The following is a 72089-nucleotide window of genomic DNA, read 5'->3' on the forward strand; positions in this document are numbered from 1 at the left end:
GGAATTGAACATCAATATTCTGCTCCCTATACGCCTCAACAGAATGGAGTTGCTGAGAGGAAAAACAGGACGTTGATTGAAGCCGCTAGGACAATGCTTTCAGATTCTAAGCTACCAGTTCTTTTCTGGGGAGAAGCTGTGAATACAGCTTGCTATGTCCTAAACAAAGTTTTGACTGTTAAACGTTTTAACAAAACTTGTCATGAGTTAATGTTTAACAAGAAACCAAACTTACAAGGCTTTGAACCATTTGGATTACCCTGCACCATTGTGCGTAATAAAGATAAACAAAAATTCGGTGAGGTGGCTGACGATGGCTACTTTCTCGGTTACGTGCCTGGCACACCAAATAAAAGGTTTTTTAATCTAAAAACTGGTAAAATTGAGGTTGTGTTTAATGTGGAAATTACTTCTTACAAACCTCAACAATCAACGAGTGGACCTGCTATATTATATGATTATGAAAGTGTTTTTAAATCATTTAATATTCCTGAGTTTTCCAATGCAGATGAGTCTCAGCTGATTCAAACAGTGATAAATGGAGATGATGAAGGCGAGTTCATGCCTAGATCAAATGTTGATATGAAAGATGCTCCGGAAACTTCCCAAGATGCTGCTGATACGGATTCAAGCGATAGTGAACCTGAACCCAATCAGGGGGAGGACTTCATTAATCCGTTTGCTAATCAGAACATTCAGGGGGAGGTTGGATCAAACCTGGGTGACAATTTAGAAGTCGATGTTGTTGCTACTACACGATCAAATAGAGATCATCCAGTTGACATGATACTTGGAGATCCTACTGCAGGTGTTCAGACGAGAAGAAGCATAGCAGCGAATACTGGTTTATTTGTGTCGATTGAGAAGACTGGGATTGTGAACGAGTGCTTGTATAGTTGCTTTATTTCCCAAGAGGAGCCGAAGAACATTCATATGGCTCTTAAAGACAATTCATGGGTTGAAGCTATGCAAGAGGAATTGGCCCAGTTTGCGAAGTTGAAGGTTTGGGAGTTGGTTGATCTTCCTAAAGGTGAAAGAGAGATTGGCACTAAATGGGTGTTTAGGTGCAAGAAGGATGAAAGAGGTATAGTCACGCGAAACAAGGCTCGATTGGTGATCAAAGGTTTCAATCAGCAAGAAGGGATAGATTACAATGAGGTGTTTGCACCAGTGGCAAGGTTGGAGGCAATTCGTTTGTTTCTAGCTTTCGCAACTTTCAAAGGCTTCAAAGTTTACCAACTAGACGTGAAGAGTGCGTTTCTTTACGGGAAAGTCCAAGAAGTGGTGTATGTCTCACAACCAGATGGGTTCGTTGATCCAGATTATCCAGGTACAAACTTGATAAGGCTTTATATGGATTACATCAAGCTCCCAGGGCGTGGTACGAGACACTGTCTACACATCTGATCAAGAATGGTTTTGAAAGAGGTCAGATTGACAGTATACTATTCATCAAGAGGAAGAAGGAAGATTTTCTGCTGGTACAGGAGTACGTGGATGACATCATCTTTGGGTCATCTGATGAAAGCATGTGTAAAGAGTTCGAGCGGGTGATGAAGAGCAAGTTCGAAATGAGTGCTATGGGTGAGCTATCTTACTTTCTGGGATTACAAGTTGAACAGAAGGCGGATGGGATGTTTATTCATCAAACAAAGTATGTGTATGACATTTTGAGTCGGCAAAATGAATGATTGCTCTACTTCCAACACACCCATATGTGAAAATCACAATCTTGGCCCAGATCATGAAAGTACTGAAGACGTTGATCCTACTCAATACAGGGCAATGATTGGTTCTCTAATGTACTTGACTGCTTCAAGACCCGACATTATGTTTGCCGTATGCTTGTGTGCCAGATATCAGGCAAATCCAAAAGAGTCACACATGAAAGCAGTGAAGCGGATTCTTTGTTACTTGAAGGGAAACCTAAACTTGGGTTGTGGTATCCAGCTGATAGTGATTTGACGTTTGTTGCTTACACCGACTCAGACTTTGGAAGATGCAAGTCGAACAGAAAGTCTACAACAGGTGGTTGTCAGTTCTTAGGAGGCAGGATTGTGTCTTGGCAATGCAAGAAGCAATCTTGTGTGTCTACCTCTACGTGTGAAGCTGAATATATTGCTGCTGGAAGCTGCTGCTCTCAGGTTCTCTGGATTCAACAGCAGATGCGCGATTACGATTTGGATTTCACTCGTACTCCTATTATGATAGACAATAATGCCACAATTTCTATAACTAATAATCCTGTGAATCACAGTCGCACAAAACATATTGACATACGTCATCATTTTATACGGGATAGTGCTGAAAAGAGATTAATTGAACTTCATCAAGTCGACACAGAAGATAACCTGGCAGATCTTTATACTAAAGCATTTGACAGGGCTCGCTTTGAACACTTAGTCGAACTCAACGGGATGAGGAATCCTGAATAACTGGTTTTTCATAAGAATTTTTGTAAATAGTTTACTACTTTTCTTAAAAATAAAAAACATAAAAAAAATTGAAAAATCAAAAACAAAAAAAAAATAGAAAATCAAAAATGAGATTTCACTGTGTGAAAAAAAGAAGAAATGATAGTACATCAGCAAGTTAGACTGTCACACTGAAATTGAACCAAAATTACTTAAGTGTGATAGGAGCTTCATCATACGATGTACCAGTAGGCAAAAAGCATGAAATAATCGACTTACCAATGTGCTATAAACTTAAATGAACTGAATATGCGTGGGGAACACATCAGTGGTGTATGGTTTAATGACCTTAATTCTTGCGTGGATAGATTGCAAAAATCTGAAGTTTTGGGTCTTTATACTGTTATTTCATCTGGGGATATCTTGGCTGTCTTTCTGTTCAGAACTAAAATTGTACATGACCCCAGGAAAGAGAGTCACTTGGATTTAACTCATTTCTATTTGAATGTCTGTATGTTGTCCCGATACACACAATTTTGATCTGATTCTGAAATCTTCTCTGAAAAAAGTCGTGTACCTCCTCTGCTGCATCCAGATATATGCTGACCTGGAGGTGCTAGGCAACGACAGCTTCTGGTGCATCCAGATACATGCTGACCTAGCTGTACGTTGTCGCGCTATAGATCTAATAAACCCGAAAGAGGCCCTCAAGTGCCCAAAAGAAACCCAAGAAACCTATATCAAACTGAGAAAATCTCATTTGATCTGTATATTATACCATCTCTTCTAAAGATCTATTCTGTTCTCTTCTCAACCTATTCCCAGTTAAGATTTCAGAACTCTAGATTGGACTTATGAAATATGTGGTAGGGAAGATACTTGCATGATAGAGTGTGTTGTTTATATTTCTAGGATTTGATGAGTATTTATTTGGGTGTTCATTGTTAAGCAATCAAAACATGATAACACAGATTATATGCAGACCTAGACACCGTTCAGGATATCTTAAAGGATGACATCAGTATACTCACCTACTACGATGAATCTTTGTGCATACCTTGATCGCGGGGGTATATCCTGAAGTGGGACACACTAGTATATCAGTAAATAAAATTACCTTAACGTATCATATGGTAATGGTACTTGAAATGTTCATGCATTTTGTTTAAGTGGACAAACATACTGGTAATCGTCTTGAACTGCTTTTCACTAAAATTTCAATAAAGCATTAACTAATTGTGTGAAACAGTTTGATTGTGCTAATATGATCTTCTTACCGGTGATTCTCACAAAAATAGAGTTTTTATTGCCTTTGTATTTACTTGCTTTCAAAAAAATATAAAAATCCAAAAATAGTGTCATTTTCTGTTTAAAGTTCTTAACGTATGGAAAACTGTTATTCTTGGAGGAATTGTTACTGGTAGGGGGAGACGGTGTTAGAAAGTGAGTTCAAAACTTTAAATCAGACAGGTTCTTGTGTGTTGCACAAAAAGTTTTGCGTGTTGGGGATGAATTTGAAAATGCTTAATCTGTAATACAGTTTAACTATCTCTTGAAAAATAATAATTTATTTAACTTTGTTGAAAAATTCTTATGGTTTCTCGAGATGTTTGTTTTATAGTATACAGATTGAAGCGGTTTGTTGCTGAGAAGTTGCTGTGAAGTGTGAAGATGAGAGTTTGATTGGATGCATGGTAGAACCTCCTTTCTATATTGCAGAAAAGAGTTGAAGAGTTTGAAGATTGCTGTGCAAATGCTGAACTGGAGTTTACTCGAACGCTAACGTTTTGAAGATTTGGTGATTGGATGCATCAGCTTAGGGGGAGTCTGTTGCTGACAGTTTCTTGCTGACAGAAGCTGTTGAAGCTGAAGCTATCCAAAGACCAAAGACAGTGCAATATTACTTGAAGATTGCAAGAAGACTGAAGACAAAAGACTGAAGACAAAGTTTTTATGAAGCTATTGTCAAGGGGGAGTTTGTTGGTGCATATTTGTGACAACAGCTTAGATTTGGTCTTTGGATATCTTGTAATTAGTTTAACGATAAACGGTTAGTGGGTTTAGCGTTGTATTAGTGAGATAATTGAGTTTGGGCTAAACTAAACCCACATTGGGTGATGGGGGGCGAATTGGGCCTGTCTAATTTGCAGCCCAAGAGTGTTTAACCTAGCCCAGTTGTAAACCTTGTGTTATATAAACAAGGTTAGACATTAGGGTTTAGGTTAGTCAGCCAGAACAGAATTTTGAGAGATAGAATTTCGTGAGAGTGAGTGCTTGGACGAAATTGAGTGATTGGTTAGGGTTTTGATTGATTGTAATCAGTATTGATAGATAATCAATAAAAACCTGGTTTGAAAGTGATTGCTGATTTCTGTTCCTACACGTTTTTCTGCTTATTCTGATCAAGAGGATTCCGCACTCTTGATCGGATTGACAATTCTGTGAAGATCCACACACATCAAGGGGACCTACATGAGGCAAAAAGGATTGAAAGAATTAAAAATGATCCAAGAAAGAAGAAGACAGCTCCATATTGGAACAAATACAAAAAGCTCATTGCTGACCTCACATCTGAATATATAAAAGAAAGAAGCAAGAACTGGTGGATGCAAAAGTGGACTCTGCCACTGCCATAGCAAAATGGACAAAGCAGTACACTGATGAGGCTTATGAAAGGTTTAAGAAAAGGAGGATAACAGTCTCAGGCACTCCAATCAAGCCCGACTACAAAAAGCTGGAACAACAGATAAATGCTCTTCAATCACTGGTCACATCAGTAGATAATCCTATCCTTGTGACAAACCAAGAAAAAAGGGAAATTGTTGACCAGTGAAGAAGTGAAAGAAAAGGAAGCTGAGTACTTCACAGAAGCCATCAAGAAAATGGATCTAAAAGAAGACAGATTAGCAAAGCTTCAAGACCTTGCCAAAAAGGTATTAACCAAACCTGCGTCACCAAATAACTTAGCAGAAATATCAGACATTGAGCCAGATCAACAAAAGAGACAAGAGCAGATTGAAAAAGAGACTGCAGAAGACATAGCTGCAGCAAATGATGTCATTGAAATGGCCTTCAAACAAATGTCTGATAGCTTACAACTTTTCACAAGACCAATATCACCAAACTCATCAGGAAATAAATCTCTCCCAAGAAACCCATTAGGATAAAAAATACTAAAGTGGATGTCTGATCAAAAGACCCATGTATTGACCCTAGTCAGATCTAATGGTGAAGTGAAGTACGTATCAAGGAAAGAAGCACTAGGTCTTTGTGTTGAAGATTTGTAGGATCTCCTTGAACTTCCACTGTGCAGGGATGAGGATGACTCAAGTTCCAAAGACTTTGAAGAAGAATTTAAAAGACAAGCTAGGGAACTTCTGATGAGAAGTAAATATCCAGAATAATGAAGGGTTTTGGCATTATCTGTTCCAGGGGGAGATTGTTGGGATTGAACCCTAATAGAGGAACAGATAATGAAAGCCAAAACCGGATCACTACAGTGGATTAATCATAAGCAGCTGTTTACATTAAGCTTTCCCCTTGACAGTGAATCCAACATCTGATATGCTCCAAGTACTGCCCTTATCAACAACTGCTGATCCTGTAAACTGCTGTTAAGCCAAAGCACTGATGAAGTTTAAAGGCTAAAGCTCAATCTAATGACGGAATCCAAGTACTGCTGAAGAGTTAAAGCATTTCCCATTCAAGGCCTGATCACCCTTTGAAGAAAGCACTGTTGCTCAAACAACAGTGGTTGACTACATCAGTGGAATGAAGAGTCAGTGTTCATACATCTGTGTTTAGAATGTAATCAGTGTCTGTATGGTCAGTAGTTGTAGAGCAGTAGATAGAGTTTGTTAGTCTGTTAGATGTCACTTTCATGGTGACGTCAGCTGAGATGCCTCAGTGGTTTGGTTTGCCTATAAATGGAGCAGTACTCTGTATTGTTACATTTGATCGTTTTGGGTGAGTCCTTCTCCTCAATTCAATCTTTTCATCTTGTGCAACCAACCCTGGAGAATCAGGCTGAGGGGGAGCTTAGTTTTGTAAGCATGCTTTGTAATCTTTTGACTTAATTGTAATCATTCAGCTTGAAGTAAAGCAAGTGTTTATCAAAACTATTTTCTCTTTTGATTGTGTTTACAAAGTTTGTTATTCATTTCCGTTGCACTTAAACTATGTTCATTTCTGTTGATTTGTTCAAATTATACAAACAAACACAATCATGACAGCCTCCGATCCTAACAGGGTCAGCCAAGCTAGGGGCGTCACGGGCCGCGAAGCCTTCCCTGGTTTCCGTCGTGGGGTGCGACGAGGTCGACGAACAACCCTATAAATAGGGGCCATCAGGTTTCATTTCCGATCGTTCATAACTTTCTCTCAAATTTCTATAGTGTAGGCACTATACCCAGGCATTATACCCCCTAATTAGCGAAGCCCTTCCTCATTGTAAGTATCATAACCCCCGGTTACATATTAGATACGCTGCCCGATTGATTTAGGATTCCGTAACGGCTGTCGAGGTTCTGCCCGACGTAGTCATTGGAGTTCTGTCTCGGGGAGGGTATTACTAATATAAATATTGGGTTATTATACCAATGCGTGTGCATTGTGTAATTAATAGATAATCACCAGGAATTCACAAAGGAAACCCCTAAGATAGTAGTGTGAGTCACCCACCTTTTTACAAATTGTTTTTACAAAACCTCAAATGTTTTACATGATATTAAACAATGATTGAATATTTGTATTCTACAATTCTCGTCGGTATGTTGGAGTTTTGTATACAAAATTTGTTACTACACTGTGAGTATTAACATGACCACAAGTCAGGTTGACAGTACCGTGGGTGGTAATTAAAGTAGATGGAAATAAATGTAATTGCACGACCGCCCTCAATACTGTAAAATGGTTTTACTTATCTTGATTAAACTGAGATTCACTCACCAGTATTTCCCACTGACAAAATGTTTTTAAATGCGTTTCAGGTAACAAAATGTGAAAGCCAAATAGAAGCTAGCTGGACAGCACTGAAGGCTTGGAAAAGTGGCTATAAAGTTACCTAAAATAAAGAGATGTTTTTTTATTTAAATAAAATAGGGTTTATCCCTATGAAAATGTGTGTACTGAAAACTTGGGATTTTCCCACGTGTTTAATATTATAAAAGTGTGGTATTTTATTCTGATAAAATATTTCCTAACTACGGTCCTGATGTAATTTCCGCTGCCAAAACTGATAAACATCGATACCACAAAAACTGGCCGCGGCCGCCCGTTCCCGGGTAGTTAAGGGACAGGGGTTGCGATAGAAGGTGGTATCAGAGCTAAGCCATTGATTCAGCCACAGAAGTGTTCCGCTGACACCAAGATATTATTAAAAATGTTAGGCAAATTATATACGGAACTACGTGCATATTTTATTGTTGTGTGTTATTTGACTATTTGTTAGTTTACAGTATGAGCGACCAAGGACCTTCAGACGCTTACCGTCAGTTGTCCAGCTCACCTAGGCATGAAGGCACCTCTTCACAGCCTACCCTCTCAGGGTATTCAGCTGACAATGAAGATGGGATATTCGTGTTTAAGGCCCAATCTGAAGAGCCATTCTCTCCTACGAAGAGAGGATGTTTCAACAGAGGAGCGTATGAACGTAGGAAAAGGATGAGAAAACTTCCGCAACAGCGTGCTTTAGCAGCCGTTAAGAGAGAAACAGATGCTCACACTCAGGATATGCTCAATAGGAGTCTAGCAAATTTTCATATCTTAGCAACAACAACTGCAGACCCTAACCTAGAGCAACTCATAGCACCCCAACCATTACCCTTGTTTCCCACACAACCCATGGAAATTGAAGCCAACCCTAAAAATCAAATTCCAGCACCTGCCTTTGATCCGGCTGAGATCCCTAGAGTACCAACACCCAATTCCTTAGACTCAGACAACGACCCGTGGTTTGACAACCATAGGGATTACCAGTAACACTACCCAATACCAGACGAACCCATGCCGAACCTAGCAGCTTACCCAGACCTGGACCCTCTAGACCCCTATTATGATAATGACCAATTCATCAGGGAAATTGTGACAACTGTGTTCTGTAATCAATGTATAATGTAAAACAATGTTATTAATCAATAAAACAATGTGTTTTGGTGTTATTATATGTGCTTTGGTGTTATTATGTGTGTATTTGTGTTTGATGATTTTACGATTTGTTTCGAGTTCGATTTCAAGCTTTAAATCGCTTTCTAGAAGGTTATACGCAAACTGGTGCGTAAACGTAATCAATTTAATGCGACAAACACTCCGGAATAGTGACATAAGCCTAACATATCTTAAATAACCTCCACATAACTTAGAAATAAGTTTTGGATGGTTTGGTGTGTTGAAATCAAGTTTGTTCGATCGCAGGGACTATTTGTGTCAAACTACGAAACTATACTGATTTGTATGGTAACGAACATTCCGAAACTTGATCATAAGTTAAACATACCCTAAATATCCTTTATGTAGCTCAGAAATAGGCTTTGAGGGGTTCGGTGTGCTAAAATAAACTTTATTGATCAATAGGGACTAAAAGCGTCAAAAAGTGCATAAGTTTGCATTTTCGCGCATATCTTACGTTCTGAATATATCCGGACATCCAAAAATTTATGTAATCATTAAAATATTTTATTTTAGTGATTGGCATGATAGAATTCCATTTGTCGCTTAATTTGGATCGTTTTTGCGTTCGTTACGACTTCCGTCGTAATTAACCGAATAACGCAACCGTACGACCAAATGAACCGACATCCGAGACGTTTTTGAGCATATTTCAAGTTCTCTCTACTTTAACTTCATTTTATAGCTTTGAAATGGGGTTAACGGGGCTTAAACGTGTCAAAAATGCATTGAAAATCAAGTTTGGGGCTTCAGGGACTAAATATGCCAATTTGTGAAAGTACCTGACCTGCAGGTCCTATACGGACCGTATGGGGACTTACTTACGGTCTGTAAGCTTTACCAGAGACATCAGATTTGCAGAAACATTGTATCTGGTCAATACCACCTATTCTAATGGTTTTAATCCCAGGTTTGCACTCTATGGACTTGTATTTGAGTACCCCTTGTATTGTAAAACCATGTCCCCAAGTGTAAGGCCTAAATTGAAGCTCAAACTTCGAGAAATGATCCTAACGGTTTACCGAATCCTATATAAACCCATGTTCTCATTTCATTTCTGCACACTTTGGTCTGATTTTACTCTAAGTTGAAGTGTATACTTCATACCTGAGTAATCTTTAGATTAAAACTTCCTAGCTTGGACCCTTTGTAAGTTTCTTTCGTTCTTTTATGCGTTTTCAAGCACGAAATTCAAACAGTGTTTGACTTTCTGCTTTGACCAGGTTATGGTCAACATGAAGTTCGTTGAACTTCGCAACGTGAGCGTAATCACGATGGTTATAGTCCCTAGTGACTATACCTACTGATTACCACGTTGACTAGGCATAGTGACGAGTCATAGTTTCGGCCAAAATGCGTATTCATGCGTATTTTGTAACCAAACTACTCTTGAGTATCAAAACACTTTGTTTTGATATCAAAACCTGTTTTCTAACTTAACTAAACATGTTTTAACATGTTTAGCTCGTCACTTTTAGTTTGGTGCTTGTGTAGAGTCGTAAGTCAAGCGGTATAAACAACCGCTTAGACTTTCGAACTAGACCCGTTTGGTCGATCATTAGGATCCGACCAAGCATGTTTAGTGACCATAGTTGCATAGGGAATAACCTTCCGAGGTTATACCTTATGGTCACTTAGGTTTAAATAGTTGTATGATAGATAGTTTATATGCCTTAGGTAAATGACCAAAATGCCCTTTTCATGCATAATTGGATTTTAAGCATATGTAACATAAACTTTTGTCACTTAACTGATTATGCAACATGTTTAGGCATATAATACTTGTCATAGGACTAGTTAGACGTCTCAAACGCGCGTGTGCGCGAACGACGCGTTAAAATAGCGTAAGCTACCTTAATGGGTCATAACGGGTCGAAAGCACTTAGGTTAGGTTCCGATTTAAGATGTAGGCTTTGTTAAACCATATCACATGAGTTCCAACACTCATTTGGTTTACAAGACCTCATTCTATCAGATCTTCCCATTTAGGTGTCGATTATTTAACTAGTGATTCGATTACCAGGTGCTGCTTGATTTCTCTGATTTACTTAAGTTTGTTGAAGTTTTTTTTATTGAGGATACTTTGCACTTCATGTGAGTATATAGTTCCCCTATTTTACTATTTTCGATTGTTTTGGGGTGATTCATATGTGTTAAATGATTTCGATGTTTTAACGATGGTTTTCGAAAACGATTAAAATGGTTTATATTAATTAATAACGATTTCAATAAAGTGAACAAACTTGTTGGTTGTAGTTACATAACGAATGACATTCATTAGCATTGATCAAGCCAACCAGTATTAGGTTATGGTACCATAGGATCTGACGAATCCCGTTATCAGACTACACCCATGGTTATGTGTTGGGGTTATGTAGGTAACGACTGAATCTGTGATAGTTAACTTACCCTTTGGTGGTTTGTTAATGTGAGAAGCGAGATAGTCGAGTTGCGAAGGTTTGAATGTTATTAGCGAGATGACGAAAAGTAGTTTTCACAATTAAAACGAGTTAAACGATTTTGGGGGCGAGTTAAACGATGTGAAACAACTTAATCGAGATAAACGATTTGATTAAATGATTGGTTTTGGGTTGTGATTAGATAATGGGACGGGTGTAGCATGATAAAAGCATGGTAGATACGCCGCTGGTACATCTTATATATAAGTGCTCTTATCATATTACATTTTGTGTCATTATTTAGTTCACTGGGGAAACGATTTTAAAACGATGTCACACAACAAGGTTTTCAAATTAATGTAAACCATACGAGTTTTATTAACGAATTTTTTTTACGAGATGTTTACAATTTGATTTAATTAAATAAATGTTTTGGGGTTAAGAATCATGGCTACGAGATTTTACAAATTATAACCAACTTGATTTGAGTTGGTTAATTATGTCGCAATACTATACACTTTTTCAAAACAAGGTTTTTAATAAAGTATTGCAACATGTAAACAAGCCATGAATCCGATACTCTCATAAAACCTATGTGCTCGCCAGCATTTCTTTGCTGACTTTGTTTTTACATATGTTTCAGGTGATGTTGCTTGATGTTGATTGCTAGGATGCATGTTTCACATAGGATCTGGACGAGGCCTTAATGATATAATAACCATGATAGTCCATGTGTAACATGTTTGTCTTGTTTTAAAATAATGTAAATTACTTAATGAATCAATAAAACGAAACTTTTTGTATCCATGGTTGTTGAAACAATAATTCTGTTAGAACACTCCCCGACGTTTCCGCCACGATTTGTTGTTTTACGTGGTCGGGGTGTGACAGAAGAGTTGGTATTAGAGCCAATGGTTATAGGGAATTAGGTTATTACTAATGCTTTGACCTAGACAATAACTTTCTAGGACCCTAACGCAAGGAGATTTACGTTTAGATTTTAAAACAAAACCGTCACCTATCCTTGGGTGATAACCACAATGAGAACACAAATTTCGAATCCACTTTGAAAACTAATCATTTCTTCGTAAATGATTTGTTATAAGGTTTTGAACCCTTTAAGTTTTCAAAATCTCGTCAGAGTTTGGGTCAAAATAGTGTAAACACGTGCAAACTAGAAGGGTGAATGCCTGTACTCTGAGTTTTCTGTCTAAGGCTAGAGTGTTCGTACAAATCCACATAATCGGACCAGTCACTCTTACCTGGGAACTCTTGGGGTGAGTGTTCACTTATAGGCGAGCATGTCTTCGCGTTACATTATTTTGACCCGTTTACTTTGATTAGTCACTGCGTGTCGTTTGTTTGTTAAAGGTAACGAACAAATGATCACCTTCCTTATGTTTTGTCGATGTTTTCAATACCTCTTGTGTTTTCCCAATTGTCAACCTCACTCGTTTCTCATGTTTCATTGTTCTTTTTAGACGATGCCTCCTCGACGTGATGCACAACCTGTAACCAATGAAGTAGTCGCAGCCCTTGTCGCTCAACAAATGGCTGCAGTGCTTCCAGGCGTAGTAATCCAGATCCATCAGCTATACAACGACAATAATAACAATAATGCTCAGTGTAGTTTCAAGAATTTCAATTTTGCTAAGCCGTTGAAGTTTTCTGGGTCGCAAGGAGCAACTGCGCTCCTGCAGTGGTTCAAGAGTATCGAGAGCACATTCAGACATGTGCAATGTCCAAATAAGCGTAAGGTTGAATTTGCATCAAGTGTGTTCGAGAAGCGCGCTCTTACATGGTGGAACGGTGTGATGCGTGATAGGGGTGCCGATATGGCGATGGCACAAACTTGGGAAGAGCTTCGAGCTCTCATGATGAAAGAATTCTGTCCCCGTCATGAGATTCGAGCTTTGGAACGAGAATTTGATGATCTGAAACAAGATGGGGGAGAACACCGTGCATATACGGACCGTTATGGGGAGCTCAGTTTGTTGTGTCCCACTATGGTTACCCCGTTGGAGAAGACGATAGAGAGGTATATCGATGGTTTGCCCGATTCTGTGCAAGACATTGTGACTGGCAGTAATCCTACTACTGTTCGTCAAGCGATTGAATTGGCTGCTACTTTGACCGAGTCTCAGGTCAGAAAAGGTAAATTGACCCGCAAGGGTGATAAGAAGAAGTCAGCCGATTCTGCTCAAGAAAAAAGGTAAGGGTAAGGGTAAGAAGAAGGGTGGGTCTTTGAAGAAGTCGAGGAAGCGCAAGGCTTGCCAGAACTTTGCAGTTACTGCGCAGAACCCTCAGAACCCACCAGCACTACCTCCTGTGAAGAAACAGTATGCTGGTACCGCACCTCACTTCACTCGGTGCAATTGTCATCATGCTACCCAACAGGCGTGTAAGCAGTGTACTACGTGTGGTAAACTTGGGCATCTGGCCAACATCTGTCATTTGGGTCAGAATCAAGCTGCTCAGGTTCAAGCTCCAGTTCAAGGGAATGTTGTTAGATTCCCACCTGGTTCATGTTTCAATTGTGGAGGGTTTGGTCACTTTCGCAACAATTGTCCGAGGCTTGCTAATCCGAATGTTAATGCAAACGCGAATGTGAATCCCGCTCGTGGACGAGCATACAACTTGAATGCTAACGAGGCGAGGGCTGACAATGAGGTTGTCAATGGTACATTTCTTGTTAACAATCAAATTGCTTCTGTTCTTTTCGATTCTGGTGCCGATAGAAGTTTTGTTTCATTATCTTTTGAGCCTTTACTTGCGATACCTAGAACTAAACTGAGGAAACCCTTATCTGTCGAAGTTGCTACTGGTAAACCTCTTGTACTCGATTCTGTTATTCGTGATTGTCAGTTGAACCTTGATAACCATCTTTTTCCTATTGACCTCACACCGATGCAACTTAGGAGTTTCGATATTATCGTGGGGATGGATTGGTTAACCAAACACCATGCTGAGGTGGTTTGTTTCGACAAGATTGTTCGTATTCCTCTTTCGTCTGGCAATGTTCTAGAAGTTCGTGGCGAGAAACCATCTGTTGGTTTGAAACTCATGTCGTGTACGAAAGCCCAAAGTTATTTGCGAAAAGGATATGTTGCCATTCTGGCACATGTCACCGAGGAGAAAGGCAAGAGCAAGAGTATTCAGGATATTCCGATTGTCCGGGATTATCCAGAGGTGTTTCCTGATGAACTGCCTGGTTTGCCTCCAGTTCGTCAAGTCGAGTTCCATATTGACCTTGTACCTAATGCCAACCCGATTGCGAAAGCGCCTTATCGTCTTGCACCGTCGGAGATGCAGGAGTTATCGAAACAGCTTCAAGAGTTATCTGATAAAGGATTCATCCGTCCGAGCTTTTCACCCTGGGGAGCTCCTGTCCTCTTTGTGAAAAAGAAAGATGGATCTTTTCGAATGTGTATCGATTATCGTGAACTTAATAAGCTTACCATCGAGAATCGATATCCCCTACCTCGAATCGATGATCTCTTTGATCAGCTGCAAGGTGCTACCTATTTTTCTAAGATTGATTTGCGTTCTGGGTATTATCACCTTCGTGTTCTCGAAGAAGATATTCCCAAAACTGCTTTCCGCACAAGATATGGGCAATACGAGTTCACTGTCATGCCTTTTGGTTTGACTAATGCTCCAGCTATCTTCATGGACTTAATGAATAGGGTCTGTAAACCTTATTTAGACAAGTTCATCATTGTCTTTATCGACGATATTCTCATTTATTTGAAGTCTCGAGCCGATCACGAGCAACACCTTCATTTGACACTGGATCTCCTGTAGAAGGAACAACTTTTTGTTAAATTCTCCAAATGTGAATTTTGGCTTAAAGAAGTTCAGTTTTTGGGACATATAGTCAACGAGTAGGGTATTCATGTGGATCCATCCAAAATTGCAGCAATTAAGGATTGGAATACACCAACGACACCTACATAAATTCGTTCTTTTCTTGGTCTTGCTGGATATTATCGAAGGTTTATTTCGAACTTCTCGAAGATCGCGGTTCCACTCACTGCTTTGACTCAAAAGAATAAGCCTTTTCAGTGGGGACCCAAGCAAGAAGAAGCGTTCCAAACACTGAAACAGAAGCTATGTGATGCTCCTGTTTTATCTTTGCCCGAGGGAAACGATGATTTTGTTGTCTTTTATGATGCGTCGAATCTTGGCCTTGGTTGTGTCCTTATGCAACGAGGTAAAGTTATAGCATATGCGTCTAGACAACTGAAAGTTCACGAGAAGAACTACACAACTCATGATCTTGAGTTGGGTGCTGTGGTTTTCGCACTCAAAATCTGGAGACACTATCTTTATGGCACGAAGTGTGTGGTTTTCACAGACCACAAAAGTGTCCAGCATATTCTCAATCAGAAGGAGCTAAACATGAGGCAACGATGTTGGGTTGAGCTCTTAAGTGATTACGATTGCGAGATTCGCTACCATCCTGGTAAGGCGAATGTCGTAGCTGATGCGCTTAGTCGAAAAGAGCAAGTCAAGCTTCATTCTGTTCGAACTCTATCTGATCTTCAAACTCGTGTTCTACAAGCTCAACAATTTTGTGTTTCACAAAATTGGATAGGTAAGGAATTACCACTTCAACTTGAGCTTAAACTCGAAGCAAAGAACGATGGTTTACTCTATTTCAAGGATCGCTTGTGGATTCCGAAACAAGACGATCTTCGCACATTAGTGATGGACGAATCTCACAAGTCTCGATATTCTATCCATCCTGGTGCTGATAAAATGTACAAGGATTTTGGTACTCAGTACTGGTGGCCTGGTATGAAGAAGGTTATTGCCTTGTATGTGTCGAAATGCCTAACTTATCTCAAAGTCAAGGCTGAACATCAACGACCTTCTGGATTTCTTGTACAACCAGAGATACCGGTTTGGAAGTGGGAGAACATTGCTATGGATCTCATCACTAAATTACCGCGTACATCTAAAGGTCACGATGCTATTTGGGTTGTTATCGATCGATTAACGAAGTCAGCTCATTTTATTCCGATTCGCGAGGATCTATCTGCTGATAAACTTGCAAAGATTTATGTTGATGAGATTGTATCTCGACATGGTGTTCCTTTGGATATCATATCTGATCGTGATGCTCGATTTTCATCTCATTTTTGGAAGACCATGCAATCTGCTATGGGAACCCAACTAAATCTAAGCACTGCTTATCATCCCCAAACAGATGGACAATCTGAGAGAACGATTCAAACTTTGGAGGATATGCTTAGAGCATGCGTGATAGACTTTGGTGGTAATTGGGATTCTCATCTTCCATTGATCGAGTTCTCTTACAACAATAGTTATCATGCTAGCATCAATATGGCACCATTCGAAGCTCTCTACGGTCGAAAATGTCGTTCACCTGTCTGTTGGAATGAGATCGGTGAAGCTCAGCTTACTGGACCTGAGCTCATTCTGGAAACAACAGACAAAATCAAGAAAATTCACGATAATCTTGTGACAGCTAGAAGCCGTCAAAAGAGTTATGCGAATATGCGACGCAAGCCCTTAGAATTTCAAATCAGAGACCATGTCCTACTCAAGGTGTCACCTTGGAAGGGAGTGGCGAGATTTGGAAAGAAAGGAAAACTTGTACCTCGATATTATTTAAGATTGTTGAAAGAATTGGAAAGGTTACCTATCGACTAGAGCTACCTCTAGAGCTTGGAAATATTCATCCGACTTTTCACGTGTCCAATTTGCGAAAGTGTTTAGCTGATGCTGATCTTCACATTCCACTCGACGAAATTCAAGTTGATGAAACGATGCACTTTGTCGAGAAACCAGTGGAGATAATGGACCGTGCAGTCAAACAGTTGAAGAACAAATGGATTCGATTGGTCAAAGTTTGTTGGGAGTCCAAACGTGGCCCAGAGTTTACTTGGGAACATGAGGACCAAATGAAGGCGAAATATCCGCATTTGTTTTCACAAGTTTCCTCTAGTTAAAATTTCAGGACGAAATTTCCTAAAGTAGGGGAGACTGTGACAACTGTGTTCTGTAATCGATGTATAATGTAAAACAATGTTATTTATCAATAAAACAATGTGTTTTGGTGTTATTATATGTGCTTTGGTGTTATTATGTGTGTATTTGTGTTTGATGATTTTACGATTTGTTTCAAGTTCGATTTCAAGCTTTAAATCGCTTTCTGGAAGGTTATACGCAAACCGGTGCATAAACGTAATCAGTTTAATGCGACAAACACTCCGGAATAGTGACATAAGCTTAACATACCTTAAATAACCTCCACATAACTTAGAAATAAGTTTTGGATGGTTTGGTGTGCTGAAATCAAGTTTGTTCGATCGCAGGGACTTTTTGCGTCAAACTGCGAAACTATACCGATTTGTATGGTAACGAACATTCCGGAACTTGATCATAAGTTAAACATACCCTAAATATCCTTTACATAGCCTAGAAATAGGCTTTGAGGGGTTTGGTGTAACATCCCAAAACCCGAATGTTTATAATTGCCATGTGTTCTTATATGACTTAGCATGAAATAAACGACTAGGTTATTTAACCTAGTTAAGTAACGCTCCAAAAACTCGAATTACTAAATTTGCTAATGAGACCCCATGTTTAATAATATAGAATGTAGTAACTAGGTTATTATACCTAGTCAAAAGTTTAGCAAAGCAAACAAGGGACCAAACTTGAGGGACCATATATGAACAAGGGGGAAAGTTATGTTTTATTAAATAAAATCACAACACACAACACACATACATCATGTGTGTGTGCGTGGAATGCTCTGGAGAAGAACAAAGGGGTGCAAACCCTAGTTCTTAAAGAAGTCCAAATTGAAGGTTGAATCCAAGCTCAAAATCATGAATAAACACGAATTAATGCTCACCATCACAAGAGGATCAAAAGGTATGTCTCAAAAACTAAGATTGGTGATCTTGTATGAAATGGGTTAGGTCTTAATCCATGAATTGGGATGAAATTAAGCATGAACATATGTTAGAATTATCATTGGAATGTGAATTATGCAAGATTTGATGTTAATTGAGATTTGGAGATGAAACCCACTTGGGTTAGTAGAAATGGCGACATGGGTATGTCACCCATGTCCAATCTTTGTTTAATTCTTGATATGATATGTTGCATGTGACCAAATTGTTAGTTATATTGAATATGGTATGAGATTGAATTGTTATTAGTAGTTTGGATGATTGAAAACAAGAATTAGGAAGAAAAGAATGAAGGTTACTTGTACATCATGTTTAGAAACTTGTACGCATGCCAAGTGTTCGATGAAATGACTAAGTGAGAGTAGAAGGTGAAATAATATGCAAGAAAGTGGTAATTAGTTATGGAATGTGATAAAAGGGTGTTTGATAGTAAAATAACATGAGAATTGAGTTTAGATATAGTTCATTGTTAAGTATGAATTATGGTGCAATTGTAGAACTAATGAGGTTCCTGGTATGGTGCGTACATGTAAACAAGTGATCATGCGATTAAATGAGTATTTCACCATGAGTGTACCACGTGTTATTGATATGATTAATGGAAGTCGAATGTCAATTGTGAATTAATATGGTTGTTCTCTTATATAATTTCATATGTTAACAAGAACGTGTGTGTAATGAAACGAATGTATGTGTGAGTAAATATGTATGCGTGTATGATTATGTGATTATGTGGTTGTAAGTACATTTGCATCATAAGTAGGAAATGTATATAGTGTCATATGTATAGCCTAATATGATGTAGTGAATATATGAAGTTAAGTCGGAAGTTTATACATTAAACCGTTGACTTTTGGAAGTCAACTGGACATAAGGGACATAGCTAGATTTTTGACACAATTATAAGATCTTGGAACGTCATATGGTATGTGTTAAATTAATATGCGTTTTATGCGTTAACATGATGGATTGTATGAGTTTGAAAAGATATGATTTGGGCGTATGCCTTATGTTTGTTAGGCTTGACTATGAAAGCTAATTGCGAGTTATGCATTCGACATGATCATCTTTATGTAAAATCATGTATACTAACAAGGATGTGATTGCGGTGACACGAAAGCATTAGGGATCATGTGGAAATGGACTCAAGCAAGAAAGACTAACGGGTCAAGAGGAGACAAGAAAGTGGATACGAAAACGGACGCTCAAGGTAAGTGAATCCCAAACTTACCCTTTTGATTTAATATGTTTTGTTATTTGGTAAATTATCTAGAAGTTATGTAAGGAAGTATGAAGTAAAAGTAGTGATAGGGTTAGTCTAATGGAAGGTAGCCGAATGTGGCTAGGTAAGTTGGGAAATGCATGATATAGATCAAGCGGGTCAAACATATATGCATGAATCGTGTATCGATAATGTAATTTATGAGGTTTAAGGACCTCAAGGGATAAATTTTTAGTTAATAAGGTAGGGAAATGTTTTATGAACATTTAGAAACAAGTTTCAAGTGAAACGGATGCAAGACGAGAAAGTTATGCGCATTTTAGTTTTAAAATTGGGGGCTGATCTGGGCATCGCCGTAGCTTACGGTGCCCACCGTAAGCTACGGTGGATGCTCGGCCTTTCCTTCTGCCGTAAGACAGTGTATTGCCACCGTAAAGTTTTGGGGCCACCGTAAGCTACGGTAGCCACCGTAGCTTACGGTGGAGGTCAGGTGCAAATTGTAAGTTATGTATTTTCTTTGTTTTCCCTTGATTTCGGGCCTCGTGAATTCATCCCAAGCCCCGATAAGCTTCTATAATGCACCTTAACCCTACCAAATGGCTTGATAAGCTACGGTTAAGTGTGGAACTCATCTTTAAGGTCCGAAATGTACCCGAAAGTTATTTAAAAAGCGTTTAGGAAGCGCGAGTAAGAATGGAAAGGGTAAGCGTGTGTACGGAAAACGAATTAAGTATGTGGGTCAGTATATATATATAGATTTAGCTTCTTCCCAAAACACTTAAGCTAATAAGTAATCATGAAGATGAGGTAGTATGTATGTATGTACGAATGTATTTATGTAATTATGTAAGTACATGTACGTGTGAGCGAAGGTGTGCACATGTGTAGTTATGATTCGTTTTATGAATGTATGATTGTAAGTAGTTAGGTATGCATGTATTTATGGTTGTATGTAGTTATGTATGTATGTAGGCATGTATGTGGGTAGAGATGTATGTACACAGTCAGGTATGTAATGTATGCGTAGTTTCAATACATTTAAGTATTGACGTTATTAAAAGTGTGCCTCGAGAATGAAATATGGTGCAGGTACTACATTGAAGTTCGTCAAGGATTAGACGCCCGGATGGAATGACTAGACCTAGGAAGAAAACGGGACGAAAAGTATATGTGGATAGAACGTAGCGAGATTACACGATTAAGAATCTTGTATGTAAATGATGTATACTAATGCTGTGAATGTATGTGGTGGGTGCAGGTTGTACGAATGACAAATTATCATCATGAGGTGTAGCGATCAAGGTCCGAGTTGCAAGATAGATTGTACGGGGATCCTGGAGTATGTAAAATGATAGACATAAGTTAGACTTTCATTTTGTAAATGAGTACGAAGGTTGTGTATATTGTAAAAATGTTATTTTATATTGAAGTTTCAAGTAGTATAAAACGTTTTTAATGAAAGAAATTTTATGGTACGTAATTCCGCTGCGTCTTTTCAGTTAAAGCGTGTTAGGGTGTTACAAGTTGGTATCAGAGCCCTGGTTTGAGAGAATCAAGTAGAAGGAGGTAAATACTTGAACTCAAACCGGTGTGCTCCCATGACCAAGGACCCGTACAATCTAAGACTCGATCAAGATCTAAGGATAGAAGCCAAGGTAAGTATGTGCTTAAGTATGTATTTGAAGATAACAAACAGTAGGTTATGTGTAAGGTAAACATTATTGCTTGGAAAGGATAATCTGTGAATGCGGTCTAGCGCCAGCACCAAGGTATGTAATATGAGGTATTTACCGAGGTACGTAGAATTAACATATGGGTGCATGAAATGGTAAAACCTATCAAGTAAAAGGAAAATTTTAAATGAAATAGAATAATAAGAGTGGTAATGAAGTTTTGGAAATGTTACACGTGCCGAAACTTAATTCTTGGACATAAAGTGGTGATTACACGAAGACACGAAACGAGTACGTGGATCGTGTACCTGGCCAGTACACAAGAACCGTATGATGTTCGTGAGCCCGTGATAATTGCTACCGGTATGTCCGTTAGAATTAGGTAGTAGGTGGACGTGGGATGAAGGGAAATGTAAGACTTTCAGGAATGAAAGTATGAATGATTTGTTGAATCCGTGAGACGGATTCAACACGTGTAAGGAATGAAAGATATGAATGGAATGTTTGAATCCGTGAGACGGATTCAAGAAATGAAAGGCTCGAATGGAATGTTTGAATCCGCAAGACGGATTCAAGGAATGAAATGCGGGAATGACATGCTTGAATCTGCGAGACAGATTCAAATCATAGAAAGAAGAAAATGAATGAATGGTAGGTTAGAAACCGCAGGACAGATTTAAAACATATGTAGGATAAAATTTACCCACATCAGAATTATGTCAATAATTGACCGTAGTTATGTCAAACGAGTTTTATGAGTAAATGTAAAGTAAATGAGCAAAGGAATGATCGTAATGGGCACGCAAAGCTAAGTTTTAAAATGAAAGAAAGAAGTTTTAAACCCGTTATGTGTAGATGTTCTAGAAATCTACTCTTAGGAGTCAGAATGAGTGACGGGCTATGACCCAGACAATGGATTAAGTATGAACAAGAGGGGCAAGTTTGTTAAGAATATCAAAACGATGTAATGGATGTCTTGGTAAGTAAGCATGAATGGAAGGAAGTACGAATGTGTACCTCAATGCATCTATGATAGGTAAGAAAATTCAGTTTAACCTTAAAAGGGTTAAAACTGCAAGGGTTGACGAAATAAGTAACAAAAAAAAAGGAAAGAATCGCGTGTAAGAAATTGAATGTAGGATATGTTATAGCATGTACGCAGGAAATATGTAAGAGAATTATAGGTGACTAATCGCCGAGTGGACTCAGTATTTGAATGAGATATGCTAACCGCCAATTTTGTAGGTGGTGATGTTGGAATTCTTAGGGTGATGAAGCCCATTGAATTGGGGGTAAGGATGTGCACGAGCGGAAGCACACTACACGGATGAAGGAAATCTGGCCTGGTATGGCTAGTACTCGTGAAGAAGCGGATAGATCTGGTTTGCAGACCATCTAATTATGCAACGAAATCGAGGTTAGTAAAAGGTGTAATTCATATTGGATAGGTATGGATTGGTAGGTAGAGAAAGACCTACGAAATGACTGATAGGGTATGAATGTTATGATATGGAAAGTTTAATTTTAACAATTGACATAAGAAGAATGTATGTCAATAAGGAGTGAATTTCAAATGTTTGTAATGATCTTCGGGTGGTATTGAACTTAAATGCTAGTAACTATGGAAATTCTGATAGAATATAAAAGACGGCAAGTGTTATTAAGAAATGCTAATTTTGATGCTCGGCTTGTTGGCCATGTTCATTTGAACAAGACATTGTAGAAAAGATATGCATGGCATAAATAACAGCAGTAACCATGGAAATAATGCTTAGTCTTTGTGGATTAAGTATGGATAAATAAGTTAAGAAGGGTGAATCTAGCTGTAATAATAAGTCCTTGAATGATTATAGTATGCGTATGGTAATGTATCGACCCCTTCTATGAGCTTAGAGGTAATCGGGAGTAATGATAGTAATGGAATGTTTAACATGGCTCATAGTGATCAAAATGAAAGGTAGCGTATGGTGTATGAGTAGTATGAAATAAATCGATTTATTTCGATTAGCAAATATATGAATGAAATATGCTTAGATAGGAAGTTAGAAACAAACCACAGACTAAGGTTTATACAATTAATAATTGTATACAATTGGAATAAATTCGATGAAAGAAACGTTAGTGATGATATGTGTTAAGAGCTAGTATTATGAAGTAAAAGACAAAGTAAAAGACACTAATAAGAGCTCTGGAGCAGAGTCTAACATAAGTATAATTATGAAAGTAATTTACGTAATATGAGGGCATAGGAACGATGTGTTCAATTACGTTCATGCATGAATAACACCTTTGTCAAGATCCCGAAAGCGTTTAGGTGGTAGTAAGTATTGTGAATGAACAACCTGAAAGGGGTAAGAGTAAAATTGGTCTAGTTTGAATGAGAAAGGTTTCGGGGACGAAAACTTCTTTAAGGGGGGTAGACTTGTAACATCCCAAAACCCGAATGTTTATAATTGCCATGTGTTCTTATATGACTTAGCATGAAATAAACGACTAGGTTATTTAACCTAGTTAAGTAACGCTCCAAAAACTCGAATTACTAAATTTGCTAATGAGACCCCATGTTTAATAATATAGAATGTAGTAACTAGGTTATTATACCTAGTCAAAAGTTTAGCAAAGCAAACAAGGGAACAAACTTGAGGGACCATATATGAACAAGGGGGAAAGTTATGTTTTATTAAATAAAATCACAACACACAACACACATACATCGTGTGTGTGTGCGTGGAATGCTCTGGAGAAGAACAAAGGGGTGCAAACCCTAGTTCTTAAAGAAGTCCAAATTGAAGGTTGAATCCAAGCTCAAAATCATGAATAAACACGAATTAATGCTCACCATCACAAGAGGATCAAAAGGTATGTCTCAAAAACTAAGATTGGTGATCTTGTATGAAATGGGTTAGGTCTTAATCCATGAATTGGGATGAAATTAAGCATGAACATATGTTAGAATTATCATTGGAATGTGAATTATGCAAGATTTGATGTTAATTGAGATTTGGAGATGAAACCCACTTGGGTTAGTAGAAATGGCGACATGGGTATGTCACCCATGTCCAATCTTTGTTTAATTCTTGATATGATATGTTGCATGTGACCAAATTGTTAGTTATATTGAATATGGTATGAGATTGAATTGTTATTAGTAGTTTGGATGATTGAAAACAAGAATTAGGAAGAAAAGAATGAAGGTTACTTGTACATCATGTTTAGAAACTTGTACGCATGCCAAGTGTTCGATGAAATGACTAAGTGAGAGTAGAAGGTGAAATAATATGCAAGAAAGTGGTAATTAGTTATGGAATGTGATAAAAGGGTGTTTGATAGTAAAATAACATGAGAATTGAGTTTAGATATAGTTCATTGTTAAGTATGAATTATGGTGCAATTGTAGAATTAATGAGGTTCCTAGTATGGTGCGTACATGTAAACAAGTGATCATGCGATTAAATGAGTATTTCACCATGAGTGTACCACGTGTTATTGATATGATTAATGGAAGTTGAATGTGAATTGTGAATTAATATGGTTGTTCTCTTATATAACTTCATATGTTAACAAGAACGTGTGTGTAATGAAACGAATGTATGTGTGAGTAAATATGTATGCGTGTATGATTATGTGATTATGTGGTTGTAAGTACATTTGCATCATAAGTAGGAAATGTATATAGTGTCATATGTATAGCCTAATACGATGTAGTGAATATATGAAGTTAAGTCGAAAGTTTATACATTAAACCGTTGACTTTTGGAAGTCAACTGGACATAAGGGACATAGCTAGATTTTTGACACAATTATAAGATCTTGGAACGTCATATGGTATGTGTTAAATTAATATGCGTTTTATGCGTTAACATAATGGATTGTATGAGTTTGAAAAGATATGATTTGGGCGTATGCCTTATGTTTGTTAGGCTTGACTATGAAAGCTAATTGCGAGTTATGCATTCGACATGATCATCTTTATGTAAAATCATGTATACTAACAAGGATGTGATTGCGGTGACACGAAAGCATTAGGGATCATGTGGAAATGGACTCAAGCAAGAAAGACTAACGGGTCAAGAGGAGACAAGAAAGTGGATACGAAAACGGACGCTCAAGGTAAGTGAATCCCAAACTTACCCTTTTGATTTAATATGTTTTGTTATTTGGTAAATTATCTAGAAGTTATGTAAGAAAGTATGAAGTAAAAGTAGTGATAGGGTTAGTCTAATGGAAGGTAGCCGAATGTGGCTAGGTAAGTTGGGAAATGCATGATATAGATCAAGCGGGTCAAACATATATGCATGAATCGTGTATCGATAATGTAATTTATGAGGTTTAAGGACCTCAAGGGATAAATTTTTAGTTAATAAGGTAGGGAAATGTTTTATGAACATTTAGAAACAAGTTTCAAGTGAAACGGATGCAAGACGAGAAAGTTATGCACATTTTAGTATTAAAATTGGGGGCTGATCTGGGCATCGCCGTAGCTTACGGTGCCCACCGTAAGCTACGGTGGATGCTGGGCCTTTCCTTCTGCCGTAAGACAGTGTATTGCCACCGTAAAGTTTTGGGGCCACCGTAAGCTACGGTAGCCACCGTAGCTTACGGTGGAGGTCAGGTGCAAATTGTAAGTTATGTATTTTCTTTGTTTTCCCTTGATTTCGGGCCTCGTGAATTCATCCCAAGCCCCGATAAGCTTCTATAATGCACCTTAACCCTACCAAATGGCTTGATAAGCTACGGTTAAGTGTGGAACTCATCTTTAAGGTCCGAAATGTACCCGAAAGTTATTTAAAAAGCGTTTAGGAAGCGCGAGTAAGAATGGAAAGGGTAAGCGTGTGTACGGAAAACGAATTAAGTATGTGGGTCAGTATATATATATATAGATTTAGCTTCTTCCCAAAACACTTAAGCTAATAAGTAATCATGAAGATGAGGTAGTATGTATGTATGTATGTACGAATGTATTTATGTAATTATGTAAGTACATGTACGTGTGAGCGAAGGTGTGCACATGTGTAGTTATGATTCGTTTTATGAATGTATGATTGTAAGTAGTTAGGTATGCATGTATTTATGGTTGTATGTAGTTATGTATGTATGTAGGCATGTATGTGGGTAGAGATGTATGTACACAGTCAGGTATGTAATGTATGCGTAGTTTCAATACATTTAAGTATTGACTTTATTAAAAGTGTGCCTCGAGAATGAAATATGGTGCAGGTACTACATTGAAGTTCGTCAAGGATTAGACGCCCGGATGGAATGACTAGACCTAGGAAGAAAACGGGACGAAAAGTATATGTGGATAGAACGTAGCGAGATTACACGATTAAGAATCTTGTATGTAAATGATGTATACTAATGCTGTGAATGTATGTGGTGGGTGCAGGTTGTACGAATGACAAATTATCATCATGAGGTGTAGCGATCAAGGTCCGAGTTGCAAGATAGATTGTACGGGGATCCTGGAGTATGTAAAATAATAGACATAAGTTAGACTTTCATTTTGTAAATGAGTACGAAGGTTGTGTATATTGTAAAAAGGTTATTTTATATTGAAGTTTCAAGTAGTATAAAACGTTTTTAATGAAAGAAATTTTATGGTACGTAATTCCGCTGCGTCTTTTCAGTTAAAGCGTGTTAGGGTGTTACAAGTTGGTATCAGAGCCCTGGTTTGAGAGAATCAAGTAGAAGGAGGTAAATACTTGAACTCAAACCGGTGTGCTCCCATGACCAAGGACCCGTACAATCTAAGACTCGATCAAGATCTAAGGATAGAAGCCAAGGTAAGTATGTGCTTAAGTATGTATTTGAAGATAACAAACAGTAGGTTATGTGTAAGGTAAACATGATTGCTTGGAAAGGATAATCTGTGAATGCGGTCTAGCGCCAGCACCAAGGTATGTAATATGAGGTATTTACCGAGGTACGTAGAATTAACATATGGGTGCATGAAATGGTAAAACCTATCAAGTAAAAGGAAAATTTTAAATGAAATAGAATAATAAGAGTGGTAATGAAGTTTTGGAAATGTTACACGTGCCGAAACTTAATTCTTGGACATAAAGTGGTGATTACACGAAGACACGAAACGAGTACGTGGATCGTGTACCTGGCCAATACACAAGAACCGTATGATGTTCGTGAGCCCGTGATAATTGCTACCGGTATGTCCGTTAGAATTAGGTAGTAGGTGGACGTGGGGATGAAGGGAAATGTAAGACTTTCAGGAATGAAAGTATGAATGATTTGTTGAATCCGTGAGACGGATTCAACACGTGTAAGGAATGAAAGATATGAATGGAATGTTTGAATCCGTGAGACGGATTCAAGAAATGAAAGGCTCGAATGGAATGTTTGAATCCGCAAGACGGATTCAAGGAATGAAATGCAGGAATGACATGCTTGAATCTGCGAGACAGATTCAAATCATAGAAAGAAGAAAATGAATGAATGGTAGGTTAGAAACCGCAGGACAGATTTAAAACATATGAAGGATAAAATTTACCCACATCAGAATTATGTCAATAATTGACCGTAGTTATGTTAAACGAGTTTTATGAGTAAATGTAAAGTAAATGAGCAAAGGAATGATCGTAATGGGCACGCAAAGCTAAGTTTTAAAATGAAAGAAAGAAGTTTTAAACCCGTTATGTGTAGATGTTCTAGAAATCTACTCTTAGGAGTCAGAATGAGTGACGGGCTATGACCCAGACAATGGATTAAGTATGAACAAGAGGGGCAAGTTTGTTAAGAATATCAAAACGATGTAATGGATGTCTTGGTAAGTAAGCATGAATGGAAGGAAGTACGAATGTGTACCTCAATGCATCTATGATAGGTAAGAAAATTCAGTTTAACCTTAAAAGGGTTAAAACTGCAAGGGTTGACGAAATAAGTAACAAAAAAAAAGGAAAGAATCGCGTGTAAGAAATTGAATGTAGGATATGTTATAGCATGTACGCAGGAAATATGTAAGAGAATTATAGGTGACTAATCGCCGAGTGGACTCAGTATTTGAATGAGATATGCTAACCGCCAATTTTGTAGGTGGTGATGTTGGAATTCTTAGGGTGATGAAGCCCATTGAATTGGGGGTAAGGATGTGCACGAGCGGAAGCACACTACACGGATGAAGGAAATCTGGCCTGGTATGGCTAGTACTCGTGAAGAAGCGGATAGATCTGGTTTGCAGACCATCTAATTATGCAACGAAATCGAGGTTAGTAAAAGGTGTAATTCATATTGGATAGGTATGGATTGGTAGGTAGAGAAAGACCTACGAAATGACTGATAGGGTATGAATGTTTTGATATGGAAAGTTTAATTTTAACAATTGACATAAGAAGAATGTATGTCAATAAGGAGTGAATTTCAAATGTTTGTAATGATCTTCGGGTGGTATTGAACTTAAATGCTAGTAACTATGGAAATTCTGATAGAATATAAAAGACGGCAAGTGTTATTAAGAAATGCTAATTTTGATGCTCGGCTTGTTGGCCATGTTCATTTGAACAAGACATTGTAGAAAAGATATGCATGGCATAAATAACAGCAGTAACCATGGAAATAATGCTTAGTCTTTGTGGATTAAGTATGGATAAATAAGTTAAGAAGGGTGAATCTAGCTGTAATAATAAGTCCTTGAATGATTATAGTATGCGTATGGTAATGTATCGACCCCTTCTATGAGCTTAGAGGTAATCGGGAGTAATGATAGTAATGGAATGTTTAACATGGCTCATAGTGATCAAAATGAAAGGTAGCGTATGGTGTATGAGTAGTATGAAATAAATCGATTTATTTCGATTAGCAAATATATGAATGAAATATGCTTAGATAGGAAGTTAGAAACAAACCACAGACTAAGGTTTATACAATTAATAATTGTATACAATTGGAATAAATTCGATGAAAGAAACGTTAGTGATGATATGTGTTAAGAGCTAGTATTATGAAGTAAAATACAAAGTAAAAGACACTAATAAGAGCTCTGGAGCAGAGTCTAACATAAGTATAATTATGAAAGTAATTTACGTAATATGAGGGCATAGGAACGATGTGTTCAATTACGTTCATGCATGAATAACACCTTTGTCAAGATCCCGAAAGCGTTTAGGTGGTAGTAAGTATTGTGAATGAACAACCTGAAAGGGGTAAGAGTAAAATTGGTCTAGTTTGAATGAGAAAGGTTTCGGGGACGAAAACTTCTTTAAGGGGGGTAGACTTGTAACATCCCAAAACCCGAATGTTTATAATTGCCATGTGTTCTTATATGACTTAGCATGAAATAAACGACTAGGTTATTTAACCTAGTTAAGTAACGCTCCAAAAACTCGAATTACTAAATTTGCTAATGAGACCCCATGTTTAATAATATAGAATGTAGTAACTAGGTTATTATACCTAGTCAAAAGTTTAGCAAAGCAAACAAGGGAACAAACTTGAGGGACCATATATGAACAAGGGGGAAAGTTATGTTTTATTAAATAAAATCACAACACACAACACACATACATCGTGTGTGTGTGCGTGGAATGCTCTGGAGAAGAACAAAGGGGTGCAAACCCTAGTTCTTAAAGAAGTCCAAATTGAAGGTTGAATCCAAGCTCAAAATCATGAATAAACACGAATTAATGCTCACCATCACAAGAGGATCAAAAGGTATGTCTCAAAAACTAAGATTGGTGATCTTGTATGAAATGGGTTAGGTCTTAATCCATGAATTGGGATGAAATTAAGCATGAACATATGTTAGAATTATCATTGGAATGTGAATTATGCAAGATTTGATGTTAATTGAGATTTGGAGATGAAACCCACTTGGGTTAGTAGAAATGGCGACATGGGTATGTCACCCATGTCCAATCTTTGTTTAATTCTTGATATGATATGTTGCATGTGACCAAATTGTTAGTTATATTGAATATGGTATGAGATTGAATTGTTATTAGTAGTTTGGATGATTGAAAACAAGAATTAGGAAGAAAAGAATGAAGGTTACTTGTACATCATGTTTAGAAACTTGTACGCATGCCAAGTGTTCGATGAAATGACTAAGTGAGAGTAGAAGGTGAAATAATATGCAAGAAAGTGGTAATTAGTTATGGAATGTGATAAAAGGGTGTTTGATAGTAAAATAACATGAGAATTGAGTTTAGATATAGTTCATTGTTAAGTATGAATTATGGTGCAATTGTAGAATTAATGAGGTTCCTAGTATGGTGCGTACATGTAAACAAGTGATCATGCGATTAAATGAGTATTTCACCATGAGTGTACCACGTGTTATTGATATGATTAATGGAAGTCGAATGTGAATTGTGAATTAATATGGTTGTTCTCTTATATAACTTCATATGTTAACAAGAACGTGTGTGTAATGAAACGAATGTATGTGTGAGTAAATATGTATGCGCGTATGATTATGTGATTATGTGGTTGTAAGTACATTTGCATCATAAGTAGGAAATGTATATAGTGTCATATGTATAGCCTAATACGATGTAGTGAATATATGAAGTTAAGTCGAAAGTTTATACATTAAACCGTTGACTTTTGGAAGTCAACTGGACATAAGGGACATAGCTAGATTTTTGACACAATTATAAGATCTTGGAACGTCATATGGTATGTGTTAAATTAATATGCGTTTTATGCGTTAACATAATGGATTGTATGAGTTTGAAAAGATATGATTTGGGCGTATGCCTTATGTTTGTTAGGCTTGACTATGAAAGCTAATTGCGAGTTATGCATTCGACATGATCATCTTTATGTAAAATCATGTATACTAACAAGGATGTGATTGCGGTGACACGAAAGCATTAGGGATCATGTGGAAATGGACTCAAGCAAGAAAGACTAACGGGTCAAGAGGAGACAAGAAAGTGGATACGAAAACGGACGCTCAAGGTAAGTGAATCCCAAACTTACCCTTTTGATTTAATATGTTTTGTTATTTGGTAAATTATCTAGAAGTTATGTAAGAAAGTATGAAGTAAAAGTAGTGATAGGGTTAGTCTAATGGAAGGTAGCCGAATGTGGCTAGGTAAGTTGGGAAATGCATGATATAGATCAAGCGGGTCAAACATATATGCATGAATCGTGTATCGATAATGTAATTTATGAGGTTTAAGGACCTCAAGGGATAAATTTTTAGTTAATAAGGTAGGGAAATGTTTTATGAACATTTAGAAACAAGTTTCAAGTGAAACGGATGCAAGACGAGAAAGTTATGCGCATTTTAGTATTAAAATTGGGGGCTGATCTGGGCATCGCCGTAGCTTACGGTGCCCACCGTAAGCTACGGTGGATGCTCGGCCTTTCCTTCTGCCGTAAGACAGTGTATTGCCACCGTAAAGTTTTGGGGCCACCGTAAGCTACGGTAGCCACCGTAGCTTACGGTGGAGGTCAGGTGCAAATTGTAAGTTATGTATTTTCTTTGTTTTCCCTTGATTTCGGGCCTCGTGAATTCATCCCAAGCCCCGATAAGCTTCTATAATGCACCTTAACCCTACCAAATGGCTTGATAAGCTACGGTTAAGTGTGGAACTCATCTTTAAGGTCCGAAATGTACTCGAAAGTTATTTAAAAAGCGTTTAGGAAGCGCGAGTAAGAATGGAAAGGGTAAGCGTGTGTACGGAAAACGAATTAAGTATGTGGGTCAGTATATATATATATATATATAGATTTAGCTTCTTCCCAAAACACTTAAGCTAATAAGTAATCATGAAGATGAGGTAGTATGTATGTATGTACGAATGTATTTATGTAATTATGTAAGTACATGTACGTGTGAGCGAAGGTGTGCACATGTGTAGTTATGATTCGTTTTATGAATGTATGATTGTAAGTAGTTAGGTATGCATGTATTTATGGTTGTATGTAGTTATGTATGTATGTAGGCATGTATGTGGGTAGAGATGTATGTACACAGTCAGGTATGTAATGTATGCGTAGTTTCAATACATTTAAGTATTGACGTTATTAAAAGTGTGCCTCGAGAATGAAATATGGTGCAGGTACTACATTGAAGTTCGTCAAGGATTAGACGCCCGGATGGAATGACTAGACCTAGGAAGAAAACGGGACGAAAAGTATATGTGGATAGAACGTAGCGAGATTACACGATTAAGAATCTTGTATGTAAATGATGTATACTAATGCTGTGAACGTATGTGGTGGGTGCAGGTTGTACGAATGACAAATTATCATCATGAGGTGTAGCGATCAAGGTCCGAGTTGCAAGATAGATTGTACGGGGATCCTGGAGTATGTAAAATGATAGACATAAGTTAGACTTTCATTTTGTAAATGAGTACGAAGGTTGTGTATATTGTAAAAAGGTTATTTTATATTGAAGTTTCAAGTAGTATAAAACGTTTTTAATGAAAGAAATTTTATGGTACGTAATTCCGCTGCGTCTTTTCAGTTAAAGCGTGTTAGGGTGTTACATTTGGTATGCTAAAATAAACTTTATTGATCAATAGGGACTAAAAGCGTCAAAAAGTGCATAAGTTTGCATTTTCGCGCATATCTTACATTCTGAATATATCCGGACATCCAAAAATTTATGTAATCATTAAAATATTTTATTTTAGTGATTGGCATGATAAAATAGCATTCGTCGCTTAATTTGGATCGTTTTTGCGTTCGTTACGACTTCCGTCGTAATTAACCGAACAACGCAACCGTACGACCAAACGAACCGACATCCGAGATGTTTTTGAGCATATTTCAAGTTCCCTATACTTTAACTTCACTATAGAGCTTTGAAATGGGGTTAACGGGGTTTAAACGTGTCAAAAATGCATCGAAAATCAAGTTTGGGGCTTTAGGGACTAAATCTGCCAATTTGTGAAAGTACCTGACTTGCAGGTCCCATACGGACCGTATGGGGACTTGCTTACGGTCCGTAAGCTTTACCAGAGACAGCAGATTTGCAGAAACATTGAATCTGGTCAATACCACCTATTTTAATGGTTTTAATCCCAGGTTTTGCACTCTATGAACTGGTATTTGAGTACCTCTTGTATTGTAAAACCATGTCCCCAAGTGTAAGGCCTAGATTGAAGCTCAAACTTTGAGAAACGATCCTAACGGTTTACCGAATGCTATATAAACACATGCTCCCATTTCATTTCTGCACACTTTGGTCTGATTTTACTCTAAGTTAAAGTGTATACTTCATACCTGAGTAATCTTTAGATCAAAACTTCCTAGCTTGGACCCTTTGTAAGTTTCTTTCGATCTTTTTTGCGTTTTCAAGCACGAAAGTCAAACAGTGTTTGACTTTCTGCTTTGACTAGGTTATGGTCAACACGAAGTTCGTTGAACTTCGCAACGTGAGCGTAATCACGATGGTTATAGTCCCTAGTGACTATACCTACTGATTACCACGTTGACTAGGCATAGTGACGAGTCATAGTTTCGGCTAAAATGCGTATTTATGCGTATTTTGTAACCAAACAAATCTTGGGTATCAAAACACTTTGTTTTGATATCAAAACCTGTTTTCTAACTTAACTAAACATGTTTTAACATGTTTAGCTCGTCACTTTTAGTTTGGTGCTTGTGTAGAGTCGTAAGTCAAGCGGTCTAAACAACCGCTTAGACTTTCGAACTAGACCCGTTCGGTCGATCATTAGGATCCGACCAAGCATGTTTAGTGACCATAGTTGCATAGGGAATAACCTTCCAAGGTTATATATCTTATGGTCACTTAGGTTTAATTAGTTGTATGATAGATAGTTTATATGCCTTAGGTAAATGATCAAAATGCCCTTTTCATGCATAATTGGATTTTAAGCATATGTAACATAAACTTTTGTCACTTAACTTATTATGCAACATGTATAGGCATATAAAACTTGTCATAGGACTAGTTAGACGTCTCAAACGCGCGTTTGCGCGAACGACGCGTTAAAGTAGCGTAAGCTACCTTAATGGGTCATAACGGGTCAAAAGCACTTAGGTTAGGTTCCGACTTAAGATGTAGGCTTTGTTAAACCATATCACATGAGTTCCAACACTCATTTGGTTTACAAGACCTCATTCTATCCGATCTTCCGATTTAGGTGTCGATTATTTGACTAGTGATTCGATTACCCTTTGGTGGTTTGTTAATGCGAGAAGCGAGATATTCGAGTTGCGAAGGTTTGAATGTTATTAGCGAGATGACCAAAAGTAGTTTTCACAATTAAAATGAGTTAATCGATTTTGGGGGCGAGTTAAACGATTTGAAACTACTTAAACGAGATAAATGATTTGATTAAATGATTGGTTTTGGGTTGTGATTAGATAATGGGATGGGCGTAGCATGATAAAAGCATGGTAGATACGCCGCTGGTACATCTTATATATAAGTGCTCTTATCATATTACATTTTGTGTCATTATTTAGTTCATTGGGGAAACGATTTTAAAACGTTGTCACACAACAAGGTTTTCGAAATAATATAAACCATACGCGTTTTATTAACGAGTTTTTTTTTTACGAGATGTTTTACAATTTGATTTAATTAAATAAATGTTTTGGGGTTAAGAATCATGGCTACGAAATTTTACCAATTATAACCAACTTGATTTGAGTTGGTTAATTATGTCGCAATACTATACACTTTTTCAAAACAAGGTTTTTAATAAAGTATTGCAACATGTAAACGAGCCATGAATCCGATACTCTCATAAAACCTATGTGCTCGCCAGCATTTCTTTGCTGACTTTGTTTTTACATATGTTTCAGTTGATGTTGCTTGATGTTGATTGCTAAGATGCATGTTTCACATAGGATCTGGACGAGGCCTTAGTGATATAATAACAATGATAGTCCATGTGTAACATGTTTGTCTTGTTTTAAAACAATGTAAATTACTTAATGAATCAATAAAACAAAACTTTTTGTATCCATGGTTGTGAAACAATAATTCTGTTACAACACTCCCCGACGTTTCCGCCACGATTTGTTGTTTTACGTGGTCGGGGTGTGACAGAAATTCTAGAGAACCCTTACCCTTACCAAGAACCGATGTCCCAGTTCCCAAACCCAATACCAGCCCCTACACCACCCATGAGCACAGAAAATGTGCAAGAACTCCGAACAATTGGTGAGGAGATTTTAGAAGGAAGTGAAAGGATGAGGCAGATAGGAGAACGACTCGTCTGGAAATATGACGAGCGTAATTTGGACTTTTGGATGAACCCCTATCATTAGTAATAATTGTAATAATATAATAATAAATATATATAATATGTGTGTATGTTTGAAAAAAAATCTAGACAATAGCTATGGATGAATAATAGTATTGTACTTTTAAATTCCTGTTCCAGTTTGTATTAGATGCATAATATATAAGAAAGAGTAAAAGTCGCAATGTTCGATGATTTTGATCAATATGAGTGTTGTGTGATTGTTTGCATTAAATATTATCTTGTGATATTAATAATTGATAAATGTTTAAAATTCAGATGGATAATGAAGTGAACCAGGAAAACCAGAATAACGATAACTAGAATAAGAATAACAATGGAAATCAAGTGGATAATAGTGCCATCCAACACATAGAGGCATAAGGGATTATAGACACAATGCCATATATCATTAAAACGGTTAAGGACGCAGATAATAAAAGTAACAATGGCAGTAAATGACCTACTAAACCAGATCACAGCGAAAATAATGGACCAATACTTCAAGTGCCCATTTCCTAAAAGAAGAAGAACCATGTCTTATGGTTGTTCTTATAAAGAATTCTGGTCCTGTAAACCAATAGAATTCTCGGGCAATGAAGGACCCATTGCAACTCTACGCTGGATACAAAAGACTGAGGCAGTCTTAAAAATAAGCAAGTGCGCGGAAGAGGATAAGATAATGTTTGCTAAGCGGCATGACACGTGTTGGGCCAGGAAGCAAACATTATCTGATACTGGTGCAGAAAGTTTATCTTTCAGGGTATATGGCTATTTATGGGCCAAATTGTAAAATCCACAAAGACGAAAAACTGACAATTGTGGCGAATATTGTGATATTCTAGTTTGGTCAAGTTTTTTGTAGAAGAGAATTGAAGACTGAATTCAGTTTGAGGGGGAATTCAGTAATAGAGACGTCAGAATTTGCAAAAATGAGGGGGAATAAAAATTTCACTGTCGTATGATGAAATTCCGGCATTTTTGAAATTCATGACACTGCAACAGTTTTCGGGTAGTTTCGACTTCAGAATGTCAGGGGGAATGTGAATCTAATCGTGAGTGAAGACTTCTGAGATCAAGATGATCCGAGGTGTTGATATCTGATCGTGGACGAGAGCATCGGAGATATGAGTGTGATCGTGGATGATAGCTTCTGAGATCTAGATTATCCAAGGAGATGAATCTGATTGTGGACGAATGCTTCGGAGATCAGATTACATTACTAGATGATTTGTTATCCGATGAAGATTTGCTGATTGTGGATGTAACACCCCGTGTTTCGAAAGTCAAAGTCAAAGTCAAGATTGAAGTCAAAGGAAGAAAAGATTTCTAATAGTGATCTATCACTCCTTGCTCTAATCCTGTTTTGACTTCTTTGACTCGTAGTTAGTCTAATTTATGTTTTGCGTTAGTTGTATTATGTGGAGTATCTATTAATAATCGATATTTATCGCTATTTATCGCATGTTTAATCGCTTTATCGCTTATTGCAATCGCGCTCGCAACTCGAAATACGCATCTTGGTTAAGTATATGTGTGTGTGTGTGCCTTATGTGTTACTTGTGCGTGTTTAATTATGTATGTGTGGACATCAATCAAAACGCAACCGAAACTCAATCGCAATCGAAACGAAAACGCTAAACGAATACGGAATAAGGATGCTTGTATGTTGATATAGTAGTTGGGATTAAAAGTAATTTGAATAGGAAACTCTATCGCATTCGCATCGCTCGCAATCACAATCGAAAACGGCAAAACTCGTCAAAACAATTAACTGATCGATCAGGCGGCTGGCCGATCGACCAGCCAGACGGCCGGCCTGCCAACCGATCGACCAGCCCCTTTCCTCTTTGGGTAACCCTATAAATTCCCCTTGTCACTTTCATACTTTCTACTTTTGGCAACTGACGTCCGACCAGCTCGCTCTCCTCACTTTTCTTCAGATTTCTCTCGATTCCGGTAAGATCTCGTCCTAAATCTTGTACTTCTTTGATCTACATGCACTCCTACACCTTTCTATCTTTTGAATCTTAACTATGAACCGTGAAATCATCAAGATTCAAGGTGTTCAAGGATGACGTCATCATGTGTTCTTGAAGAACTTCATGTTTTGGCCTCAATCCACCGAGAACAACTTAGATCTAACCGATTTCCACATAAATAAACAAAGATCTTCCATAGATCTAAACATACTCACAATGAAAAGGATTGAAAGATGGTTTTTTTTTCTAACTTTCTTTCAACTCTTTTAAACTCAATGCCTTCAAAACCGATAGAAACGGAGCTTGTGCCGACCTACTACTCATTCTTGTGGTTGTGTGGCCCAAGATCTGGATTCTATCCACGAGGTTCATCGATTTCGGGTTAGACATGAAACACCGTCTCGAACAGTTAACTAATCGGATTTGGGTGATTCCTGTCCGATTAGGAGTACCAAGTAAAGACGAGGTTTCTGTTGTTTAGCACGTTGTCACAACACCTCGATAAAAACGACAAACAATCAAGAACAACCAAGTGTAAGACAAACAGGTCTACCAGGACGGAGTGCCGTCCGATCGGACTGCTGTCCGATCGAACAGCCAATCCGAACGACTGGCCAAACACATCTGGACCCCGTCACCCAAGTAAAGACTGCTGTCCGATCGAACAGCCAATCCGGACCATCATCTGGACCCCGTCACCCACGACTCTCTCGTCAAGAACAGAGGGACAAACGCCTTGCTGCCATCCTCGCTAAACAAGTGGCAAAGGTTGTGCCTCAGATCGTGAGTGAGATTTATGAGAATGTTAGCAAATCGTCTGAGGAATCCAGAACTGACGCTCCTAAAGCTACTCCCAAGACTGCTTTCAGCTTCAAGCAATTCAAGGCATGCGGTCCAAAGGAATTCACTAGAGAAGATGGCCCAACAGATATGTTTCAATGGTTCGATTCCATCGAAGTCACTCTCCGCGAGAGCGGATGTCCTGAAAATCTTCGTACCCTAAACGCTACCGGCGTCTTCTAGTCCCGCGCATTAGACTGGTGGACGGCCGAGAGAAACAAACGCGGGAATGATGCAGCTTATGAGCTGACCTGGAAAGAGTTGAAAGCCATCATGATAGATGAATTATGCCCTCCCCATGAACGCCAAAAGCTGGAGGACGAATTTTGGGACATTAAGCAGAAGGAAGGTGACAATGCTTCCCTGACTGCTCGCTTTAAGCAGCTCAGTATCATCTGTCCCGATCAAGTGAAGATGCCCGATATGGCAATCAGGAAGTACATCCGAGCCCTACCCGACTGTGTTGCGGATTTTGTGCATGCCGCGAAAACAACAACGATCGAAGAAACTTACTTGCTTGCCGCTGAAATCAACGACAAGCGAGTAAAAGCTGGCTTTTGGGATAAGCCTTCAAAGTCTCTGCATCAAGCTACCACCGCACCAACCGCTGAAACCGACGCCACCGCTCAATCTTCAAAATCCTCACGCCACAGGAAGAAGAACAACAACAGCAGCTCCAGCAACAAGAACTGTGCTGTCACTACCACTGCTGCTCCACTGCAAGCCGTGCTGGCTTAGCAGCAGTCTCATCACCGACCAGCACCAGTTACCTATGCACCGCCTGCAAAGCGTGCATACACAGGCCCCCACCCTGCTTGCCCGACATGCTCCTACCATCACCCGGTGGGTCTCGCCTGTCGTTTCTGCGCTCACTACAATATGTACGGCCACTTTACTGCTAACTGTCGTACTGGTCCCCGTCAAGCACCAGCTCAAGCCACTGCTCATCAAGCTCTGCTCCCAGCCCCGCAAGGCCAACAAGCAGCTCAGGCACCCGCAGTCAACGCCCGAGTCTGCTTCGCATGTGGTGACCCCAACCACTTTGCGAACATATGCCCGAACAGGGTTGTGAAATAAGAGCTCCAGCAGCAACAGCCTCAGCAGTAGCAACAAGCCACCCGCGCCAGAACTTTCAATAGCAATGTGCGCCAAGCCCAAGCTGACAACAATGTGGTCAATGGTACGTTCCTTGTGAATGGTATTTATGCTTCATGTTTGTTTGATACTGGAGCCGATAACTGCTTTGTATCGTTTGAATTCGAGAAGCTTCTTAGTCGTAAGCGCTCCCATCTCTCCTCGACGTTCGATGTTGAAGTCGCCACCAGAAGAACTGTCGCCGTTAATTCTGTTCTCTGTGATTGTACTCTTGAGCTCAAGAATCACATCTTCCCAATCGACCTTATTCCGATGCAACTCGGAAGTTTTGACGTCATAGTAGGCATGGACTTTCTTCGTGAAAACCATGCTGAAGTTGTGTGCTTCGATAAGATGATTCGATTCTCGCTCGCAAATGGTGATTTATTGTGTGTATATGGTGAAACTGCTTCGAAAGGTCTCAAGCTCATGTCGTGTGTCCAAGCTAGCAAGTATCTTCGCAAGGAACACGGAGCTTTCTTAGCTAACATTGTAGTAGTGGAGAAGGAAAAGAAAGATAGGCCAGGAGTAAACGATGTCCCTGTGGTTCGAGAATTTCCTAACGTCTTTCCCGAGGATCTTCCCAGACTACCCCCAAGTCGTGATATCGACTTTCGTATCGACCTCATTCCTGGAGCCAACCCTGTTGCCAAAGCTCCTTACCGACTCGCACTGTCTGAAATGCATGAACTTTCGAGTCAGCTTCAGGAATTACTTGAGAAAGGCTTCATTCGCCCGAGCACCTCTCCTTGGGGTAAGCCAATCCTTTTCGGTAAAAAGAAGGATGGATCGTTCAGGATGTGCATCGACTATCGGGAATTGAATAAGTTAACCATTAAGAACCGCTATCCCCTGCCTCGCATTGATGACTTGTTTGATCAGCTACAAGGTGCTACGTGTTTCTCGAAGATCAATCTACGCTCAGGCTATCACCAGCTACGTATTCAGGAGGAAGATATACCCAAAACCGCGTTTCGTACCCGATATGGCCATTATGAATTCGTGGTTATGCCTTTTGGTTTGACCAACGCACCCGCGGTTTTCATGGATCTGATGAATCGCGTGTTTAAACCATATCTCGACCGTTTCGTCATCGTATTCATCGACGATGTCTTGATCTATTCCAAGTCGAAGGCCGAACACGCGCAACATCTACGTTTGGTCCTCAAGCTACTCCAGGGGAATCGACTCTATGCCAAATTCTCCAAGTGTGAATTTTGGCTGGAGGAGGTTCAGTTTCTGGGACACATTGTCAATAGTCAAGGTATTTACATCGATCCAGCGAAGATTGAAGCAGTTAGGAGTTGGATTACACCTAAGAGCCCGTCCGAAGTTCGTTCTTTTCTCGGATTAGCGGGCTATTACCGACGATTTATCGAAGGATTCTCAAAGATCGATGTGCCGCTTACCGCCCTTACGCATAAAGACAAGCCTTTTGTGTGACATCTGTGCTTGTAATCATTGTAAACAGTTCAGTTATCAATGAAATAAAGTTATTTGATCCCTATGTTTGTTTGTTTGTGTTTGATGCTTTTCATGTTTTGACTTTTATTCGATTTCAAACTCTTTATCGCTTTCTGGAGAATTATACGCAAACTGGTGCGAAAACGTAATCAGTTATATGTAACAAATACTCCGGAACATCAATTTATGCTTAACATACCTTAAATAACCTTTACATAACTTAGAAATAAGTTTTGAAGGCTTTGGTATGGCAAAATTCAAGTTAATTCGCTTACAAGGACTAAAATTGACAAACTGCGAAAGTATGCCGATTTGAACTGTAACGAACATTCCGGAACATGCCCATAAGTTAAACACACCCTAAATATCCTTTACATAGCTTAGAAATAGGCTTTGAGGGGTTCGGTGTGCTAGAATAAACTTTATGCTCATTCAGGGACTAAAAGCGTCAAAAAGTGCATAAGTTTGCACTTTCGCGCATAACTTACGCTCTGAATACATCCGGACATCCAAAAATTTATGTAAGCATTAAAATATTATGTTTTAATGTTTGGCATGAGAAAAATCCATTCGTCGCGCAATTTGGATCGTTTTTCGCGCTTATGCGCATTCCGTCCTAATTAAGCGAACATCGCGATCGTACGACCAAACGAACCGACATCCGAGATATTTTTGAGCATGTTTTGAGTTCCCTATACTTTAACTTCATTTTAGAGGCTTGAAATGAGGTTAACGGGCCTTAAACATGTCGAAAATGGACTTAAAAGCATGCAGGGGCTAAAACTGTCATTTTTTAAAAGTTATGCTGATCAGACAACCTCAGGCGGCCCGCCTGAGTTTATGTGGATCCTGATGCGGGCCGCATGGCCTCCCCAGATATGCAAAAATGTTGCAAACAGCTGTTTGCAGCTGTTTAGCACTTCAAAACCACTTGCAAATGACTTTTATCAATCCTAGGGGCTCCCATGGGTTTGTAATTCAGTGGGTATGTGTTGTACGGCTCAGATTTAACGCTTGGGGAACAAGAAACGATCTTAACGGTTCCATGTTTCCTATAAATACCCCCCCATGTCTTGCTCATTTTCCCTCACATTTGAAATCTGATTCAAAGCTCTCTAAGTGGAAGTTTATATACTTCCTACCTGAGAGTGAATCGGGTTCAAATCTTGCGGGGACCTTCTGTAAGTATTCTTTCGCGTTTTTCATTCGTTTTAGCGTTAAAGTCAAACTGCGTTTGACTTTCTGCATTGACCAGTCTATGGTCAATGCGAAGTTCGTTTGAACTTCATAACGTGAGCGTAATCACGATGGTTATGGTCCCTAGTGACTATACCTACTGATTACCACGTTATCTAGGCTCAGTGACGAGTCGTAGTTTCGGCCAAAATGTGTTTTCTCGCGTATTTTGTAACCAAACTACTCTAGGGTATTAAAACCGTTTGTTTTAATACCAAACCTGTTTTCTAAACATTACTAAACATGTTCTAGCATGTTTAGCTCGTCGCTTTTAGATTTTTGCTTGTTTAGGATCGTAAAGGTAAGCGATCTAATCAATCGCTTATGCTTACGAACCCGACCCATTTGGTCGATCTTTAGGATCCGACCAAACATTTTAGGTGACCATAGTTGTATAGGGAATAACCTTCCGAGGTTATACCTTATGGTCACGACATTTAAGTAGTTGTATGATAAGTAGTTCTTATGCCTTAGGTAAATTACCAAAATACCCTTTTTGCGCCAAAATTCATTTTAAGCCTATGTAACATAATTTTTGACATCTAAACTGATTTAGCAACAATATTAAGCATGTTAAGGCATATCTTACTTGTCATAGGACTAGTTAGTCTTTCCGAACGCGTTTTACGCGAACGACGCGTTAAAGTAGCATAAGCTACCTAAGCGGGTCGTAACGGGTCAAAAGCACTTAGGATAGGTTTCGTTTTAGTACGTAGGCTTTGTTAAATCATGTTACATAAGTTCCCCTACTTATTTGGTTTACGAACCCTCGTACTACCCGATCCTCCGATAGGGCCGTTTATTTATGTAGTTACCTATATAGGTGCCGTTTGATTCCGTGATCTTCTAGCATTGCTTGGTGGTTATCCTACGACTTCTAAGCAATCTCAAGTGAGTACATAGACCCCTCTTTTACTGTTTTCTAAACATTTTGGGGTGAAACACATGTGCCTACTTGTTACTTTCGTGCTTTCTTATTTTCACGTCATATGCTTGCTATGTTCTTTAGTACACTTATAGTACATGATTTCATTACATTGTTTTGCTATGTATGTTAACTTAGCATGCTAGCACATTGATTTACATTACATTATTTTGCTATATATGTTTACATGGCATATTAGCACATTGTTTTACATGACTTTTCTGCTTTGTATGTTTACTTAGCATACTTAGTACATTGTTTTCACATAACTTGTTTACATTTGGTATGACATTTGGTTTGCATAAACGGTTCTTTACTACATTCATTAACATTAGCTACGCCGCTCGGTAGTAAGTAATGGTACCATAGGACTTGACAAATCTCGTTCCTGACACCCTAGGTTTGTTTGGGTGAAAGGAATGACTGAATCCGAAAACATTTTACTTTGATAACCTTTACTCTAAGGTTATCCTGCTGTCTCAAGGCTTGAATGTAATGCGTTAACTTACCACATAAATGTTTGTATCAATAAAACAAGCTTTTACTGGGCAAAACATAACTTTTTGATTTATTCAAAATACTTTTTTTTGTTCCTTTTTACTTATGGTTAAGTATTCTCATTTTGTTACTTACCATACATAACTTTTGTTTTAACTACATGACTACATTTTGGGTTTTAAACATTGACAATTGTTTAGACAAGAACATTTGATGATTGGTTTGAACATGAACTATATGCTTTGGTGATTTGTTTAAGTGACTTAAGTAACGATATGTGTGTAGTATGCTACAAGCATGGTGGATACGCCGCTGGTACTTCCTATATATAAGTGCTTGTAATGTATTACATGACATACCGTTATTTAAATCATTCAATTTTGGACTTATACACTTTACACAAATAATATCTTTTTTCACAAGACTTTGTTTTACAAAACAAATTATTGTATACAACTTATTTCTACTTGGTTATTCTTTAACCATACATTATTCTTTACCTATACATATCATCTGATTTTATCGCTCTTCAATGGATTTACAAAACAAAACAACTTACAAGGTTCATGACTAACTTTCATTAAACACTTTTCTTAAACCTAAGTCATGAATCCTATTTTCACAAAACCTATGTTACTCACAGGCATTTTTATGCTGACGTACCTATTTTCACATGTGTTTTCAGGAGCTAATGCATAGGACGATCATGACGCACTAGGGTAGACTCGGGCCTTAGTGACATAAAACAGAGCTAGACTTAGTTTAATTACGTTATGTACTCTTTATTTCTGTAGTTTTATGACAATGTAACATGTTGGTTCTTGTTTTGAACGATGTATTCCACCCTTGGGTGATGAATAAAATATTATTTTAATTACCATGGTTGTGGAACAATAATTCTGTTACAACACTCCCTGACGTTTCCGCCACGATTTGATGTTTTACATGGTCGGGGTGTGACATTTTGTTTGGGGAACCGAACAAGAGTCTGTTTCCAAACTCCCAAGCTCATGCTTTGCAATGCCCTAGTTCTCACATTGCCCGACGGAAACGACGACTTCATTGTCTACTGTGATGCTTCCAACCTTGGTCTCGGTTGTGTCCTTATGCAGCGAGACAAGGTTACAGCTTACGCTTCTCGACAGCTCAAAGTCCACGAGAAGAACTATAGCACCCATGATCTCGAGCTAGGGGCAGTTGTTTTTGCATTAAAGATTTGGCGACACTACCTGTATGGTACCAAGTGTACGATCTTCACCGATCATAGGAGCCTACAACATATCTTTGATCAGAAGGAACTTAATATGCGTCAACGCCGATGGGTAGAACTTCTCAGCGATTACGACTGTGAGATTCGTTATCACCCAGGCAAAGCAAATGTTGTTGTCGATGCCCTCAGCAGACGGAGTTATCTGCTCAGCATTCATAACGTCCAAGCCGAATACGACCTCGAAACCCTCATCCGCGAAGCCCAGCACGCCTATTTTAGTGAACGTACCTTGAAGAAGGAAAGAATCTACCATGATGGAGCTCAGCTTGTGAATAAATCGAATGGGATCTTCCATTTTCTGGACCGAATTTGGATCCCTAAGCGGACCGAATTGCGAAAGATTTTTGTTGGGATTGAACCCTACCAAAGGAACAGATAATGAAAGAAAAAATTGGATCAGAGCAGTGGATCCAGAATAAACAGATGTTTGATTGCAAGTCTCTCCCCTTGAAAGTGGTTTCAACATCTGCTGACCTCCTATCTGCTGATCATGCAAACTGCTGATCTACAACTGCTGATCAAGTCAAAGTCTGATTGAAGAACTGAAGCTCTGGTGCTCAATCTACTGCCATGGTTCAAGCACTGCTGATCATGACAAGTACTGCTGGTGTAACAACTCCTATCAAAAAGTCTTAATTATTATTTTAATATCCAATAGGAAACCCTAATTAAGACACCCAAGTGATTCTGCATAAACCCTAAAATTTTCAGAACAATCAGAATCAGGATCAGGGCCCCTAAAACTGTAGGATCGTATTCTGACCCGAATGAGTCGTTCAGAGGCTTTCTCCTTGGTTTCAGTTGCGGAATAACAAGAAACTAAGGTAGAAATAGCACGCAGATCACTTTAACTACTTGTTTTATTGATTTGACACTGATTACACTTCAAAACTCGCACCGGCAGCACTTCGGCACGATTTCTCCAACTGTTACAACTGAAATCGCTCATAGGGTATTTATAGAGATCTGGAACCGCTTATTGGACAGACCCAATAAGCGATCCATACACATGACACATAAGCGGTCCAGTATGATTGTCACTCGAGCGGTCTATAGCTATTGACACATGAGCGGTCCAACATTATGTCGCTCGAGCGGTTCAGGCTAGTTGTTGTTCGAGCGGACCAGCCTACTTGCCGTTCGAGCGGTCCAGCATATGACCGTTCGAGCGGTCCAAACCCTAATGGTCCATATGAGCGATTCAACCATCTAAACCTATACAATTCTCACAATTTCTCGTATTTCGTACATTTTACAATCAATCCTATTCTAAGACTCGAACGAAGATGTAGTCGACAGACAACTGTACCAACAGACTCCCCCTTGAATGTTGACGGAATCTTCAGTGAGAGTCTTCAACATGACATTCTCGGATATAGCTCGGTCTTCTTCAGGAATTCTGCCTGGATCTTTCTTTCTTTGGCTATAACTTTCGTCAGACTCCCCCTATCATCCAGCTAGGATAGTCGTCTGGGATTTGTTACCACCATAGAAATTATCTCCTTGCTTCTCTCTGTTCAGCTCATCATCTGCATCATCTGCATACATCTCAAACACTCTATCACAAACAAATAATGTTGTGATTCAACTTAATGAATCAACTAAACATTTGAGAATTTTTACAATTTAAACACTGATCACAAATTTGAAACATTTCAATTTCTGATTCAACCTAATGAATCATTTTAAACATTTCAAACCACTTAACCAACCTGTCTGTCCATCAAGTTTAGCCTTTGAGATTTTGAAAATCAGCTCTTCACCATCAGTTGTCGAAAATCTTTTTGGATTTTTCAAAATATAAAACGTAAATGCAAAGACAGAAATTTAAATGCAGAACAAACATATTTTTGTGAGTTTGTGCAAGAGAATCATATCAGATTTTGAGACACATCACAAGCACCGTTAAGCTTCTAATCGTTTTAAGTTCTAAACGATTCACGTAGATTGACGATATAATTGTCCTCTTAAATTTTCATACAATTTTCAATCTATTCAGGATACTATTTAGGTGTTTTATGAACTTAGTTCAATTCATGTGTCCCACCTCTTGAATATACTCCCGTATCCAGAATCCCAATATTCAATCTTACAGGTATGAATACTACAATGATATCTGTACATATATTAGGGGAAAGATGCGAGAACTGAGGGATCTCAGGTCAGAACTTCCGTTCAGCAGAGAGATATCAGCTTCGACTTAGCAGTGTGTCCCCTTTAGAGGATCTTTTCAGCTACAACAGATGATTATCAATTTTATTGTCTAATCAGCTGAGGGCTTTATGCTATGTTTCAAGCATTTTGCGGAAAGTATTAGCCAAGGACTAGGTCAGAACTACTGTTCAGCAGAAGTCCCGGAATAATACCCCAGACATCATAAAGTATAAACACCTAGTATATCAGAATACGAGACCTTTCAAACGAGATTTCAGGGGTTACCTATATATCCAAGTAGTGTTCCCCACGAATTTCACAAGTTTGAAATTTTTGGTTTATATCCCGAATAAATCTACTAAATGTACAAAAACCTATCGTCACATCATCAGTGAGACCGTTTATTACATTAGACATTACATTTCTTTAGCGTGCTGTAATAGTCCACTGATTTACTATCATTTCCTCTTTTTCACAACAAAACTCATTTTTAAATTTTTAATGTTTTTGACATTTTCAAATTTTCTAATTTTTTTAAAAATTTTTCTCCCCCTAAAATCAAAATATGTTTCAATTTTGATTTTCTGGGAAAATTTGAAACAAACTGTACAAACTTGACAACTTAATGAGAATCACTTCAATTCTCCATCCACTTTGGCGTAAACAATCAGAACTCCCCCTCACAACAAACTATTTTCTCATTGTGATTTCAAAACACTTAAGTTTGTTTTAATCAAAATGGTTTTTCCAGAAAATATAAGTTTGTTTACCAAACAATTTAGGTACGGGGTTACTTCATCATCTTGTTTTTCGATCATATGTAGGAAAATCCAAGTACAAGTTAATGTCCTTGATTTACCATTTGCAGTCCAGAATCCTCTGTACCACTTGCAAAAATATAAACTCGTCTAATACCACTTGAAAGAAAAACACAAACAAACCTTTTTACCGTTTGTTTGATTGACGTTACCGATTAGAATTTTAGACAGATGCCGATTCATGATCCACGATACCATCTTGGGATCTCCGGCAATTCCTGCAAAACCTTCAAACACAGATTTTAAAAAAAATGCCGATTCATGCTCCACGCTTACAAACCTGGGAGCTCCGACAAGTCAGGTTTTTCATTTAAAAAGATCCACCCAAGCCCGACCAGCCTTGGGTGTTTTCGACAATTTTACCTCAACCAATGGCTCATCTGGCTTTACCATACCAGAATCATTGCCTGACTGTGGCTTGTCTGACTTTGATGAGCCAGATTCATCGCCTGAAGGTGGCTTGTCTGACTTCGGCACGTCAGATTCATCGCCGGGAAATAAAAACTTCACTTTCTTCTTCTTCTTATCCTCTTTTGTCCCCAGATTTGTATCTGATGAATTCTTTTTGCTTGTCTTTGCAGCTGAGGGAGTTGTCACACCCCCAAAATCCACACGCGGAGTACCACCGCTTGGGAGCGTGACATGACCAGGATCAAGCCACCAATCATATTGAACATGTAATTAATATCAAGTAAAATAAATGTAAACCATACATCCAATACGATAGGTGTTCAAAACATAACCATAGTTTCAAAGTGTAGCGGAAGCATAGTAAATAATCCAACACTAGTTAATAGTTTTAAATGTCATAATAGTTCAACGTAGAAACCACGATCCTTGCCCACAACGACCCGCTTCTCCAGTGCAAGCTCCAAAAGTACCTAAGGTCCTGCAAGGCATGCAGCAGAGAGTCAACAACTAGTTGAGCGAGTTCACAGTTAACAGTTCAATAATAGTATGGTATGAGTAATAGCAAGTTCGTTCGTTTGTATCATGTATCATATTTCCATCGCGGCCTCCCAGGCAGGTGTGCGAAGATATTAGGGGATGTTCATCCCAAGCATTTTAGACTAGGTTTATTTGTATCGCGGCCTCCCAGGCAGGTGTGCGAAGGTTAGTAAGTTTAGTTCGCGGCCTTCCAAAGGCAGGTGTGCGAAGATGTCATAGTATCGCGGCCAACCCGTGGCAGGTGTGCGAAGATCAGTTCATTGAGTGTTACTAGTCTAGTAGGTTCGTACTCGTTAAGTTCTCCCATCTGAGTGTGCATAACAATCTATCAAATCCCATTCCCCACCCGGGAACCCATGCCTTGGCTGTGTGAACTCACCTTGGGTTTGCTCGGTATGCTAAGTATGTGCTCAAATAAATCAGTCACGTCCTAGAGTATGCACGTATACACAATCAGTTTATATCCAAGTTGAGCACGTATAGGTAATCATACAAGTACCAGCATGTAGTCGTCATCACATAAGTTAGGTACAACACTTAACAGCAGTTAGATAATCCAGTTATCATTTAACAGAGTTACTATGTTACTGTGCAAGTTATCCTGGTTGGCGAAACACTGGTTGACGAAACACAATGTGTTTCGTCAACTACCCTTTGGCGAATCTAAATTCTGTCTCGTTAAAGACCTTTGGCGAAATACGTTTTCTAATTCGTCGACATCCTTGGCGAAACACATTCTGTTTCGCCAAGACTTTCACATTCGTCGAGCATTCACATTCGTCAAGCATTCAGTTACGTCAACATTCTGATTCGCCAAACATTCAGATTCGTTAAGCAGTAATTACGTCAACATATCAGTTACAGAAAATCATGCAATCAATCATGGAAACCCTAATCATTCTAGCAGCCACCTAGAACACCATCAAGAACAATCATCATACTATCATCAGATCGACGCACCATTATCGTAACCCAGAAATCATAATCAACAAAGTTTAATAACATTAAACCGACATGAACATCGTTAGATCTAGATCCACCCATCACGTAATCATATCAATCCGATCAGTTAATAGTATTCCTAAATCAACATCATAATTCGCATAAGAATACGTAACCGATTAATCTTGCATACGAATCAAGATTATCTAACGCATGTACTCACATCCGATCGTAAATCAAGCATACACAATATGTATAGAGAAATCCAGGAAATCCAGCATAGATATAGCATAAATCAAGAAATCATGAACACATAAACGACTAACCGAAAGGATTAAGGAAGCAACTAAGTCTCGGTTCTAGGCTTCGGGTATGCAAGATCGACGTCACAGAGCAAGGGAGTTCTTAGGGTTTCGGTAGTTTTGATAAAAGTGAGAAACAGAAGGTCGTTTCACATTTTACACACATACAGGCGGTTTGGGCCCGTAATGGGCTTGGCGAATCTGGGCTCGGCGAGACATTCTGTTTCGTCGGAGCTGAAGTTGGCGAAACATGCAATTGTCTCGTCGGGTTGCTATTGGCGAAACACAGCTTGTGTTTCGTCGAGCCTGGTCATATGCTTATACTACTAAGTCTCATATTATATTACAATCACACTCACATGCAATAATCCCAACGCATTTATTATAACACAACATATACAGCTGTACGCTTAAACAAGTAAACAACCAAATAGTCAAAGTCAATGGTCAAAGTCAACGTGCATTTAAAGTCGAAAGGTCGAGTTGTCACATTTAATTTCGATACATGAAAGACATTGTGAACTGCCCCGAGTTCAGCTGGTAAGTTCAATCTGTAGGCTACCTTGCCGATTTTCTCAATGATCTCGAATGGTCCAACATATCGCGGATTTAACTTACCCCATTTGCCAAAACGTACCACACCCTTCCAGGGTGAAACTTTTAACAATACCCGGTCCCCGACCTGAAATTCCAAAGGCCTTTTACGCTTATCCGCGTAGGCTTTCTGACGGTCGCGTGCTGCCGCCATACGTTGTCGTATCTGTGCAATCTTTTCTGTGGCGTCCACTACAATCTCTGGACCCGTAAGCTGACTATCCCCCACCTCTGCCCAACAGAGAGGTGACCGGCACTTACGCCCGTACAATGCCTCGAATGGAGCGGCTTGAATGCTGGTGTGATAACTGTTATTGTATGAGAACTCCACCAAAGGGAGGTGCTTTTCCCAGCCGTTGCCGAAATCGATAACACATGCCCGAAGCATGTCTTCAAGGGTTTGGATCGTTCGCTCAGACTGCCCATCCGTCTGAGGGTGATATGCCGTGCTCATGTCTAACTTTGAGCCGAAAGATTTGTGCATTGCTTGCCATAGCTCTGACGTGAATCGTGCGTCGCGATCTGAAATGATGGAGATGGGCACCCCGTGCCTTGAAACAACTTCTTTAAGGTAGATGTCTGCGAGAGTGGAGAACTTATCCGTTTCCTTTATCGCTAGGAAGTGTGCGGACTTGGTGAGTCGATCCACGATCACCCATATGGTATCATTTCCACGCTGGGATCTAGGTAAGCCTGTAACGAAATCCATGGAAATTTCTTCCCATTTCCATTGCGGTATCTTGGGTTGCTGAAGTAGACCCGCTGGTTTCTGATATTCCACTTTGACCCTTGCACATGTCAAACACTTGCCGACGTAGGTGGCGATGTGGGCCTTCATGCTTGGCCACCAATAAGTAGTTCTGATGTCGTGGTACATTTTGTCCGACCCTGGATGTACCGAATAACGGGACTTGTGAGCTTCATCCATTACAAGCTCTCGTAGACCGCCATAAAGTGGAACCCAAATACGCCCCGTTACATAGTAGGCGCCGTCTTCCTTTTGTTCCATTTGTTGCCTCGAACCACGTAAAGCTTCGGCCTTTACGTTTTCTGGTTTCAATGCTTCCACTTGAGCATCTCGTATCTGTGCAGGAAGACTAGACTGAATAGTGAGCTGCAAAGCTCGTACGCGTCTAGGTAGAGTGTCTTTCCGACTAAGGGCGTCAGCCACAACATTGGCTTTGCCTGGATGGTACTTGATAGCGCATTCATAATCATTCAGTAGTTCCACCCATCTTCGTTGACGCATGTTCAAATCCTTCTGCTTAAGGATATGCTCGAGACTCCTGTGATCGGTGTAAATCGTGCACCTGGTACCGTACAGGTAGTGTCGCCATATCTTAAGCGCGAAAACAACAGCTCCCAGCTCTAAATCGTGCGTCGTGTAGTTCCGTTCGTGAACCTTGAGTTGACGAGAGGCGTAGGCAATCACTTTATCCCGCTGCATCAATACGCAACCAAGACCCTGTATTGATGCGTCACAATAAACCACGAAATCTTCCGTGCCCTCTGGCAACGAGAGAATAGGCGCACTGCAAAGCCTATCCTTTAAGTACTGAAAAGCGGTTTCCTGGGACTCTCCCCAGCGATAGGTGACACCCTTCTGTGTCAGCAGTGTAAGCGGTTGAGCGATCTTTGAAAAGTCTTTGATGAATCGCCGATAGTAACCCGCCAAACCCAAGAATTGGCGTATTTCCGTTGGTGTACGCGGTGCAGGCCAGTTCCTGATCGAATCTACCTTGGATGGATCGACATGGATCCCATCCCTGTTCACCACATGGCCTAAGAAGTGGACTTCACGAAGCCAGAAGTCACATTTAGAAAACTTGGCGTACAATTGCTCCTTTCGAAGGAGTTCCAAAATAAGACGTAAGTGCTGCTCGTGCTCCTCCCGACTCTTGGAGTAAATCAGAATGTCGTCGATGAAGACAATGACGAACTTGTCTAAGTACGGCTTGCACACCCTGTTCATAAGGTCCATAAATACGGCAGGCGCGTTCGTTAACCCGAATGGCATGACAAGAAACTCGTAGTGTCCGTAGCGAGTTCTGAATGCGGTTTTGGAGACGTCCTCATCCCGGACTCTCAGCTGATGGTACCCCGACCTCAAGTCTATCTTGGAGTAGTAACTCGACCCTTGCAACTGGTCGAATAGGTCGTCTATACGCGGAAGAGGATAACGGTTCTTCACCGTCACCTTGTTCAGTTCACGGTAGTCGATGCACATCCTGAAAGTGCCATCTTTCTTTTTCACGAAAAGTACTGGAGCTCCCCAAGGCGATGAGCTTGGACGAATAAAACCCTTTTCCAAGAGTTCTTGTAGCTGCTTCGACAGTTCTTCCAGTTCGGTTGGAGCTAAACGATACGGTGCGCGGGCTATTGGTGCTGCTCCAGGAGCTAACTCAATCTGAAACTCGACTTGACGATGAGGAGGTAAACCAGGTAAATCTTCAGGAAACACCTGAGGAAAGTCACATACAACTGGGATATCCTCCAGCTTCTTTTCCTTTGCTGATGCGTCAGTGACAAGTGCCAGAATGGCAGTGTGCCCCTTTCGTAAACATTTCTGCGCCTTTAAGAAAGAGATGATGCCAACCACAGCACCACTCTTGTCACCTTGAACTTCGAGAGGTTCTTGACTAGAGCGAGGAATACGAATAACCTTTTCCTTGCACAAGATTTCTGCGTGATGTTGGGATAACCAATCCATACCGATAACGACGTCGAAACTACCCAAAACTATGGGTATAAGATCAATTGAGAAAGTCTGACCAGCTAGAACGATGTTACAACCCTTGATTACATGTGCCGCTTCTACACTTTTACCATTTGCTAGTTCCACGACGTGTTTGGTGCTTAGGGGTGTTGGTGTACGTTTTAACAATTTACTCATTTTCAATGACATATAACTTGTATCAGCACCCGAATCAAATAAGACTGTAACATAAATATCGTCGAGAAGAAACTTACCCATAACCACATTGGGGTCATTCACTGCGTCACCCCGACCTAGCACGAACATACGACCACGAGCTTCGTTGCCATTGTTGTTGTTTCCCCCGTTGTTGTTGTTATTGTTGTTATTCCCGTTGCCTTGGTTGTTGTTGTTGTTGCGATTCTGGTTCAACTGTGGGCAATCGCGTTTGTAGTGGCCTTCAGCCCCACACTGGAAACATCCCCGGTTTCCACGCTGTGGCTGCTGCTGCTGGTTCTGTGGAGCTGGCGGTGGGAGTTGCTGGTTTTGGTTTGCTGGTCGCGAGCTTCTACAATCTTTAGCCTCATGGCCCGGCTTGTGGCATCTTTGACAACGTTCCCTGCGACATCTTCCACTGTGGTGTTTGTTGCACCTGTTACACCACGGGTGAGTTCCCCTATAACCACTCTGCCCCTGGTTGCCCGATGATTGCTGATTCGGGCTCTGATAATCGTTGGTGCGACGCTGCTGAGTTTGGGACTGAACCGAAACTGATCCCTTGCTGGAATCCCCATCCCACTTTCTTTTGTTCTCGCTGGTTGTGGCAGAAGTAGTAGCAGCTGGAGTGGCTGAAGTAGTAACTGTAGCAGTAGCGTTGACACGCTTAGGCAGTTTATTCTGGTCCACTGCCTGGTCGGTGATGCGATGAGCGAGGCGTTGAATAGCCTGGATGTTGTCGAGATTAGCCGATGTTACGTGGCTCTGGATTTCCGGTGCCAACCCCTTGAGATACAACTCGATGCGCTTGTATGGAGGGTCTACCATAGTTGGGCACAGCACGGCCAGCTCATTTGACCGTTTAGTATACGCTTCAATCTCTGATCCAACCATTTTCAGGTTATACAGCTCGTCTTCCAGTTTGTGAATATCTTCACGAGTGCAATACTCTCTCTTGATAAGTTCCTTAAAATCGTTCCAGGGTGTGGCGTTAGCAGCTGCCAACCCCAGAATTTGCACCTGCGCGTTCCACCAGGTTAGCGCTATTCCCTCCAAGGTGCCAGTTGCATACTTGACCTTGCGAGCCTCAGGGCACTCGCACATTTCGAATACTGACTCTAGCTTTTCAAACCAATGGAGGAGTCCCACTGCCCCCCTCGGTGCCACTGAAAGAATTTGGACGACAGTCCATGAAGTTCTTGAATGTGCAGACAGGCTGCTGCGCGTGTTGACCTATTGTACGAATAGGACAAGTTAAATACGAGAGTTAATGTAGGATCTAAAGACCCTAGTATGAGTCTATACTGCAGGGTATACTACCTGCTTGAGCGGCTGCAACTGCCGCAGCAACGAGAGCCTCTAGCTGGGCTTGAGTCATGTTAATTCGTGCGGCCATTGATCTTCACATCAAAGGCAACATAAGTGAGAAAGGTTCGCGGATAGTGCGATGACAGAAGAGTGTAAGCACATAAGTGTTCTCAAGCAGTAACAGATAGCGAGCAATAGTAGGGTAAGCATACTACGAGCAAAGTTCTAAGCAGTTCTAGCAAGCAGGTAATAAACATAAACCTTATTACCTAGGATGTCGAGTCTTGCACGTGGAGCGAAGCGTCGTTGTGGATCGTTGAGAGCACTGTTCTGGTTATAGTCCGGTTTTAATAAAAACGTTTTCCCATATTAAAACCAAGTTCTCTATAACCAATGGCTCTGATACCAATCTGTCACACCCCCAAAATCCACACGCGGAGTACCACCGCTTGGGAGCGTGACATGACCAGGATCAAGCCACCAATCATATTGAACATGTAATTAATATCAAGTAAAATAAATGTAAACCATACATCCAATACGATAGGTGTTCAAAACATAACCATAGTTTCAAAGTGTAGCGGAAGCATAGTAAATAATCCAACACTAGTTAATAGTTTTAAATGTCATAATAGTTCAACGTAGAAACCACGATCCTTGCCCACAACGACCCGCTTCTCCAGTGCAAGCTCCAAAAGTACCTAAGGTCCTGCAAGGCATGCAGCAGAGAGTCAACAACTAGTTGAGCGAGTTCACAGTTAACAGTTCAATAATAGTATGGTATGAGTAATAGCAAGTTCGTTCGTTTGTATCATGTATCATATTTCCATCGCGGCCTCCCAGGCAGGTGTGCGAAGATATTAGGGGATGTTCATCCCAAGCATTTTAGACTAGGTTTATTTGTATCGCGGCCTCCCAGGCAGGTGTGCGAAGGTTAGTAAGTTTAGTTCGCGGCCTTCCAAGGGCAGGTGTGCGAAGATGTCATAGTATCGCGGCCAACCCGTGGCAGGTGTGCGAAGATCAGTTCATTGAGTGTTACTAGTCTAGTAGGTTCGTACTCGTTAAGTTCTCCCATCTGAGTGTGCATAACAATCTATCAAATCCCATTCCCCACCCGGGAACCCATGCCTTGGCTGTGTGAACTCACCTTGGGTTTGCTCGGTATGCTAAGTATGTGCTCAAATAAATCAGTCACGTCCTAGAGTATGCACGTATACACAATCAGTTTATATCCAAGTTGAGCACGTATAGGTAATCATACAAGTACCAGCATGTAGTCGTCATCACATAAATTAGGTACAACACTTAACAGCAGTTAGATAATCCAGTTATCATTTAACAGAGTTACTATGTTACTGTGCAAGTTATCCTGGTTGGCGAAACACTGGTTGACGAAACACAATGTGTTTCGTCAACTACCCTTTGGCGAATCTAAATTCTGTCTCGTTAAAGACCTTTGGCGAAATACGTTTTCTAATTCGTCGACATCCTTGGCGAAACACATTCTGTTTCGCCAAGACTTTCACATTCGTCGAGCATTCACATTCGTCAAGCATTCAGTTACGTCAACATTCTGATTCGCCAAACATTCAGATTCGTTAAGCAGTAATTACGTCAACATATCAGTTACAGAAAATCATGCAATCAATCATGGAAACCCTAATCATTCTAGCAGCCACCTAGAACACCATCAAGAACAATCATCATACTATCATCAGATCGACGCACCATTATCGTAACCCAGAAATCATAATCAACAAAGTTTAATAACATTAAACCGACATGAACATCGTTAGATCTAGATCCACCCATCACGTAATCATATCAATCCGATCAGTTAATAGTATTCCTAAATCAACATCATAATTCGCATAAGAATACGTAACCGATTAATCTTGCATACGAATCAAGATTATCTAACGCATGTACTCACATCCGATCGTAAATCAAGCATACACAATATGTATAGAGAAATCCAGGAAATCTAGCATAGATATAGCATAAATCAAGAAATCATGAACACATAAACGACTAACCGAAAGGATTAAGGAAACAACTAAGTCTCGGTTCTAGGCTTCGGGTATGCAAGATCGCCGTCACAGAGCAAGGGAGTTCTTAGGGTTTCGGTAGTTTTGATAAAAGTGAGAAACAGAAGGTCGTTTCACATTTTACACACATACAGGCGGTTTGGGCCCGTAATGGGCTTGGCGAATCTGGGCTCGGCGAGACATTCTGTTTCGTCGGAGCTGAAGTTGGCGAAACATGCAATTGTCTCGTCGGGTTGCTATTGGCGAAACACAGCTTGTGTTTCGTCGAGCCTGGTCATATGCTTATACTACTAAGTCTCATATTATATTACAATCACACTCACATGCAATAATCCCAACGCATTTATTATAACACAACATATACAGCTGTACGCTTAAACAAGTAAACAACCAAATAGTCAAAGTCAATGGTCAAAGTCAACGTGCATTTAAAGTCGAAAGGTCGAGTTGTCACATTTAGATTCATCAGAACTGTTATTCTGTTTGTCCCGTGAACCCGAGGACAAAATCTTTTCGAGATATTCTCTCGCTTTCTTTCTTTTTTTTCTCAGTCGGTCTTTCTGCCCCTGAGAAAGCTTCACTTTTGTTTCTTGAACTTTAGGTTTTTTGACCTTCTGTTCTTTGACATTTTGGCCCGAAGCTTTCAATTCTATGGGCTTGACAACGACTGGTATCTTCTTTGCCATTTTCTGAGAATTGGCCCTCAATCTTTCATGCGATCTCCTTGGGCAATCTCGGGCAATGTGACCTTTGATTTTGCAGTTAAAGCACCTCCTGGTCTCATAACTCCAGTATTGGCAGTTAACAGCAATATGCCCCTGATAGCCGCAGCTGTAGCACACCCTGTTATCATACCAGTTACCACCGTTGTTCCAAACGCCCAGATCATAGCATTGTCTGGCTTGGTGGTATTCCTTCCTCAAATTTGCTGGATTTGACTTTTGAGCACTGTGGTCAGACCTGCACCACTTATTACCAACAATTTTTGAATTTTCATTTTTTACTTTTTGTAATTTTTTCTTTTGATTGGATGATCGTACTGATGAATTTTTTTCTTCATTTTTAAATTTTTGTTTCTGTTCTACAATCTTCTTCACAGGTTTTTGCTTAGAGCATTCTCCCTTTTCAGTCGAGTGCAAAACAGTTTTCTGAAATTTTCCTCTTAATTTTGAAATTGTTTTCTTTTTCTTAATTTTAGCATCAGACTCTGTCTCAGACTCATCTGCTGAATAAAATTTCTCATTTTCATCATCAGTTTTCTCATCACAATCTTCAACTTTGACTTTGTCAAAGTTTGTGACATTGTCACTTATTGGAACAGAATTGATTGGTTTTGGACAGGGAAAATTCAAACTGTCAGATTTAGTCACAAAACCTATCAATTTCTTCTCAAGTTCATCAATTTTGTTCCTCGAATTCTCAGCTTCACTTTCAAGCTGAGATATTCTTCCAAAATGAGACTTGATTGTTTTCTCATTATCATTCTTCAAATTTTCAAGAACAGATTTTTCATTCATCAAAACTTTTATCTGTTCCTGAAATTTTGATTCATTCGCTTTCAGATTCTTGTTTTCAAGCTTAATCCAGAAATCTAAATCTTCTGAAGATTTCTGTTTGCTTTCAAGCACTTTTTCCAACTCTTTGATTTTCTTTTGAGCGCATTCACCTTCTTTTTCAAGTTCGACAATTTTCTGAAGATGGGAATTTATCATTTTCTGTTTTTCAATGTTGTTTTTACTGAACACATTTCCCCCATCTTCAAGAATTTTCATTTGCCCTTCAAATTCTTGAATTTTCAATGTCAAATTGTTAAAATCATTTAACAATTTGTCATTTTCTGCTTTTAGTTTCTCACAATTTTCATGTAACCAAAGAATCTGGTTTTCAGCAGCGTGTTTCTCGTCTTTCAGCTTTTTGACTTCAGATGCCAAACTTGCCATGTCTTTCACGAGTTTGTCATTATCAGTCTTGACGTTATCGCATGTTGAGCACATTGTTTCATTCTTCACCGATTCTTCAGCTTTTGAAGTTTCTTCTTCTTTTGCTATGAATGTACCTGCACAGAACATTTTAACGAAATCAAGAGGATTTCCATTATTATCAATATAACAACCTCTCTTAAAATCGTATTTCATCACATGTTTTGCCCTGATACATTTAGTAACCCTTTTGTGCATATCCTCAATCACATCTGAACTCAGATCTAGTACATTATTCTCCAAAACCTTGATCATTTCTTTCTTTTTCTTTCTGGTTTCAAGTTCATGAGCTTTAGGTTTGCTGATGAATTGATTTAAAGGTAGTTTTGAAAAATTTGAGTCCTCTCTTAAATTTTTCAAACATTCACCCCATTCAATCGGTAATGCATTAGCAAATTTCTCCAATTTCTCAGCATTTGATGGATATATCTCATGATCTTTCAAATAATTCAGTAAAACACTATATCGGTCTTTAAGATCATCCAACGTTTCGTCTTTCAGACACACAAAATATTTAAACCTTTTTGCCCATCCATCTTTGCTCACTTTTCTATACCCCTTATCTAGAAATCCGTGATGCCAATCATTAAATCTTTCGAAATAATAGTTCTCCTGTTCATCAAACATCAACGCCATGTTTCGCAAAAATTCTGATACGTATTTGTTGAGAAATAAGCGAGCTAAGTGTGATGAAAAGTGGACCAATCAGCAATTGGATACAAAAATAAACTAATTGGGTCAAATAAGCGAACTAGAATGAACCAAATAAGCGGTCCAGACTAACTGTCCAAATAAGCGGTCCAGAACTAGTCCAAATAAGCGATTCACAATCAGTCGTATAAGCGGTCCAAAGCAGTTCGAATAAGCGGTCCAGACTAGTCGTTCGAGCGGACCAAGAGTTGTCCGTTCGAGCGGTTTAAACGCTGTTCGATCGAGCGGTCCACATTCAATTTCAATTTTGACTCACTTAAACTTCGAATTTTGATCTGAAACTTTCTAGGGTTTGTCTCTGTGTAATTGCGCACAATCCCTGAGATTTTGAGACGATTCCGACCGTTAAATCTTACTGAACAAAGAAAAGAAGGTGTAGAAGTAAGAAAAAGTGACAAAATCCGGCTAATTTCTGCAGAGAACCTCCTCCTGAGCTCTGATACCACTTGTAGGATCGTATTCTGACCCGAATGAGTCGTTCAGAGGCTTTCTCCTTGGTTTCAGGTGCGGAATAACAAGAAACTAAGGTAGAAATAGCACGCAGATCACTTTAACTACTTGTTTTATTGATTTGACACTGATTACACTTCAAAACTCGCACCGGCAGCACTTCGGCACGATTTCTCCAACTGTTACAACTGAAATCGCTCATAGGGTATTTATAGAGATCTGGAACCGCTTATTGGACAGACCCAATAAGCGATCCATACACATGACACATAAGCGGTCCAGTATGATTGTCACTCGAGCGGTCTATAGCTATTGACACATGAGCGGTCCAACATTATGTCGCTCGAGCGGTTCAGGCTAGTTGCTGTTCGAGCGGACCAGCCTACTTGCCGTTCGAGCGGTACAGCATATGACCGTTCGAGCGGTCCAAACCCTAATGGTCCATATGAGCGATTCAACCATCTAAACCTATACAATTCTCACAATTTCTCGTATTTCGTACATTTTACAATCAATCCTATTCTAAGACTCGAACGAAGATGTAGTCGACAGACAACTGTACCAACAAAAACTCAGGGGGGGTAAACCCTAGTTACGATTATCTAAATTATGTGCTGTCAAATTCGAATTTTTCAATTTCATCAACTCAGCAGGCCTAGTCCCACACGTGGCAACCCTATGACCATTAGGTATCCCTTACCGACTGTAAGGGATAAAAGTCTTATGGTCCGTAAGCATGTCAAATTTTATGTATAAATAATAGACATTGGGACTTGATTTCTGGCACTAAAACGACGAAGAAATTCATTATACACACTGAGATATCATAGAAACAGTCCATAACACACACAAATTCACGAAGTGCTGCCGCAAAACAGGGTAATAACTCGATCGCTATTACGATTCAACGTCCGATCGATTGAAACTATCCAACGTATGATTAACTGCTGCTCAAATTGAGTTTATACTTTGTCATTCGTCGTGATTTCGACTTGAATGTTTGAGTGTTGTCCGAACTCGGGCTATACTCTGTCATTCGTTGTGAATCCGTTGAAATGTTAAGTATTGCACTTTGTTAATCGTTGTGAGGGTTTAATCTCTTGAATTGTCATAACTGCTGTATTAGTTACTAACCCAGTTTGTGTGCATTGTTATTAAAATCAGGTTAAACAAGGCTAAATCAGTAGGCTTATACACTGCTCGTTAAATCTGCAATGTGAGTCATTCTCTTTTTATCAACTGTTTTACAATACCCCAAATTATTTTCAAAAGTTATAATTACAGGGACTAAGTCGTGGATATCTTGAATCACTGGCTAGTGGGGTATTGTGCACATTACTAATTTTCTCCCAGTTAGGTTCATTGACCTACTAGGGATAATCATCACTATTTGGGTTCATTGACCTAATAGTGGTATGACCATCGTCACCATCGTGACATGTCACCGTTGTGACACGGTGCCATATAAAAATAAGATATAAGCCATTGTAATCGCTCTTATGATGTAATTAATAACTATGCATCATTTTATGTAAATAGAATGATTCACTCAGTATTTCCCGCTGACAAAACCTTTTTCAAACATGTTTCAGGTGATCTGTTATGATCCAGGAAAAGTGCCATGAAGCACTACAAGCTTAAGAAAGTGGCTCAGGATAAAAAAAAAGAAACATGTTTTGTAAAATAAAAGATTGCTTCGTGAAATCAAATGATTGTAAATTACCGGGGTTTTATCCCGAGTTGTGAAATTAAATAATCGGGAAATATTTCAGTTTTAAAAAGATCCTGATAATAAACTTCCGCTGTTAAACTCAGTTAATTAAATACCACGGGATTTCTGTCCCGCGGCTCCTGGAGCGGGTCAAACCGGGTCGGGGGCCGTGACAGAAAAAGGTGGTATCAGAGCCACTGATCGAGCCACTATTTTAAGCCAATTAAGTATTTAGAAAATACTTAATTTTTATTAATTGCTATTCTGTGATTATGTGTTTTATTATCTGACTAATTGTGTACAGTATGGGCAGATCTTTATATGCTAGCCAATGTAGCGATTAATGCAAATCCTTATATAATTTGACCCAAGTTTTAGCACCTTTATTATCTACCGTCTAGAAACCTTATTCAGTAAATAAATAAATTTACAAATAAAACCTAGTGTGTTTTAAATTTCAGTTGTTTTGGTAGTTACCCAGTATGAAATAATATTTAAAAGTTTTTCTATAAAATTTTGTTATAAATTTTAACTTAGTAATTGTGTGTATTTTGCTAAACAGCATGAGTGACTTGTCTGACGCTCTTCAGAATTTAAATCTCTATCCAGTAAGAATAGAGGTTTCCAGAGATTTCAATAGGTATATACCAGACATAGAAGAACCTATAGAATTCAACGCTTTACCTCTCGAGAAACCCAAGCCTAAGAAAATGGAAATTGGAGAAAGTTCTAGGCAAATTGAAAGGTTACCATCTCAGGAAGAGCTAGATTTTATATTGGCAAGCTATAATACTATTAAGCCTGTTAATGAAAATGTTTTTATTCACTTTCTTGAAACACAACTACCAATGAACTTAGAACCAGCTATTCCAAATCCTTCAATCCACTCTCAAATAGACGAATGGTTAACTAATGAAATACAGTTCCAAAACAATCCCTATAAGCTTTTTCCTCAATTCAATCCAGAACCTTTACCAAATCCACCAATGAGTAACGAGAATATGGCTGAACTCCGCCACTTTGGCAAAGAACTAATAGATACTGGGAATAGGATCCAAGAGATTGGGGGACAGATCTCCTGGAAATACGATGAGAGGGAACGCCATTACTAGAATATCATCTGACAAAGGATATGGGATTTATGGAACTGTGGTTGTGTAATAGTAATAGTAATAGTAAAAATCAGTCTGTAAAATAACCTAAAATAAAACTTTGTAAGATAATGGTATGTATTGATGCATACTATTAAATATAAATGGAAATCAAGAAATCAATAAGTTTGGCTATATGCATATTGTGAAATTAATATAATTATTTTATGTATAATTGTTATTATTAATACTAATAAATATATTATCAGATGGAAGACGCTAGTAATGAACCAGTTAATGAGGTTAATCAATCTGAGCAACAACCGGGGGATCAATATATGACTAGGCAGGATATAGAAAATATCGTTGCTCAAGGGATAGCCGACGCTATTCCAGCAATAGTTGCTCAAGGGATAGCCAACGCTATTCCAGCAATCGTTGCTGCTGTTAAAAATCCAATAGAACCACAACAAATCGTTCCTAGCAAACATATTTCTGAAGATAACTTCAGTAATAGTGTAAATGGAGCCAATAATCATACTAATCATGAGAATGAACCACGGCAAGCTTCTCCCCCTAAGAAAATGAAAGCTGCAACGCCTGGTTGCACTTACAAAGAATTTCTTGCTTGTAAACCCACTGAGTTTGCAGGCAATGAAGGAGCGACTGCGGCACTGCGTTGGTTAGAGAAAACCAAGGCAGTAATTGCCCTACGTAAATGTGCTCAGGATGATCAGGTCATGTACGCGTCAAACCTTTTCAAAGAAGGGGCGCTAGAATGGTGGAATACGGTGTTACAAGCAAAAGGAAGAAGGATGGCGTATGCTATGAACTGGGAAGAATTTAAGAGCTTTGTAGAAAGAAAATTCTGTCCCGAATATGAAAAGGAACAAATGACAAATAAGTTTTTAACCCAGCGGATGGTGGATGTAGATTGTCGAAGGTATACTTCGACATTCTTCGAGTATGCTCGAGTAGTACCAACCATGGCTTTGCCAGAGCCGGTACTTATTTCTCGTTATATTTGGGGATTGATTGCTGAAATCCGTAATATCGTCAAGGCTGCGAAACCTCGCACGATTGATGATGCGGTGGATTTAGCCAATACTCTGACTGACGAACTAGTACGGACAAGAGAAGAAAATAGAAGGAAGGAAGTAGCCCAAAAGATTACCCAAGGATTCCGTCCGGGTAACCATAACAATTTCAAGAAAGGAGGAAATGGGCAATCTTCCACTAGCCCATTTTGCAATTCTTGCAAAAGAAAGCATTTTGGAAGATGCAAAGGATATTGCAATTTTTGCAAAATTCCGGGGCATCAAGAAGAAGACTGCAGGAGGAAGAGATTTTCAGTCTGCTACAACTGTGGAGAAGCTGGACATCTTAGGCCAGATTGTCCAAAACTGAACAAACTATCTAACAATAAAGCCAAACCTGCAGAAGAAGCAAAAAGGAATGTAAGAGCCTTCCAACTGACTGCTCAGGAAGCAGAGCTCATTTCAGATGTGATAGCTGGTACGTTCTTAGTTTACAACGTTTACACAAAAGTATTATTTGACTCTGGTGCAAACCAAAGTTTTATAAATATTTCATTCTGCCAAACTCTTAACTTACCTTTAACCAGCATTAGGCAAATTTCTACAGTAGAAACGGCAGATGGGAATTCAGTTAAAATAAATAAGGTTCTGCAAAACATAGAAATAGAACTTTTAAGTCATAAATTTCTGCAACCCCATTATCTATGAAATTAGTTGAATTTGATGATGTGTTAGGAATGGATTGGTTAGTAAACAACCATGCTTAAATTATCTGTGATAAGAATTCCATAAAAATTTGTGCACCCACTAGAGAAGTAATAATGATTACAGGAGATAAGCCATGTAAACCCATAAAGTTTATATCAGTAATGAAAGTTGCTAATTACGAACAAAAGCAAGGAATAGTATAAATGATTTCAGTAATCATTAATACTAAAGATAAAGAACTTAAGGAAATTTCTGTAGTTTCAGAATACCCAGATGTATTCCCAGAAGAATTACCAGGGTTACCACCAGATGGGGAGGTAGAATTTAGGATTCATCTAATTCCAGAAACTATACCGATAGCCAAGGCACCTTATCGGTTAGCACCCACAGAAATATTAAAACTGAAATATCAGTTAGATGAATTATTAAGTAAAGGTTTCATACAACCTAGTTTATCCCCGTGGGAGGGGGCACCAGTGTTTTTTATTAAGAAAAAGGATGGTCCGATGAGAATGTGTATTGATTATAGAGAATTGAATAAGGTTACAATTAAGAATCGATACCCATTACCTAGGATTGATGATCTTTTCGATCAACTTCAAGGAGCTAGATATTTTTCTAAGATATACCTACGTTCCGGATATCATCAATTGAAAGTACAAGAGGAAGACATACCTAAAACTGCTTTCAGAACTAGGTATGGTCATTACAAGTTTACAGTCATGCCCTTCGGATTAACGAATGCACTTGCAACATTCATGGACAAAATGAATAGGATCTGTAAACCATATTTGGATAAATTTGTAATTATCTTCATTGACGGTATACTTATTTATGCCAAAAGTCAGGAAAAACATTATCAGCACTTGCATGCACTCTTAACTTTGTTAAGAAAAGAGAAGCTTTTCGCCAAATTCTCGAAGTGTGAATTTTGGCTGCCAGAAGTACAATTTCTAAGTCATATGGTGAATCATGAAGGTATTCACGTAGATCCTGATAAGATAGCAGCAATTACCAAATGGAAGGTTCCGCAATCCACAATGGAAATTAGGAGTTTTGTAGGTTTAGCCGGATACAATAGACGGTTTATTAAGGATTTTTCCAAGATAGCTATATCATTAACTAAGCTAACCTGTAAAATAGTTAAGTTTGAATAAGGACCTAAACAAGAAGAAGCCTTTAGGATCTTAAAGCATAAATTAACAAATGCCCCAATCCTAGCCTTACCAGAAGGAACAGAAGATTTTAAAGTATATGGTGATGCTTCAAAGCTAGGATTTGGATGTGTGTTAATGCAACGCAAAAAGGTAATTGCGTATGCATCAAGGCAATTGAAAAAGCACGAAGAAAGCTATACCACTCATGACTTAGAATTAGGAGCCATAATTTTGCCCTTAAGATTTGGAGACATTATCTGTATGGAAGTAAGTTTACTGTCTATACGGGTCATAAGAATTTAAGATATATATTTGAGCAAAAAGAATTAAACATAAGGCAGAGGAGATGGATGAAAATCCTAAGTGACTACGACTGTGATATTCAGTATCACGAAGGAAAGGCTGAAGACGGCTAGAGATCGCCAGAAGAGTTATACAGATAATAGACGAAAGCCGTTGGAGTTTCAAGTTGGAGACAAAATGCTATTGGAAGTATCTCCTTGGAAAGGAGTTGTTAGACTCGGTAAAAAAAGAAAGCTAAGTCCAAGGTACGTAGGACCATTTCCAGTGATCCAACGTATAGGACCAGTTGCTTATCATTTACAACTACCAGGAGAGTTAGCTGGAGCACATGATGTATTTCATGTATCCAATCTCAAGAAATGTCTATCAGACGAATCTTTGGTAGTACCTCTCCAAGATATAAAAGTAAACGAAAAATTAAAATTTGTAGATAAACCTCTTCAGATAGAAGATAGAAAGATCAAATTTCTCAAAACACAAACGATTAGTGTTAGTTCAAGTAAAGTGGGATTCAAAGATAGGACCCTAATATACTTGGGAACGGGAATTAGAAAAGAAGCGAAAGTATCCTCAATTATTCCAGTAAATCTCGAGGACGAGATTTTTATTAAGGTGGGGAGAATGTAACAACTCCTATCAAAAAGTCTTAATTATTATTTTAATTATCCAATAGGAAACCCTAATTAAGACACCCAAGTGATTCTGCACAAACCCTAAAATTTTCAGAACAATCAGAATCAGGATCAGGGCCCCTAAAACTCAGGGGGTAAACCCTAGTTACGATTATCTAAATTATGTGCTGTCAAATTCGAATTTTTCAATTTCATCAACTCAGCAGGCCTAGTCCCACACGTGGCAACCCTCTGACCATTAGGTGTCCCTTACGGTCCGTAAGGGATAAAAGTATTACGGTCCTTAAGCATGTCAAATTTTGTGTATAAATAATAGACATTGGGACTTGATTTCTGGCACTAAAACGACGAAGAAATTCATTATACACACTGAGATATCATAGAAACGGTCCACAACACACACAAATTCACGAAGTGCTGCCGCAAAACAGGGTAATAACTCGATCGCTATTACGATTCAACGTCCGATCGATTGAAACTATCCAATGTATGATTAAGTGCTGCTCAAATTGAGTTTATACTTTGTCATTCGTCGTGATTTCGACTTGAATGTTTGAGTGCTGTCCGAACTCGGGCTATACTATGTCATTCGTTGTGAATCCACTGAAATGTTAAGTATTGCACTTTGTTAATCATTTGAGGGTTTAATCTCGTGAATTGTCGTAACTGCTGTATTAGTTACTAACCCAGTTTGTGTGCATTGTTATTAAAATTAGGTTAAACAAGGCTAAATCAGTAGGCTTATACATTGCTCGTTAAATCTGCAATGTGAGTCATTCTCTTTTTATCAACTGTTTTACAATACTCCAAATTATTTTCAAAAGTTATAATTACAGGGACTAAGTCATGGATATCTTGAATCACTGGCTAGTGGGGTATTGTGCACATTACTAATTTTCTCCCAGTTAGGTTCATTGACCTACTAGGGATAATCATCACTATTTGGGTTCATTGACCTAATAGTGGTATGACCATCGTCGCCATTGTGACATGTCACCATTGTGACATGTCACCATTGTGACACGGTGCCATATAAAAATAAGATATAAGCCATTGTAATCGCTCTTATGCTGTAATTAATAACTATGCATCATTTTATGTAAATAGAATGATTCACTCAGTATTTCCCGCTGACAAAACCTTTTTCAAACATGTTTCAGGTGATCTGTTATGATCCAGGAAAAGTGCCGTGAAGCACTACAAGCTTAAGAAAGTGGCTCAGGATAAAATAAAGAAACATGTTTTGTAAAATAAAAGATTTCCTCGTGAAATCAAATGATTGTAAATTACCGGGGTTTTATCCCGAGTTGTGAAATAAAATAATCGGGAAATATTTCAGTTTTAAAAAGATCCTGATAATAAACTTCCGCTGTTAAACTCAATTAATTAAATACCATGGGATTTCTATCCCGTGGCTCCTGAAACGGGTCAAACCGGGTCAGGGGCCGTGACAGCTGGGTTCACAGCAGTGGAAGGATGCAGCAGCAGTTTATATTTGTTTTATGTATTGAAATGTAATATCAGTAGTTAGCATAGCAGTGTTTGTATAGATCAGAGGTTAGAGTTTGTTAGGAGGTTAGATGTCACTTTCATGGTGACGTCAGCTTAGATGCTCAGTGGTTTGCAAGTGCCTATAAATAGAACAGTACTATGTACTGTTCTGTTTAGCTCTTTCACCATCTTCTTTCTACACCAACAAACACTGAGCTCGGGCTGAGGGGGAGTTTACATATCATACATACATTGTAATTGAAGTTTAAAATTAAATTTAATAATTTGATTCAGTGGTGAAAATGTATGATTGAAAGCATTTCTTCTGTTTGATTGTGAAAAGTTTGCTTCCATTTAAATTCCGCTACACTACTCTTTCATTTGTTCATCTAAATTCAAACACAAATCACAATCAATCCAAACTCAGATCCTAACAATTGGTATCAGAGCTAGGACAGTCAAATTTGATTTAACAATCATTTTGACATAAATAGTTCAGCTCGAAATTGTTGATACTGATAGTTTGTTTGTTGTGTTGAAAAACAGAGTAAGGTTTAATCACCGATAAAGTTGATTAATCAGTGTCTGTAAAACAACCGGAAAGATGTCGCAATCACAAGATGATAAAAATCACATTGGCTCTTTGTTTAAACCACCTATGCTTAAAAGAAATGAGTATAACATCTGGGAGCGAAGGATGTGTCACATCCTCGCTCAACAAAACACTGGATGTTGGAGGTCTGTCGTTTTCGGTCCTCATGTTCCTATGGTGCCAAGCGCAGAGGACACTAAAAAGTTCGTGCCTAAACCAACTGAAAATTACACTGAATCGGATTTTCAGAAGTTCGAACTTGATGCCAAAGCGTTTAGCATCATAGCCTCTGCACTACCCAACGAAATCTATGCTGGGCTGTTACATTGTAACAGTGCTAAAGAATTGTGGGATGCATTGAAGGAACAATTCGGAGGAACAGAAGAGGTTATTGAAAACAACAGGGAAATTCTAAATCAGCAGTATGAAACATTTTGTCATATCAAAGGGGAGTCACTAACCCAACAATTTGAACGTTTCAGTTGTCTCATCAGTGAACTAAGGCTTGTTAAGGTTACATTTCCAAATGCAACCCAAAACAGCAGGTTCCTTATATCACTGCAAGAAAAATGGGCACAATTGCTTTTGTCACCAGAAATTCAGTTGAGTTCAAAGATCTGACCCTGACCCAACTCCATGGTAGACTCCTGACCTATGAAAGGGAGTTAAACCAGAAAAGGAAGTTGCAAGAGTCTGGGAAAGTTGCTGATGACTATTCATTTGGCAGCACAGCTCTGTTTGGTCAGGAAGAATCTGGTAGCAGTAGTAAGGATCAGAGTTATGATCACTTTATTGACATAACTGCTGGGGGCACTTTTCCAACTCTGATTCTCACTCTGCAAATTATGCTTTCACTGCAAATACTGAAAATCAGATGTCAGATAATTTGTGCTTTGAGCTGAATGATTTGCAACATTTTGATCCCACTGACTTAGAAGAGGTGGACATCTTGCATCAATTGGCTTTGCTTAGTGTTAGAACAAGCAAATTCTACAAAAGAACAGGGAGAAAATTCCTAGGGCTTCATGGGAATTTAAGGGTGGGGTTGGATAAGTCAAAAATCAAGTGTTACAAGTGTAATAGGCTGGGTCACTTTGCTAGGGAATGTAGGAGTCAAACCACTGGTCCCATAATTACTCACCCTGGCTCAAACCCTAGACCACAACAACAAAACACTGTGCACTATACCCAATATGCCCCTGCAGCACATGTTAACACTGCTCATTATGTTGCAACCCCTGTGCCTGTGCATTATGTTCAAACCACTGTTCCACAAATTCAGTATGTTCAAACCCCTGTTCCTCAGGCACAAGTGCAACCTGTTGCACCTCAACCAGCTGCTCCAACAGTGACACAACCAGATCAGAAAAGCTTTTTCACACAAGGCTTTGTTGATTGGAGCAGCATGCCTGATGAACTTGGTGATGAAAATTTTGCTCTCTATGCTTCTAATGATGCTTTTGATGATGAATTTTGTTTGATGACATTAGAGTCAATACCAAAAGGGGTTGAAACTGAAGGTGAACAGCTAAGTGCTGAAACAGTGGATGAAGTTGCTGAAGCAGTGGTTACTGTAGTTGCTGGTGAACTACTGCTGGAAGAAAATTCAGAAATCCTGGTTGAACCACTGACCGACCCTTGGTCCAAAGATGACAAAGAGAAAGAAGATCTGAAGAAAGCTGGTGAGAAAGAAGAGAGAGCTGATGAAGAAGATGATCATCAATGTGATTGTGCCATGATAGCTGCTGCTAAGGTATCACTTCAAGTTCTTGAAAAACTGTGTTCAGACAATTGTATTATTGCATTTGCTAACATTAAAGAGGTGAATGAAAACCTTAGGGATAAAGTCTTGTCTGATGAGGTCAAATTTGAAAAGTCATTAAAAGAACTTAGAAACAAATTGGCTGAAAAGGATAAAGAAATCAGCAGTTTAAAAGAAGAGCAGAGCATAACCAAAACTCAACTCCAAACTATGGTAGAAAAATACCAAGTTTGCAAAAAGGAGTTGGAGTCTACCCAGATCACATGTGAAAGATGGGTGGAGTCGTGTAAAGGGTATGAGGTTATGCTTGCAAAATAGCTTGAAAGCAATGTTAAATTTGGTATTGGACATAGAAAATATGATTATCTTAAAAACACTGTTGTAAAACAAGCTGGTTCAACTGAGATAATTCCAACCAACAAAAATGGCCAAGAGGTTAAAATAACCGACAAACTTGGTAACCAAAATTACTCTAGAAAGATCTGTGGGATCCTCAACTTTTGAGGAAATTGAGAAATACCAATTTAAACCCACATGGTCTGATGAGTGTGATATCCTGGAAAATTTCAAACCAATGGATTTCGCAACCACTGATGGTGTAAAATCTCCAAAAGCAAGAATCATTCCTATCAAAGATATCCCAACAAAGGTTCAAAACTCTGTTGCAAAGGAATCTGAGAAAAGGAAGAAAAGAGAAAAGATCAAAAACTTGTTTTGTGAATTCTGTGAAAAGAAGAATCATCTAACAAAAGATTGTTTTCATCTAAAAGCATATGATATAAACAAAACAAGCATCATTTTACCTGCTGAAAGCTGCACCATCTGTGGTAAAGATAATCACAAAACTCAAGAATGTGTGTATCTCAAAAACTTTGACATAAAAAAGAATGAGTACACTGCAAAAACATCCTTGAGTCCATCAACATCATCTGTCAAGTTCACCAAGAAACAACCACTGTTTGTCCCTGTCCAAACTGCTGTCACAAAACAGTTGAACCAAATATTTGTTCAAAGGGATGTACAGGTGACTGATGCACCTCCAGCCAATCATTTCAGAAAAGGCAAGGACAAAGCATCATACTAAAGGATTCCACACGTTTATGAGGCTTACAAAAAGCCCTCTAAACCAAGAGTGAACAGGCATCCTTTTGGTTTTCAACAGATGATGGGTCAAGACCCTCAACAGTGGTTAGAGAAAAACATTATCAAAAATGTTCAAACCCCTGACCTAACCACTGTCCATACATCTGCCTCCATCCCAGACACTGTTGAGACCCCATCCAAAGCCCTGTTGGCTTTGGAGACTTTTATGAACTAATCCTTTTACTTCATATGCAGGGAGCTTCTGCATGCTTAGATAGTCTTTGGTATGTAGATAGTGGAGGCTCCAGGCACATGACAGGATGTAAAGCCCTTCTTCAAGATTTTAAAATTCATGGAGGGGGTGATATATCCTTTGGTAATAATAGTAAAGGAAAAGTTCTGGGGTCTGGTATAGTAAAGTCTGGAAATATAAAATTTGAAAATGTCAATCTTATAGACAATCTAAAATTCAACCTCCTGAGTGTGTCTCAAATGAGTGATAAAGGGTTTGGCTCATTCTTCACAAAGGATTGTTGTAGGATTGTTGGACCAGAAATGGTTAGTAAGATTGAAGCAATAATCAAGAAAGGCACAACTAAACTTGTTGCTCAAAGAAGTGGTAATGTTTATGTTGTTGACATGTCAAGAGAGTGTCCCAGAGAGACAGAGCTATGGCACAAAAGACTGGGACACACAAATCTCAAAACAATTGTTGGTGCAGTCATCTGTCGTCTTCGTCTTATGTCGAGTCTCGGGTTCTTTGGAGGTCAGATTGGGCTAGAAATCAAGGAAAAACAAGCCTGGCCGTTTGAAGAGGCTGGCCGTTTGAGTGTTGTCCGTTTGAAGGCTGCTCGTTTGAATGTTTGCTGACCGTTTGAGCATGTTCAAACAGTCAGGATATCTAGTATAAATAGGTTTCAAACGGTTTAGTTGTAACAGTTGTAATTTTCTGACGGCGAAGCTCCGTCGAAGTGTCTCCGTGACTGTATTTGCTTTATA

The 72089-nt window shown here is 39.0% G+C and overlaps 3 long non-coding RNA genes across 3 annotated transcripts; all 3 read left to right on the forward strand.

The window, feature by feature from the left end:
• Positions 1-17753: 17753 nt before the first annotated feature.
• On the forward strand, positions 17754-20541 carry LOC110880928. Its single transcript, XR_002559509.2, has 3 exons — positions 17754-17887; positions 19049-19138; positions 20409-20541. It is a non-coding gene; the product is annotated as an uncharacterized LOC110880928 (long non-coding RNA).
• Positions 20542-23445: 2904 nt separating this feature from the next.
• On the forward strand, positions 23446-26293 carry LOC110880929. The gene is made up of 3 exons (XR_002559510.2): positions 23446-23682; positions 24844-24933; positions 26210-26293. It is a non-coding gene; the product is annotated as an uncharacterized LOC110880929 (long non-coding RNA).
• Positions 26294-29247: 2954 nt separating this feature from the next.
• Positions 29248-32146, forward strand: LOC110880931. The gene is made up of 3 exons (XR_002559511.2): positions 29248-29484; positions 30646-30735; positions 32014-32146. It is a non-coding gene; the product is annotated as an uncharacterized LOC110880931 (long non-coding RNA).
• The last annotated feature ends 39943 nt before the right edge of the window (positions 32147-72089 follow it).

Source organism: Helianthus annuus, chromosome 10 (genome assembly GCF_002127325.2).
Source record: "Helianthus annuus cultivar XRQ/B chromosome 10, HanXRQr2.0-SUNRISE, whole genome shotgun sequence".
In the NCBI taxonomy this organism is placed as follows: domain Eukaryota; kingdom Viridiplantae; phylum Streptophyta; class Magnoliopsida; order Asterales; family Asteraceae; genus Helianthus; species Helianthus annuus.